This window comes from Dryobates pubescens, chromosome 2, assembly GCF_014839835.1.
Source record: "Dryobates pubescens isolate bDryPub1 chromosome 2, bDryPub1.pri, whole genome shotgun sequence".
Lineage (NCBI taxonomy): Eukaryota > Metazoa > Chordata > Aves > Piciformes > Picidae > Dryobates > Dryobates pubescens.
In genome coordinates, this window is record NC_071613.1 from 39,818,644 (window position 1) to 39,872,109 (window position 53,466).

Genomic DNA, 53,466 nt, shown 5'->3' on the forward strand with positions numbered 1-53,466 from the left:
AATGCCCTCTTTTGTGCTAGGCACCCTATTCCTCAAGCATCTCTTCAAGCTCTCCCCTACAGCAAGTCCTCCCAGGAGGTGGTGGGCCAGAGCCTTGTTCCAGATGAGGGCTTAGCAGGGCTTTAGGCAAAGGTATTTTTACCTCACGCTGTTGAGTCAAAGTGTCATTTGCTATATCCTAGGAACATATTGCCCTTTTCATATCCTCATTGCAATGGTGACTCACAGGATACATCTTTGATACCAATGTATTGAAATTAAACAAAAATAATAAGAAAAAAAAGGCCACAAAACCAAACCAAACCAACCCCACAAACCAACCAACCAAATGACAACACAGAAAAAGGAAGGAAATCGTTTCTTTGACTGCTTTGTGACTATTTGGTAAATTAAAATACAATAAAATGTGCTAGACAATACATCAAGGCAGAACAGCTACTGCTGTTTTCCACTCTGTATCTACAAAGTTCATTGTGACAGTACAGCACATGGTCATACCCTTCACATACCATTATGAGCAGAGAACTCTGCCAGCAACTAAATCCAGCCTCCGCAGACAACAGCCATTGCCAGCACTGCCAAAATAAATATATGTTTACAAGTGACTAGAAGATGGATGGCTGCAGCCAGACCAGCACAGCTCCAAAAGCCTGGCTTCAACAGTCCATCACCTTGAACTCTTTCCTGCATGCCTCAGGCTGGTCCGCCTCATGCTTTGAAGATGCATTTCAAATTGCCCCATGTTACTGCAAGAACACTGCACGCTCCTCAGCTTGCCTGTGGGTCTCACTGCCAACCGGCACACTACCTTGTACAAATTCTTATCAGCAAGCCTTGGAGATCTGAGTCTGATGGCAGCTTCCCAGCCACCTCCTCACCATATTAATGATAGACTAATGGTGTAATTCAGCTAAGGCCTGAACAGTCTTTCCAGTCCCTTGATGTTACAACTAAAAGCACTTCCCCTGCAAGATTATTCTCCCCTTTTACCTCTAGCAAGGATAAAGTGAACCTCAAGTGTACTTGAAGAGCCTCTGTATAACTGCAGCAAACCAGCTGAGAATTTATGGGTCCTAACAAGGAAAGAGAGCGCACCTTGCATTCCTCTGCAGGGCTGGGGTTTATCAATTTATGTATAAAATAAACTGAGTTTGAGAAGCAGAATTCCCCAAGGGTAATTTCAGCAGATTTTATAAAAATATTCTTTTCAGGTAGCTGCAGTTTTATAAGGAGGAAGATAATTACTCCTACAGGAGAAGACAATGAGCACACAAATAATGTCTATTTCAGTTAGGCAGACAGCAACATTTCTCACCCCTTACTCAGAACAGTCCTCTCTGCAAGTAGAAAGATGACGTCTCCTAGGAACAGATTAAATGCTCCATGCCCAAGAAGACAGACATCAAAAAATGTTGAAAAGGCTGTATTTATCTCCTGTACAGTTGTTGGAGCAAGTAGCTCTCTGACTCAAATCCAGAGATAAAAGCATTTCCCCCAGCTGGCCAAGCACACGACCCTCAGTCTTACTGCCCTTCACTTGTGCACACACAGCAACACACCTTCTGCAGTCAGGAATGAAAAGCACAATTGCACACACGGCCTGCAGGACATCTCCATGATGGCACTTGCTGGAAGTAGGATAATCAAACCCTCTGATGAAGGAAAAAATATCCCAGTTACTATCAGGTTGATCTTTGGAGACAAACCTTTTCCTTCTTCACTGTCAAAGAGGGGTCTTTTTCAGCATCTGTGGTATCTACACACCACCAAGCATAGCACGTTAGCTCCTGGCCTCCAGAAACTAAATGCAAGCCTTTGGCCTGCTTTTCCCTCACTCTTCTCTACAGATTATGGTTGTAAAACGTAAATAACTGGTGCCTTTGTGAAATTGTATGTTTTCCTGAACTGCCTGGTCACATTTGCTTAACACTAGCTCACCTCCAAGTATCTTTTAGTACTAAGACCAGAAGCACGAAAGACATTAACCTATGACCACACTGTATCACACTGGCAATAACACACAAACAAATTAAAAGACAGCCATGCAGAGATGCATGAGAGGACCAGTTGTGACAAACAGCCATTTGCCTTCACATCAAAACCACAGCAAAAGTAGCCTCCAGAGTTACTGCAGAGACATCACGACTGTGAAATGGAATCAAGCCATGTCCAAGGGACAGCAACTGTGTCACGATCTCCTGAAAGGAACCAAAAAGCAGGCTTCCTCAGGCAGCACCAAGGCTGGGAGTTGAGGTCTCCCGGTTCACAGGGCTGAAAGCATGATAAGAGGCTTCACAAATCAAAACCAGGCATTTTAATTACTGCATCAAGTAACAGTGCTACTTTTGGCATTCTCACTGTAACCTGCACAGAGCTGTAATGGGAACAGATAACATGTCCTAAGGCGCTAGCCTAAATGTGTTATGGAAGTAGCTGTTGATTCATCTAAAAGCAAAGTATTGTGGGAGTTTCCCTTTTGAAAGCTGAGGCTTTTAGAAAGTACAAAAGGAAGCGTCCCCAAAAAACCCTGTTTTTCAGCCAGTAAATGTTGTGAGGTTTTGGGTTTGTTTTTTAATGCTAATATTTCCACTGCATCACTTATTTCTCAAGCTTAAGATCCAAAGGGGAGATGCAATTCTAAAATTGAAATAAAATGCCCCAAACTCCCCTTGAGAGCTATGACTTAAAACAACTTTTAAATGGCTCAGTCCAGAAGCGGTTTCTTACAAAACAAGGGCAGGAGTCAGCACGTGCTCCCCCTTTCTTCACTCATCTGTGGAAATCAGTTTCAACTTTTGAAGAAAGCACACTCACCCCTCCTTCCTGAGCAACTACCCTTCATCCTTTGCAGTCAGCACAAGCTTCGCTCTCCACTGACCCAGGCAGCACGTGCCATGGCGCAGGTCCTACGCTTTTAGCAGCTGAGGCCGGAGATCAGTGTGCTCAGGCAGACCATGTGCACACCTCCTGGCAGGCAGTTATAGTGCTTCGTTTCAAGGTACTGACTGCTCTGCAGAGACAAAAAAACCGGGGCTCTCCTTCACAAAACATCAAGGTCTGTCTGGATCTTTTCTCCTCACTGTCAAGCTGAGTGCCAGAGACACAGTTTGTGAGTGACCCAAGTAAAAGCCAAAATTTGCCAATGAACTAACTCATAAATACAGACTAAAATTCTTGGAGATGGACCCGGTTGTTAAAAGCCCTCTTCCGTTGCTAAGAAGTTAGTTTTCACAACAGTTCTGCCTTGTGGACAGAAGCCATTATCTGCTGGTTAAACAAAGCAACCAGGAAAGCTGACATGCTGAAACAAAGCACCATGCTACTTGCCCATTGCCATTTGGTCATTTGCTGTGGTGGGTTTGAAGTTCCTCTGTCCCCCCCCGGCCAAGGACCAGGGGAAGCTACTAGCTTCTCCCTCCCTGCCTTCCCCTCACCCCACTGTACAAAAGCAACAAGAGAAAGGAACAGCGAAGTTAGACTTAGCCAAGGCCAGCCAAAAGCACATTACCTCTCCCAAGTGAAGCAAAACCAGCCAGAGATCAGTTGGGAAGAGAAAGAGGGAAGAATTGTTATGGTACAGCTCCTCTTATTCTAGAAACCAGGCCTGCAAAATGTGCAGGCTGCCAGATGTGTGCTGCTCACCTGTCACACTGTCAGCCTACCTTCTCTTCCTTTGGGATAAAATGCACTGGAGATACAGAAAACATATAGTCTTTTATTCTGGAAACTCAATAAAATAATACTTGATTGGCTATCTCTTTTTTAATAATGGTAAAAAAATAATGTTAGCCATTGTGGCTTTTGGTCTCATCATTACATTTGAAAAAAGTCCTCCATACGTCGCTTTCTGGGGGGACTCACTGAACTTGTCTCTCCTCCTGTATCTTGCAAGGCACTGCCAGAGTCAAATTTGCAGCAAGCATCAGCTGCCTCCAGAAGCAAAGCTTCGTCAATGTCATCTCCACTCTCAGAGAAGGCCCTCTGGAAAAGGTCGTAGATGGTCTTCTGCTTTGGATCTGGCTGAGAAATTAGGACAGAATCAGCATACACATTGTCACATAAAAACAAAGTGAGCAGCCATCAGAGGGCACTCATCCTGAGACAGTATCTACATGTATATATATTATATATATATATACACAACCTATACACACATCCCAGAGACATATATATATGCTATGAAGGCTATCATGTCTCCTTGCATGCAGCAGGCTTGAGAACTCTGTAGAGAGTCCAAGTCAAGGTATGGATGCTGAGAAAGAATAGAAGAATCTGATCTGTAGCACCAAAGGCAGGACAGGTGTAAGGTCAGCCAGCCCATCACCTGCCAGTCTAGATGTACAAAAGCCAAAGCCCATTCAGCCTCTCCCATGGACCCTCAATATTCTTTCAGGTCAATTACCTTAGGGCAGTAATTAGTGGACTCAGCTGTTTCAGAGAAATTAGTTTCTGAAAGACCAGCTTCCCCCAGCACTTTCATTTTCTCTTGAATCATTGGCCTAGGAGAGATAAACAGGTATTACTGAAAGGAAGAAAATAGCATGTAAGGACAGTATGTCATTTACTCTGTGTGGATGGAAAGACATCTAACAGGGATATATCAAGATGGCATTTCTACCAAAGCTTGTTAGTTCCTTAACCTGTTTATGGTGATTGTGTGCTGTCTTGGGATATCAGTCAATCCAATTTAAGGTAGTATCAATCCAATTTAAATAAGTAACAAGAAGAAGATTTCAGGATGTTTGAAGAACACATATCCAGTAATGAAACTATTTGACTGAGGCACCACCAATGAAAGCAGAACAAGAAGATGCAGATAAAGGGAGTCCTAACAGCCTGTGTGTTCAGTCTTCCAGGTAAGCAAGAGTAATCTCATTACTCTTACTTAATCATTAACAGACACATCAGCAGGTATCTCCTGATGTATTGCAGGAGAAAGAATCCACCACAAGCCCAAGAAAATGAGAAGTCCCAAACACCGGCAGATTGGACACTGAAAGAAGCAAAGGCTAACAGCACAGTTGATTCCTTTACCCAATAGCCTTGTTGTCTTGTTCTTTTTCTCGCCTTTAAAAAAGGATGATACTGTCTTCCTCTGGAGAGCCACATTTGCTTCCCATTAAGCATTAATGGCTGCACAGACAGCATTTCACAAATAAAAGCAGAATTACTGTCATTAACTTCCCATGAAATGTGGGCGATGCATCAGTTTCCAGATTCCTGCATTGTAAGGTTATAATTATTTGCTATCATGATATTCTGGGAACTGCACAAGTTCACCGAGTTCATTCGTTCCTTCAAACAAGGTAATAAAGATATAATCTTGGACTTTAAATAACCAGCTAGTTGGTAATTTCTTTCCATCATTTGCAGGTCAGTTCCCTTGCAGCACTAAGGATTTTCCAAATGCTCCCCTTCTCCAGGATGTCAGATTCCCCAGCACTGAGGAGCAGTGCCCACTGATAGCTCCCACCTCAACTCTCCAGAGATGGGTCAGTAGCACTTTTCTAATCCGTCTGGAAGGGCTCACTGAAGAGCAAGAGGAAAGCAACAGTGCAGTCCTCCTCCACAGCTCCCTGTCAAAGCCTTCAGCAGACTGCTCCTCAGACCCAACCCACAATAAGCAGCCATCTCCAGTGTCTGTTGACTTTGCTTGAAAGTACTCAGCACTTTATCACAGCACACAAATGTTCTGGGCTGTATCTCAGACAACTCCTTCTCCTTATACAGAGGCTGTGAAGGTTTTAGATGCATCGGCTCTCCCAGAATTTCTCTCAACAGCCATTTCTTTGTCACATAACTACTTCTATTCCTCCTACTCATCCTCCAGAGAGTTCTGTCCACTGTGGCCAGGCCCTGTTACCAGCTCACAGCAGCCCTCATTAGCAGTTCATGCTCCTCAGCTCACAGGCTGCGGAAATCAGCTCCCACATTAAGCACCTTACATTGCATGTGACAGAGTGAAAACAAGTGGCAGGAGAACCAAAGTGTCTTCCAATTCCTACCATAAGTAGTCATCTGCTGTGCCTTTAGCCACCAGGTAGTGAATATTAACAGAGCTGGTCTGTCCAATTCGATGTGCCCGATCTTCTGCTTGGATCAAAATCTTTATGTGAAAACACAACATAGAAAATACAGTGAGAACTACAACACCAGAGAATGGGCAGAGCTTGTTTCTTGTACTTTGCAATAATTTCTCATCTGGATCCTGTTAACATCTGCATCCATAAACACAGACTAAGCCAAGAAGTAATCTGGAGCACTAGGTTCCCAAAAAGCGCTGAACATTTCTCTGGAGTAGAGGTCAGCACTGATGATGCACCCTTTCAGGTCTTGGCTGGGCAAGTGGTTGCAAGCTGTCAAATTATGAACCAGAACATGTTTCCCTTTCCTCCCACCTTCTCCAGGCAACAGGCTATGACCAGCCTCACTGGTTCAAGCCGAAGCTCCTGGGGTGCACAGACAAGAAGCCGTAAGAGAAAGAAACATGCTAGAGAAAGTCCCTTGTCCATTACATCATCTCCTAAGCGCCAACGTTTCTGCTCCCCAGGGAGTATCCAACCTCTGTCCCCTCCAGGATGCATACCCCTGGGTTCCAGAAGAGCTCTGCAAACACCACCAGGTCCGCAGCAGACAATGTCAGGCCCATGTTTGCAGCAGTGAGGGACAGCACCGCCACAGTCTGCTTCTCTGAGTTCTGGAACTTGCGGCACAGGGACTGCCGCTCGGCTGATGTTGTGGACCCATCAATGCGAATGTATTCAACATGCTGTGAAAAGGCAGAAGATGGAGAGCCCTGTGTTCCCTTTCCTTATCCTCCTTTCACATTTTGTGGATTCTGTTCCCCACAACAGAACCAGGAAAATGAAAAGCCAACATTGGTATTTTTAAGACCTTTCCTCACCGTTAAGGCAGAGGCACTGTAGCTCAGCATATGATGCACCTCCCCTCTGTTCACAAGGCATGACTTCTCCATAATTATGTCCCTTGCCCTCCCACCAGTCCTGAGCAACAGGAAGGACAGCCACAAGCTGGTGACTCAAGCGCAGTGGAAAGGCAGCTGGCTTAATACAAAGCTGAATACTGTTGATGCTACAGCTGCTGCAACCCACACAATGTCCCTAAGTCTTCCCTGGTTTGTGATGGAAGGAGATGGGATCCTACTCTGTGGTAGGCTCAGGAAAGGCATGACAAACCTGGGTGATGCAAGGCAGTAACTATTCAGTGTCCAACCTCTTTTCTGTACCAGAAGATGCTACCAAAGAGGCAAAGTCACCACAGCCACTGCGGTTTATAATTTGGAATATTAACTCAAACCATCCTTCACATTGACACAGCATGACTCAGAATGCTTTAGGGGCATCCATGGAAGTCTCATATCAATAATTAGCCAAACACAAGTCAGAGAGATGACTGGCAGGTCAATCAAGTCTCCCTACAGCATCCCAGTTCAAAAATGTAAGAGCACCACACAGATAAATGAAGGCAGCCATAGCTGACCTTGGATTGTGACCTTCTCTATCTGAGAAAAGCCTGGAGCACAAAGCAGAGATGGCCACACAGGGTAACACTCTTCCAGGAATTCACAGGCTCCAGGGCAGATGATGGAGAATAAAGAACATCAAATTCCACAAAAGCCATTCAGCTAGTACAAACTGCATCCTGTGAGGCATTCACCCTGACAGCTCAGCAACCTCAGTGATGGGCACATTCAGAATCACAGCAAGTAGAAACTACCTCTGCCACTAACTTTCATAAGCACTCTAACTAGCCATAACTCTGGGGAGCTCTTAATCAGATTTGAAGCTGGAATACTGACAAAGTTAAGACAATTCAGTGAAGTACTTACCTTGTTATCCAGCACTGCAACTATTGCATCCAGCACAATCTTGTGATGAGCAAACACCAGGAATTTATGATTCCCACTTTCCAGTAACTCCAGGATGTATTCTCTGGACAAAGAAGTTTAAAAAAAACCCACAAAACAACCCACAAGTTTACATAAAATCATGTACTGAGAGCATGCAGGCTTTACTTCTAACAGCTTTTTAAGATACTGCTTATCTATACACAGAAGCTAGGGAATAGGCTAGCATAAAAAAGTTGTAGTAAAATGCAAGTAGCAAGTAAAGTCTCCTATAGATTAAAAAAAAGACAAGGCAGGAAAATCCATTCATTTTAATTCACTACAGCTGTACAGTTGCCTACCTTTATACATGGGTATCACTGAGAATCTATTATATCCTGATTGAAATATGACATCCCAGACCAATCAACTGGAAGCCATTTGCACTTATTAGTTGATCTCATTCACTTTTATGTATTTCTGACTTTTGCACAATCACAGTACACAAAAGATAATCTGTACACAATTAATCTTCCTCTGTTTACTGAAGTTTGGTTTTATTTTAGAAGCATGGATCAGAGTATCCTAATAGTTTTGCTTGAAAGAGTTCCCATTGACAATTTACTACAGTCTCACAATTTAAATACATTAGCTGTTTCCAGGAATTATCCATACACACATAGGCTAATGACCAGTGAAAGGTAACAAGACTCCTTGTAAGCCCAAGTGTTAGTTAAATGAAAATAGCTGGCTTTTGCTAATAGCAGAGCTACAGAACCCATTTCTGTGTAGTAACTTCTATTACAACTAGGCCAACTGGAGCCTGAAAAACACCTATAAGCCTGAAATTTGTAACTAAGTATAGCAACAGCTATCAGAAAGGATGATACAAATGTCATCTTTTTTTTTAGAATAGCAAAGTTGTTGTGAAGATCAGGAATACTAAGTTCTTTGCTAAATACAACACAGCTTAGGTCAGCAGCAACTGTCAGAAACACTAAGAAGGATTTCAGGCACTGTATTAAGATGTATCAGGGCTTTGCAGGCAGCTCCCAGGGTTTGTGACATTCAGATGCCAGCTACCTAACAAAATAATTTCACTGAGAAATCTGGGAGAGAAGAGGGATCGCTGGATATCAGTGCAAACATTCAGTGTGCAAGCAGATGCCAACATGTTTTAGCCTGGAGAAGAGAAGGATCAGGGGTGACCTCATTGCCCTCTACAGCTACCTGAAAGGTGGTTGTAGACAGGAAGGCGGTTGGTCTCTTCTCCCAGGCAACCAGCACCAGAACAAGGGGACACAGTCTCAAGCTGTGCCAGGGGGGGTTTAGACTCGAGGTGAGGAAAAAGTTCTTCACTGAGCGAGTCATTCGTCATTGGAATGGGCTGCCCAGGGAGGTGGTGGAGTCGCCGTCCCTGGAGGTGTTCAAGGGGAGAATGGACGTGGCACTTGGTGCCATGGTCTAGTTGTGGGGTCTGTTGGGACAGGTTGGACTTGATGATCCTTGGGGTCTCTTCCAACCTTGGTTATACTGTGATGTTACAATTACTTTATATCTCATTCCCATATTCCATGTAACAAATGGTTAGTCATTTCAAAGGAGGCAGTGGAAGACACTCATCAAGGCTAAGATATGGGAGGTGTTGATGATCATACCATTAGCTAGATGGTCCTGTACTTTACCAGCATGTAATAAGTAGTATCTTAAATGCTACTAAACTCCAGGGGAAAAAATAAATTAGCTCCTACCAGAGAGTCAACTAAGTGACACTTTATTGTTTAATATTCAGTTCACACTTGTAAGTGAATTAAAAGGAAGAAAGTCTTCTAACTGTTCACTAACTTAAAAGGAAGAAACTCTTCTACAGAAATGAGCACTGGGACTCTGAAGTGCAGTTCTGTGCCAAACAGGCAAGTTCTGTGACAGCAAGGTCTGTGACTGTGAAATCATACAGTGCACATCAGCTGGTCCTTACATGCAGAAAGCTGCAGAACAGCTAACTGCTTCCATGTTACTAGCATAATACTTATTAAAAAGTCATGCTATATGACCTAAAGCAACTCCTTTGCAGTCCCAGCAGAAAGTGTAAGGATGACAGGGCATGGAAAGTCACAGAAGGAAATTTTTCCTGGGGAAGACAGAATAAAAAGCACATTTATGATAGAAAGTTTTTACTACCTAGGTCCCATGTGAGTGCTATAGAAAAGCCAAGAACTTCAGCAGGAGCTATGACATCCTTAAATTACACTACTAATAAAGCTCAGTCCATCTCATAAGTTTTTTGGCTCACAGGGCTTCTGCTGCAATAGGATTGCTGCTTTGCTTTTCTCAAATTCTGTTGATACTTTTAGTTTCATTACTCCCTGCCACCCACCTCCTGCCTAAACTGAAATAGGGCCAGCACCAGGGACTTGATCCAAGTCTCAAACACCACGTAATTTTAGATGGTTCAAACCACAGTTTAGATCCATATCTGGAATGAAATCAGAAGACTTATTCAGCCTAGGCACTATGAGAGAAGAAAACATTTAGTGCATTGTAATTAAAATTTTTTTTTTTTCCTAAGCTGGCTCAAAGCTATGCTTCATGTCCCTGCACTGTTATCTCTAAGGCACTGTTTTCCTTTTCTCAGTGGAAAAAACACAATTTACTAGGCAAGAATGAAGCAATGACATGCAGCTTACACGACTGAGTGGATTTTAGCTTCTGCTGTTTTGCTGTAGAAGACAAGAAGAGCCTCCTTCTCCTGCTGTTTCTGCAAAAAGAAAAGTAAATAAATGTGAGCCTCAGAAGTGCCTTTTCTCCTTCTTGCTTACAGATCTGGGATGTCTGCTGCTGCCAATAAACACTCTACTTGGAAAAAAATCTGCCTAAAAATGCACAGCAGAAGGGGACTGGAGGGGTAAATCTACTCACCACTGGGTATGGTAAATACTCACACACTCCTATTTCTAAAACCTCTCTTCCTAACACCTACTCAAATTCTGCAAGTTGGATGACAAGCAGATGACAAACAGTTTTAGTTGAGAAAGCATTTCCCAACTAAAATGGCAATGAAAAGCTCCAAGCTCTTACAGAACTTACTAGCAACCTAGGAGCCTAGAACCTGCATTTGCCACCCATACAAGAAAAACAAACAAACAAATCTAAAATACACACTTCACATTTTTGTCTTCTGCTATTCTCACAATGCAGCTTCAGCGAGGCTGTGTTTGCAGAGTGAATGGGATCACACAGCAAGACAGAAGAGTAAGTAGAGGCAGGAGATACAGAAGACCCTTAGAAAGGACTTACAAGAGAGGAAAAGAGACAAAATGGTATTTTGCACAAGGGGACAAAGTAGGTCACTTAAGTAAAAAGGAAAAAAAAAGCTAAGCTGGTTTGATTGTATTGTACATTCATTTAAGGCTGTGCCTTCAGCATCCACTCCATCTCCACACAAGGTGTGGCTCTGACCTCCCTTGGAATCCAAAGTACTGTTTTTCCACCGATGTTTTGAAATAAAAGGTACCTGAAATATCAATGCCTCATCATGGAAGTAGTTTTGGACTTACACTTTTATATCCCTGGGCCATCTTCTTTGCTTCAGCTGCCAAGACAGCTTTGGTCTTTGCACTAATGCCTTCAGGAGCCACCACAACCATTTTGCGTTGCTTGGCTGGGAGCTGGGACAGGACATCTGACTTCAGACGTCGGATCATGATGGACTCTTCCAGCAAAATTTTCAGTTCAGTTAAGTTGGATGATCCAGAGTAGTCCCAACCCCATGGCAACTAGGAAAGATCAAAGCAGTTATCAGTGTCAGAAGCAACTGGTCTGCCAGCAGTCCAAGAGCAGAAAAATCTTGCAGGGAAACTGGACAAGGACCTAATGGTCAGTAGAAGGAGATACTTAACAAAAACTGCAGCAAGATACAAATTCACAAACTAATCCACCCAACAGGAAGGTTATTTATAAACTTGCCTTTTTTTCTACCTAAAAGTACTCAGGGACACACAGGGAAGAGAAAGGTATGGATCCCTACCACAGCACAGTGCCTTGTCCTCACACAGTAAGGTGTTTCTGCTCTCCACTTGCAGCTCTGAGCAGGCTGACAGAACTCACTGCAATTCTGTGCACACATATTTTCATCAGATTTAAGCAGAGAGAGACAAAAATCTTCTCTAACAGTATGAGGACAAACATCCCTAACCCAAATGCCTTCACAGAAATGTTATACTCCTGTTATCCACTGTGACCTGTCTTTTGATCTGCTTCCTAACACTGTTTCTGCCATCATGATGTTTGGCTCAGACTCGAGTAAACCACAATTAAATGGTGTCCCAAAATACATTTGTCCAAGCGTTGTTTCTTCAAAGCATCATCGCTTCAAAGCTCCTCTGAACAAACCCCTCATTTACTCCTTGAAGCACTTGCCCCTGAACCCACCCTATCCTCCAAGATCCTATGTAAAGACAACCTATCTCTGTTCAATTAATCTCAGCTCATTACTCCACAGCCTATTGTTTGTTCTCCAGAAAAGAACAAGCTGACAAACAGTGGCATCAAAATTGGTACACTCCCCTAAGAAATAGCTTTGAACAACTTTCTTTTGCACAGGAGACCAATAAGGCTTTTGTGCTGAAGTTAGAGTGAGAACTTTCTGCTGAAGTTTCATAAATAAGTGTATGAAATACAGCTACAGTAATACTGAAAAATAAAGCAGGGCATGTTAGGAGACAGAAAGAGAACAAATCCAACAGCTTATAGGCAATTAAGACATCTCTGATACCTGGAACTGAACATTCCTACTTCAGACTGAGACATAACAGGACAATCTGCAATTCTATTGTCATGTTGCACTGATGTGAACTATTAACTGACTTCAGATTCTAGCACTTATGGTCACCATCAAAGCTTATTTGACTTCATCAAATTTAAGTTAAAACTTTGGCTCTGACAAGAGCTCAGTGCTATACAGCTAGAGGTAATAAGCCCACCTGGATGTAAGCCAAGCCCTTCAAAAGCCAACATGGGTATTACTGCTCTGCATCACTAAAACCAGGAGCACAATGCAGATACATCCCTCAGGTCTGCATAAAGCTGGCCCAAGTCTAGCTGGGTTATTAGCTTTAGGAACACTGCATGAAAGCTGACAGTGCTGTGCCCCAGTCGTTGTCTTTGTGCCCCCTTTCCAGATTCCCTCATGCTTTGTGGGCCCAAAAGAGCAGATGTACAGATCCAGAAAGCACTCACCTGGTGCTGTACTCAGCCTTGTAAGCTCTCTGCTTTACACAGCCCTTGGTGCGCAGGTAGCTAAGTAGCAGGAATCAACACTGGCTAGGCTGCTGAGCAAAACCTGCTACAGGGCCTGAACGCTCTCCTCACAGTCTACCCATGCAACCCATGACTTTCCACTTTCCATTTCCATAATAAACAAGTAATGAATATGCTTTGTGTCCACATAGCACAATTCATTTCAGAGGAGAAACATCATCATCGCTCTGAAAGAACCAGTACAGTATCTACTGTCATATTAAAAAGCACATCCAGGCAGAATCCCTACTACATTTCCTTTGTGGTGACTGCAGCTGGAACAATTTGCAGACAAGGGTACATGCTAATTCTGTGCTGCACCTAGCAAGTGATTAAAAAAAGATGGTTGGTTGTTTTTTTTTTTAATTAAAATACAGTTTGATATATTATATTGTGGAAAGAAGAGAAAGAAAGAAACAAGAGGGACATTCATTTTGCAAAAAATACACATCTGGCTTTGATCCATAACATTCCAGAACAAATGCTTGCAACTGTGATTTTCTTCCCAAAGTGTTACAGCATCTTACATGAGTCAGTAAACTCATTACAGTGCTAGAAAAGCTGCCAAACTCTTACAAATTCAGAGCATGTGCTCAGATAGAAATTATTTAATACTTGCCAACATCAGCCAGTTTGAAAAATGAATTCACAGCATGTATTTTGGGAAACAGACTTGAGGTATTTTGTAAATAAGCAGGTGACATTTCACTTTCAGCATTTTTAGAAGTACAGATGCTGGAGGCTGAAATTACAGAATGATAAACTTTTGTATCATTTCTAGTCACATCTGCAGGTATTTTCAAATTTCTGCTAAAAAAAAATCTATTATCTTCAATTTATATTCAATTTGAAACCAGTCAGGTTCTAGTTTCAAATGTAACAGTTCAGACTTCTTTTTTTAAGTCTTATAATGTAATCAGATTAATTAATAATACCAAAATGTTTTTACATAGCACCTTACATCCTGACTGATCCCCAAAAGCCTTGCAAAACCTCTCTGGTTCTGTGCAATTCTATCTCCAGTCACAATGCTGCCACTTTCAGGACAGAAAGAAGAATCTGTTTAAGGAATGAGAGCAAAAATACCACAGAATTTCTTCACCATCTAAGGTTTGAGCTGCAAAAAGGAACAGGAAGGACATATACAGTCTTGAGGGAACAACTACAATCATCAAAACACACTTTAATTTACTCATTGCTGATCAGGATCTATAGCAAACCAATATCCAGCAGTCTCATTTTTCCCATATCCCTTCATTTCCAGCAGCCCCATTTCTTCCTTCTCTAGACAGCCAAATTCATTCTAGGTTCACGTTATAATTTACTGCCATTAATTGTAGCAAACTGTCCCAGGTGAGCAGTAAGAAGACTAGTAATGTTCAACTATCTAGTAGACACAGGTCAGAGAAGCATAACTGCACTAGAAACCCTGCAGAGTTTTTGAAGGGAAGCTGATATTGATTGTGCTCTCCATGCTGAGTTTCATTGTGGGTTGAAAACTCATTTTACACTGAATATAGTATTACAAACTGGACCTTGTAAAACCATTCTCTTTCATTCCATTCAAGATCATACCTGAGGTCCATATACCTCCTAAGTGAAGCAACAGCTAGTCATGCAGAACTATACACTTTACCCTCAAAGGGTTTATGAAACTTCAAACCTATTTAGACTCACACACTGCAATTCAGCTTTGCTTTTTACTGAAGAGAATCAATGAGATTGAACTGCACCTGGACACTACTCACACAGGAATCTTTCAACAAAGATAATGAAGCTCAGCCGAAGGCATGGCTCTCTCCTATGTAATACCTGCTATGGATGGAGAAAGTTTACCCTCTGCCAGGAAAGCAGTGCTTTGTTCACAGGAATGCTGTCATCTTTCAGAACTCAAGGTCTGTATCTGTGATTCTGAGTGCTAGTGGCCTTATTTTACATCAGTGACAACAGTGTATGAGTACCAAAGCCAAACAACTGCTCATCCAACTTGCACATTTGGACATACATAGAACAGCACTACACTACCTATTTAAGTAGAAGTGGGCATTCAGATCCATGAAAAAAGGGACTTGAGGACTCTCAGAGTGAAGTATGGTCCATCTTGACAGAAGTTTGGCATGTTAGCTACCTCAAGCAGAGATCAGAAAAAGACACAAGAGCACGCTACAAATAACTGTGTTTTTAGGGCACACACTGATGACGTTCAATAAATATTTTGGAGCATCAAAATGGTCATTTGGTGAAAAATATTGCCCAGTCTTACAGAAGATGAGGCACAAAAAGTGATCACTTGAGAGCAAAGCAGAGCATGCAAGTTCATGCACTACATGTCCATGCTCACACTGCCAAGCCACATGCTTGTCTTGGAGGAACTGGAGGGCACGCCTGATTAGAGGGCTCTTGTGCTAAAGCTTATCCCAGGGGAACTTGAATTGCCTTTTTCCTGTCTATGCAACCAGCACAGAAGATCCTAGAGCCTCCTCGTACAACAGGCAGCAGTGAAAGCTATTCTCTTACCATTTTGTGTTCCAGCACACACAGCAGCCCTAGAAATGGCAAATCCAAGTACAGCTGAGTTGCCCATATATTGACAGCAACACCATCATCATGGCTGCAAATGCTGGCTTCCTGCAAAGCCAAGATCTTGCAAGGGTTGCCCCTAATGAATCTGCTGAAACCACTGCTGAGCAGCTGGCAGGGGTAGGAGAAGTTAACTTACTTTCAAGATATGCTAAGGATCAGTCACTAAAATGGACTAGAAACTAGCTTAGGGTTGGGGTTTTTCTATCTCAGTTAGCTCAAACCTGCAGCTAAATAACAGTACTTTCTGAATTGGCATTTAGTCACAAATGCCCAGTAGTTAACTCTGCCCATTTAAAACACTCCCCAGCTATGGCCACTTTATTTTGTTTGGGGTTTTTTTAATAGCTTTTTGCTTCCCTCACTTCTCAGTTTGAGAGGTTTCAAAATGTTAACCTGCAGCAACACTCCCTGAACATCAGACAGAAGGAAGGTAAGAAAAAGCCTCTACATTTTGAAAATACATAAAATAAAATGCAATTTGCAGAGTGACATCTGTCACTTCCTCCACTGAAGTACCTTCTTGGCATCACAGTAGCGCAGCCCAAAAGAGTGGAACTGTGGGAAGAAGGTTGGCTGCACAGCCGCGATCTGCGTGTAGAGCTCCATGGGCCGTGACATGGCAGGGGTTCCCGAGAGCAAGATCACTCTCTTGGCAGCCTGGGAAAGCAGAATAGAGCACTGTTACCATACAGCTTACAAGATAAGCAGTATCTGCTAAGAAGTCATCCCTAGTCCTGAAAGAAAATCCCAGAGCCATTGTCAGAGCACCTTAAATGGAAGTGTACTTCACCCTTCACAGACTTTCAGCCTTCACTGCCTGAAGACACTAAAAGGCAGTGCTGAGAACTTCCAGGAAGCATGACAAAAATATTGCTTCTTATTCATCACCCAGATGCTGTAAGGGAAGGAGATATCAACTTTTGTAACAGTACTTTCTGAATTGGCATTTAGTCACAAGACACATTAGTATCTTATGCCTGGTTCAACATTTCATTTGCCTTCAGATGTTACAGCAAAATGACGCACCCTCTCAGGTACACCTTCACTCTCAAAAAATTCCCTTGTAATAAACCTGACACAGCAAGCCAGAAACAGCTTGGCTTCCTTACAAAAGCAGAAGAGATCCAGAAAACCAGGCCTCCTTTTTTTTTTTTTTCCTTTCTTAATTCTACTAGGAAGGAGAGAAAGATGAAGCTGCTTGAAGCAGGATCAGAACATGAGCTGGATGCTAGAACATGAGCTAATAAACACAAATTTAGTTAGTAAAACTGCTCTGCTCAGTATTGGGAGATACTAAATTAAGGAATTTTATTAGAAATTATTGAAGGCCAAGGAAACAATAGGTCTGTATCTTGGTGCCATGGTTTAGTAGTCATGAGGTCTTGGGTGACAGGTTGGACTTGATGATCTTTGAGGTCTTTTGCAACCTTATTGATTCTATGATTCTAAATCATGCAAAAAAAAAAAATGTTAAACACGTTGTAGGTAAGACAGGAAGGGGATAGGAATTCTGTATCTAAAATAGGTGCTCCCAAAATTGAGGCAAAAACCCCCCCAACACATTCTGTAGACATAAACTCCTCCAAGATGAATTTCTATCCTCATACCTCCAGTATTATATAATTCTATTATTTGACAAGAGCTATGAATTTTTACTGCTGTAAATTCACCTATAGCAGTTAAATTACACATGCCTTGTAATTTCCTGCATGGTTTAATGCAAGCTCATTAAAATAACAAAGAGCTTCTTTGAGTGACATCTGTACCAACAGCTCATTCATATTTAAATTAAAAAGAAAATTAAATCCTTTTATTGTTTCACTGAGACCTATCAGTCACCCAAATCTATGCAGCTGATGCATCCATTCACCAATCAAATCTGCTGGAAAAGGAGCTCACAGATCAGTTACCGGAAATTAATTTCAGGACTTTTTATCAGCTACTTATATATAGGTTGCAATCAAGGTGGGACTTGCCTTCTCCCTCCATCCCTATTAAGTAGATCAGAAGGAAATATCACCACCAGGATCAGACAATTCCCACAAACATTTTAAAAAGCAGGATATTTATTGAACTAAGGAAGAGTAGAAGTCAAACCTTTGGACACGTCAGAAGGTGAGAGTTTGCACAAGACTTTCTGCTACTCAAAAAAAGAGAGGATTCAGAGACCAAAGATAGGAGATCCCATGAGGAAATGAAGCAATAAAGCACAAATTAGGTCAGTTTTCAAAAATAAGGTAACAGTGGAGATCAACTGAGCAGCATCCAGACAACATTTGATGCCTTGCAAATCTTTTGCAGAATAAACTGACACCATCCTGAGAAATCTGCCAGTCCTACATGTGCAAGAAGCCTCCAAATTAAACTTTTTCCTCCTGGACTAACAGAAGGCCACTGCTAGCAAAATAGACAACATGGAAGTCATGCAATTACAGACAGCTCATTTCAAATAACTCTGGATCAAGCTAAAGAGAGAAAAGGTCATTCAAAACAGACCAGGGACATATTAAAGGCAACATAAATCCAAGTGTGTTAAAAGGTTTTAAGACATTCTCAAGGCTCCTCCTCTTTGAAGGGTGTGCCCCAGGAGCTAGATGAGATGAGGTTGGATCACTAATTCCCCAGTAGTCAAATCAATTAGTCAGGCTCCTTCCCCAAACAAGTATCAAAAGAGAGAAATATGAAGTTACAGGTTATTTGAATTCTAAACTTGTCCAGCTGCTGTTTTGCTGTGCACAACTTACTTCTGAACAGATAGGGCATCTAACCACTGAAACCACTGACACACCTTCTACAATTAACCATTTAAAACAAACCAAGAACTAAAACCCAACAATGGCAAGTATGACAACAAAAACATCCCAACAAAACCCCAAAAGCTCTGCAAGTGCTGGTAAGCACTTGAAGAAATCAAGTCAAAAAAACGTGTGGAATATAGGTGGTCTTAACTCATTATCCCAAGGGTCCTTTTCAGTTTTAAAATCAATGACAGAAGGAGCCCAAGAATAAAATACTAAGACAAGAAGTTTCTGAGTGCTGAAGGCTAACTTATATTCTGGATGAAATAAATGGCTTTGATTCACATTTCTTTTTCTAGTGGCAACTCATTTGGAATAGATGCCAATAAAGATTTGCTCCTGCAAAGAAGCCTCTGTTGATTACTGTTTAATTCTTGTTTCCTGCTGAACCTTCTGTGCTGTCAAGAGAGAAAACTTACTCTCTTTCTTCTGAGGTCTATAATATTGGAACAACAATACAGTAAATAAGATTGCAGGGACCAGCAAAGACTTTCTACCAAGGCCACATCTGTAATCAATTGGTACACCATTCCACATAGGAGAACTAACATTAGCTACCCATTAGCATTTAGGCATGAAGCTTAATCTTCCCCAGAAAGCACTCTTCTCTCTCATGTCTCTTTGGGATTATTCTTACAGCTACTTTCTTGCAAGACTGCTTAAGGGAACTCAAGACAGTGATTGACTAGTGGAGCCCTGATCTGTAGCCCTCATTTACTAAGTAACATAAGACAATTGTGGCTTTGTAGTACTACACTCGCACACAATATACCAGCAAGAATTAATCCCACAGCTGTGACAACATTAAAAAAAGTAATTTTTGAAAGTCAAAGAATAATTTACAAAAGGGTAACCCTCAAGAGCACTCACTTGAGAGGTTAAAACCCAGCATCCAAATGATTTGAAGGGAAGAGGGGGAGAGGGGGGAAGGGGGAGGTTTATGCCACAAAGAAATAATTGAACATGCAAAGAGCCTCATTGACATACAATGACTGTCTCTGTGTTAAATGAATCTCACAGCATGAGCTCTGCCATATGCTAACAGACTGATATACTTTTTAAAGTAAGTGTGGCTGGCTCTAGCTGTACAATTTTTTGTGTCCCCAGTTTTAGCTTGCTCTGTCATTTTGAACCGCTTATCGTAAGATTAGCTTAGCCGGTGAAATGACAAATCTGAGAGTTTCAGAATACAATAATCACCTGATAAAACAGAAGATCAGATAAAGGGAAAGAGTTGTAGCTGGTTTTGAGAAGTCTCTTTCTGTGGTTGGGTAAAACAGGGCTTTGCATTTCATAAGATCATAGTATCAGTCAGGGTTGGAAGGGACCACGAGGATCATCTAGTTCCAACCCCACTGCCATGGGCAGGGACATCCCACACTAGATCAGGCTGGCCAGAGCCTCATCCAGCCTGGGCTTAAACACCTCCAGGGATGGCACCCCAGCCACCTCCCTGGACAACCCATTCCAGGGCTTCACCACTCTCATGGGGAAGAACTTCCTCCTCACCTCCAGCCTGAATCTCCCCACCTCCAGCTTCATTCCATTCCCCCTAGTCCTATCACTACCTGAGATCCTGAGAAGTCCCTCCCCAGCCTTCTTGTGGGCCCCCTTCAGATACTAGAAGGCCACAATTAGGTCACCTTGGAGCCCTCTCCTCTCCAGACTGAACAGCCCCAACTCTTTCAGTCTGTCTTCATAGGAGAGGTGCTCCAGCCCTCTGATCGTCCTCGTGGCCCTTCTCTGGACATGCCCCAGCATGTCCATACCCCTCCTGTACTAGGGGCTCCAGAACTGGATGCAGTACTCCTACATTTGTTCCTGTTGGGTTTTTTTAATAACCAGTGTCTCTCCCCATTCTTAAGTGACATCTAGACAGAAAATGTGTGTCAATTTGCGACAGTCAGCTAAAGCAAATTACACTACCTATTTTGAGAAGGAAAGGGAAATTATAAGGTAAGAGCAGATCTGAAGATGTGAGCTTGAGGACTACCAGCTTCTTCAATTTCAAGATGAAGTCACTTCTCTCTGCAGGTGGCAACAAGTAAAAGCTTATTTATTCAATCTATGTGTATTTTTTATGCCTAAAGACAGCAGCTGTTTTATTTCCCAATGGAAAGGGAAATTTCTGTATTCCATCGTCACCTTCTACCTTCAGCATTGGCCTATTTCCATTATTTTTAAGCATCTCTTTATTAAAACAAGCACAAAGAGTATTATGTTCCAGACACACAAGGTATTAGGACTTCCATAATAGCGACAAAGACCTTTAACTCTGCAAACATCAGGATGTGCATCATGTTATTAACCTGAACAGCAGCTCAATAGGAACAATCACATTAGCAATATTACCCAAATGTTTTGGAACAAAGCCCACAGGGAACACCATGGGAATAAGACCATTTTATGCCCCTGGAATCTTTGATTCTGTACTACTTTATTTCTCAGTTTCTAACCCAGTTCTTCACTAAAAACTCACTGTTGTGCTTCCAAAAATTCATCCATGTTCCATTGGGACCTCTGCCAGTTTCCATTGCCTTGCAGTATTCCATGAAATTACAGAAGAACAAAGACCATACAGTACTTTGGCTGGTAGAAGGATGTAGAATCCTTCTCACTCTGGTCCCAAGAGATCCCACCACAGATCACTGAAAAACTTCCATTTTGGTTTTAATTCTTCTCTACACCCCTGGGACTTTGCTGTTTTATGGATATTGATAACATGAATACTCCCTCTCCTATGTCAACGTCTCTGGGCCAATCTAATCTTGAAAGGAAAAAAACAAATGCTTACAAAATGTGTAAGATCATGACACATTCTGCCTCTGAGGGAGGCAGACGCAGGATAGAGGCAAAGGGAAAAAACAGTATTATCAGTACTCCCAGAAGAGCTTAGTTGTAGTCATGAGACTAAAGAAAACAACAAGCTAACAAGTAGGTCGTATTACTGACTGCCACAGCCTTGGATTGGGGCAGGGACAAGCCAAGCCTGACTGGGACTTTTGGATACTCAATCAAAGCCCAACAGTATGAGGCCATTTTCATTTTGATGTGTGTGGAAACAAGACAAAAGGACTACCTTCAACACAAGAACTTCTAGCCCTCTTGAGTACCATGAAAGATGCTAAAGCTAGGGACAGATCTCATGCAGCTGCTGGCACAGACTGGACAGTGTGAAAGCTGGCTGAGCTTGAAAGCAGATTTTTACCACATGCCAAAACACCAAAGGGCTCTTTTCTACTATAGCTTGCAATCCATACGCCTCCATAATTTTGCAGAGATGCACACAGACTGTGTACAAACTCTGCCACCTGGTTTCATGTAGGCAGATGAAGCATTCTCCCCCATGTACAAGTCTGCACACCCACAATTTTGCACTGGGAATGTGAAGGGAGTAAGAAATCTGGGCCTAAACACTTTGCTGCTACTATTTCAGCTCACTCTTACTGTTTGTGTAATTACAAGTTCTCCTCAAAGTTTTGACCAGGAACAGGAAGTTGGGCACAATGTGTCTATACACTTACTCTAAACTAGCAACAACCTGAGGCAAGATGCCAGGTAGTGAGCATGGTCACTGCATATATCCAGCCATCATAAAAATGCACTAAAAAGTCTTTCTGGCCACACTTCCTATTGTCCCAAGCAAAAAATTCCTACATCTCTGTCAGGGTAGTGGCGTCAGGGTAGTGGCTATGTATATCACAAAGATAATGAATAATACACACAGGGCTTGTGTGGGTGTGTTTTAAATGTTAACAAAATGTCTTGAAGTTCCCAACTGACAAACTTAAGCCATGTTTAATCCATGGTTCTGCCTGACAATTCCATACCACACTTGTTCCACAATATATACAAGAGAGCAGGAAAAGATACTAAAACTTAAATGAGGCTTTAAGTACTGTTAACCACAGATTAAATACTTATTATTCAAACAGAATCTGTTCCTGTGACTTTTCTATCAAGATTAAAACAATCCATTAAGTATGGATGAAAGTGACAGAAACATTTCAGGTTTAGAAACTATCAACTTAGATTTTCCCAGTGCCATTATGGACTCAGGTTTTTGTAGTATGAAAAGGATCAGATTTCTGAGGTTTGGTTGTGGTTGGGTTTTTGGGGTTTTCTGGTTCCTTTTTGCTCTTTTCCCCCCACTATTTCCTGTCCCCAAAAGGTAGTTCAAGACTAAGCTTTCATGCTTTAGGATGTTAAGAACCTCCCAGAAAATATAAGTGATTATGTCAATTTCAGAGTTTAAAAAGTAGTACAATGCCAGCAACAGTTAGAAGTGGCAATGCCTAGCAGGCAGGTAAGGCATGAGTTGCTTCCCTTCGCTCCTCTTACAGCACTGGCACGGCTTCCCACTATGACTTTGAGTCTGGGACTGAGGTGCCAGAAGTAGTATGCCTGTCAAGGGCTTGTCAATAAATATACCAGTTTTTGGTCTCTTGTAAGAGCCCCAGTACTGCTCTAATCCTTTTGACATACATAAAGAAGGCAAGAGCAACAATATTATCCTCAGCAGAGTGTCTATCAATGCCTCTTATTGAATAACCTGAAAGTATTAAGTAAAATACTGGAAAAACTTCCAGTTTTACCCCATTTACTACAAATGATAACATGGTACAGTTGTTAAATCCAGTATTCAAGTGACAAAACCCCTTACTCTGGCAGTTCTTTCAAATACAAAAGCATTGCTGTGATGTGCTACACCAGTAGGGAACACAGCATCACTCCTTGGTACTCGAAGACAAAGCTACCAGAGGGACTGCTTTTAGAGCAAAATGCCTGTGTTGGAAAACAAGGAGGGCAGAAGGGTGGCCATTGCAGTAAATACACTTTGGAAGTTACAGTCAGCAAGCAGGAGAATAAAATTTGCATTAATATCTAACAAAATATCTGGCACAAAATATCTCACTGCAGGTGAGATAATGCATTAGAGGAACACAAACCTCTCAATGCTTTCAGAAGACTAAAATTCAGTTTCAGAAGTACTAGTTCTCAATTCTCTAAGGCCAGTGATGTGACAACATGAAACTGTAAATTCTCAGTAAAGCCCATACAGGCAATTAACCTCTGCTTAACAGCTACCATCTTTCATATCTTGTAGCCTACAAGTAATTTTGACAAGCTGATCCTTACAAAGTTACAAATAAGAAAAGGATAAGAATGCTTTGGGTGCATTTTGCAGTGAGCTAAGTGTGTTCTTTCCCATCATTTTCAGACAAACACTCTAATAATTGTACTTCAAACTGCTCATAAAATTGGACCTCCTACTTTGTTTCCAAACATTAAAAACTGAAGTGATTTGAAAGCCAAGAGAAGCCAAGAGGCAGGCCTTTAAAGAGAACAATTAAGTTATTCAAGGGCAACCACCTTCAGCTTGCCATTAAGAATCTTGCATATAAAAGTTGGCTGTTAAAGCCATCACAGATCGCATCTTCTCTTTATACACACTTGCTGGTAATTGCTGAAGAGGAACTGCATTTACCTTGTTCTAATGTACACACTCTGCAGTGTCTAGAAACTGCTCCTAACTTTAATGTGCTAGAGGCTACCAGGGAGAGTTTGATTCTTTGATTCCAGTACAACAGGCAGACATTAAAATTTACATTTCTTCTGTTATTGCATAATTGAACATTGCCTCCCTTCTGCGGGCCACCTGTCTTGCTAACCTCACATTCTGCCATTCCCTGCTAGTTCTGTACATTTAACCAGCAGGAACATTCCCGAACCCCAGCGACACAAACACTTTGGAAGCTTACAGTAATAGAAAATCAAAGCTAAAGGACAGGATCTAGGTAATGCCATTTTGATATACAGCAGCTATTTGTGTGCCAAGCAGTAACTGATAATGACTATTTCTATTAAGCAAGCTACATTAACACTGCTATATTCTTTGTATTCTCTGAGTGCCTACATTAAGTTCTGACATTCTCACTACAAAACTCAGCAGTGTCACAATTGGATCAAGGGAGCTTTGGTATTACCATCTAACATGGGTATGGAAACAAGTAGCTAAGCCAGATACAACTTTTGCTCTTGGATCTACAACGTTACCTGGATTTCCTCTTGCATTCAGCTGCTGGCTCCTAAACCTGGTAAATGGAGCAACTCTGCTTTGGGAGCCTGACCCTAGCTGCTGGCAGTTTGGCACCCAGGATACGCACCTTAAGCAGAGGCATGGCAACTCGGCATCGTGCAGTTTTTATGTTCTTCAGGAAATGAGATTCATCCTGAAACAAAACAAGCATGAAAGTGAAGACAGTTCTGATCCCACAGTCCCAACTGTAGGCTACAGCATAAATTCTTAGCATTCTCAGCTATCTAATATTACAAGCCTGACATCCCAGAGGATAATTCAAGCACTAGGATAGTCACATCAAATTCTGAACAAAAAGACAACATGGAGAGTAGCAGGCAGGCTTCCTACATTCAAACCTGCAGCTGCAAGCAAATGGAACAGAAAGCAAACCTTAAGGCCATGAATCTCAAATGCTGACAAATAAGTGAGCAGAAGGGGCTGGAGAGTGAAGAAGAAAGAGGAGCATTATTTCCATCACCAGTACTCATTTGCCCCTACATGTCCTTTAAATAGAGCAAATACAGAAGGCCTATACAGTGCCAGTTCCCTAAGTAAGAGGTTAATAAAAACTATAGGGGAAAAAAAGAAATCTAATTAGGATCCAACTGTTCTGCTGATAGGGCTCACCAGGTGGATAACAACCTCCTGCTTGAGACATCACCCCCAAACAAGCGTCACCGCTACTGCTGAAGCAAGGCAGAACTTCAACATAAGTAGTAATTGACACCTTCCAAGGATACATTCTCATCTTTCCATGTGTGGATGAGCAAGCAACCATGCATATAAAGACAGTATCAATGCTTAGCCTCTCAGGCACAGCCTTCTTCCCCCTGATTAACAAATAAGCCACATTAGCGTTCCCAGCCATCAAAAGATTGGAAGAAAAGGCAGGGAAGCTCAACGTGCAGTAGGACTACTCTCATCTCTTAAAAAATACAGGGTCCAGATTTGAACATAAAAGCACACAGAAAGACCATTTGCCAGTTCAGGGCTGGTAACAGGTTCCAGGGCCGTAGCCCTAATCAATAGAATTATAGAATTGTTAGGGTTGGAAGGGACCTCAAGGATCATCCAGTTCCAACCCCCCTGCCATGGGCAGGGACACCTCACACTAGATCAGGTTGCCCAGAGCCACATCCAGCCTGGGCTCAAAAACCTCCAGGGATGGGGCCTCCACCACCTCCCTGGGCAACCTGTTCCAAGGTCTCACCACCCTTATGGTGAAGAACTTCTTCCTAACATCCAATCTGAATCCACCCATTTCTTATTTTTTCCCCCTAGTCCTATCACTACCTGACATCCTAAAAAGTCCCTCACCAGCTTTCTTGTAGGCCCCCTTCAGATACTGGAAGGCCACAATTAGGTCTCTTCAGAGCCTTCTCTTCTCCAGACTGAATAGCCCCAACTCCCTCAGTCTGTCCTCATAGAAGAGGTGCTCCAGCACTTTAATCATCCTTGTGGCCCTCCTCTGGACATGCTCCAGCACATCCAGATCCTTTCTGTAATAGAGGCTCCAGAACCAGATGCAGTAGTCCAGGTGCAGTCTCACAAGAGTGGAATAGAGGAGGAGAACCACCTCCCTGGACCTGCTGGCTATGCTTCTCCTGATGCAGCCCAGGATGTGATTGGTTTTCTGGGCTGCAAGTGCACACTGTTGGCTCATGTCGAGCTCCTCATCCACCAGCACCCCCAGGTCCTTTTTTTCAGGGCTGCTCTTGAGCTAGTCACTGCCCAGCCTCTATCAGTGCCTGGGATTGCCCCAACTCAGATGCAGGACCTTGCACTTGGTCTTGTTGAAACTCATGAGGTTGTCACAGGCCCACCACACCAGCCTGTCTTGAAAATGGGAGTTATGTTTCCCCTTTTCCAGTCAGTGGGGACCTCCCCAGACTGCCACGGCTTTTGGAATGTGATGGAGAGCAACCTAGCAAACTCATCCGCCAGTTCCCTCAGCACCCGTGGGTATATCCCATTGAGTCCCATGGACTTGAACACTTTCAGGTTCTTCAGATGGTCATGAACCTGATTTTCACTCACTCCTTCTTCCAGTCCCTGCCCTTACCTTCCATTATCCTGGGAGTGTGGCTGGAGCCCTTGCCAGTGAAGACTGAGGTCATTGAGAAGAAGTCATTGAGAACCTCAGCCTTTTCCATGCCACTTGTCACCAGATCACCTGTTTCCTTTCTAAGGGGGCCCACACCTTCCTTAGTCTTCTTTTTACCATTAATATACCCATAGAAATTTTTACTGTTCCCCTTGATGTCCCTGGCTAGATTTGATTCTAACTGAGCTTTAGCTTTTCTAACCGGGTCTCTTGCTGCTCGGGCAGCTTCCTGATATGTCCCCCATTCCAGCTGTCCTTTCTTCCACTCCTTGTAGAGTTTCTTTTTGTGTGCCAGCATGTCCAGGAGCTCCTTGCTCAAGTCTAAGTCAAGTCAATGCCTAAGTCCCTTCAACTCCAAGCACACAAAAGTAGCAATCTGCATTTCCACCATGACAGAATGTCTTGTCAGAGAGTGGGAAGAGGAGAAAAATAGTTTGGTCTCTAAAGAACTCCATCTATTCCCACATTCCCATCTGATGCTGAGAAACAAAAGTATTATTATGTTGTAATTGTCATGATCTTAGGGACAAGTGCATATGTGCTCTGAACACTAGACTGAGAACATCAAACAGTCTTAGTAAGTTATATATGTACTTTTGGCCTCTCTTGATCCAAGCTGATTATGAAACACTAGACATTTTGAATTTTGAGTAACCAAAGCCCAGGCAAATGCCTTTTACCATGCCTGTGTAAAAGGTTAAAAATGGATTTTGAAGTAATTTATTAAAAAAAAATAAAAATACAAGTCATCAAAGAAGGCTTAATGCAGATTATCAGTGGAACACAAGCAAAGGCAGATTTCTTTGTGCTTTATCCACATACTCGATGTTAGAGGTTATCTGGTTTACTGGATAAACAGTAACATCATCCTGAAGTCCAATGCCTCCTTAAAAATACACAATTTGAAGACTATTGTATTGACACACCACATTAAACACCTTTCTCTCCAGCAGACATGCCAAACCACAATGAAATCAGAGGTACCTTAATCAGTAAAAGAGAAAACACAGCCTCAGGAATGAAAAGGGAATTAAACTCTACTAGGTTTCAGAGAAATGTCCTGCTTCTACTCAAGACGACAGCTGTAACCACAGCCACAACTGCAAGGTAGTTTCAGTCCTAAATAAGGCCCACTTCACACTTCTCTGCTGTAAAACACTAAGGTTACCCCATTTGCAGCATATAAATAATTCTGACATTCTAGTGTACCACTTACAATAATAACTACTTGGAAAGTGTTCTTAAGCTGCTTGTCCATCTTGCTGAGGAGATCAAAGCTGACAATGTTGATCAAGCTTGCTGTTAGGTTGTCCTTGCCAGTCACTATGACATTGGTGCTACCTGGACTCAAGGATGGAAGCCATCTGTGAAATGCCTGGAGGAAGAGGAAAGCAATTAATTGCATTCTGGTGTTTATGTCCTCTGTTGGGATCCCAAAGAACTTCATGAGCATCCTCATGAAATAAAGCAAGAACGAGAAGCCATCCCACCTGCCAATAGAAATCAGCTAGGAGCACAGTAAGACTGACTAACCTTCCTAAAGCAGCAACCCAAGTAACAGGAACATGAAGATCAGAAATTAGGCTAAAAGGCCAAATTTACCTTCTACAGCTAGGAAGGCTCAAACATGCTCTATTCTTGCTTCTTACTGAAAAAGCCCTCTCATGTGTAGTAGAAATGTGCATAACCTCATGACAATGTTACCTGCTATGCTCAGAGCCAGAGAATGCAGTGACTACCACTGACAGGGAAATTTAGCTTTCCTATTCAACAGAAGACTTGAGGTTATGAAACTCCAATTTCTAAGCAGAAAGACCTCTCATTACAGTAATGCTTACTCCATAGTGAGGATGAAGTACAACCCATCCAGATCAACAAAAACCCTTTCAGCATCCCCCTTCTTAAACTATTTAAAAAAAAACAACTTCAAACAAACAAAATGAAAAGATCAAGTTGACAACACACCAGCTGCTCTATGACAGCAGCTGAAATACATGTGGTGATAGTCATTCAAATCAACCTCTTGAAATGCTCCACACACCAGAGCAAGATATCCTCCCCCAAACCCATCTGTTAGCTACTGAGCACCCACCATTTATTTCCCTTGTAATTGTATCCCCAATGACATCAAACTCCCTGCAACATTTGAGTTCTGCTGATGTTGCTCTGCAGAGAACTAACTGGGGCTTTAGCAGTCAGGATCTGATCCCAAGTGCACCCAAGTGGGGATGAGATATAGAATCTCTGCTCCTAGGCACTTCACTTGTGGAAATCCCCCAATTGTCACTCCTGTCCTCTCTTCAGCAACCACATGCAGCAGCCAGGACTTAAATGTGAGAAACTAACAATTAATTATCCTTCACCACTTACAGTAAGTATTACAACCAAAATGGGCGAACACATGATCAAGGTTAGATCCCAACCAAGTCAAAGGCAGCAGCAATGGGAAAGTATGTGAAAACTCCTAGCTGTACTGCCCTCTCCTTTTATGAGGGGCATGTGACTAATTCAGACTGTAAGAGTGGTTCTGTATTTCTCACTTGATGCTGAACTGTGTCTACAAGAAGCGCTTTGAAACGGCTCTGACCGTTAATTAAGTTACAATGCCAAACTCCAAATGCATACAACTGCAGTACTTCTCACCCAAGAGTACTTCACATCTTCCTGCTAGATTCCTATGGCACCTTGAATATGAAGGCACTCACTGGCCTGAGCCCAGAAAGCCAAAATAAAACACTGACAGCTCTAAGACGAAGACAGTATCTGTCAGTTCGGCTCCAGAGACACTATAAAAGCTTCTACCATTACAGTAAAACACATCTGTGCAAGAACGAACTGAGCAGATTACAGGCCATAATAAATTCCACCTTGTATCACTTTCTGAAGCACATTTTTCTTTGACCTGCATCCTTCACATACCCACAAAGCAACAGAGATCTTTCTAAAGCAAATGTCCTAACAAAACATCTCCCACAACAAGCCTCCTGAAGAGTGGGGAGTAAAAGAAGGAAAATGAAATTAAGCACTCAAAGGTAAGAAAAAACTAAACAAGAACAAAACCAAAACCACAAAAAATACCCCCAAAAATCAACCAACAACAACAAAACCACAAACCCCAAAAAACCCTCTTCATATTGTTTAAATCTCTTGAAGCAAGATGTAGGAGTTTAGCTGTAGGTGCCCAGCAATTCAGGAAATCAGGCCCCAAATTGTTCCCAACAGGTATCCCACAGAAGCTGCAGATTCAGATTAGCTGTTGACCCAGAGGTCTACAGGCCTTTAAAATACCAAACACAACGAATCTCACTCTCTTGTTCAGTAAATACCTTTCTAATCATCTAACATTTTATTGCACTATGGGTATGACAAAACACAAGATGCTCTAGCAAACTGGTTACTGCACAAAGTCAGCAAATCTCAATCAATACACTTCTCATCAATGCAATGTTCCAGGGAAAGCTGAACTCCCACCCCTTCCTGTTCAGGTATGAAATTATTGACCTAAAGTCTCTGGCACACCTTTTTTTTCCACAGTGAATATTTCATTAGCCTGTAGCAAACAGCCTCTGTTCAAGCCACAGCAGTGACTCATTTCAAGATACATTTCCCATCCATACCAACTCTCCTGGTGTTCTAAGCAACATCAATAAAGGACTTGGAAGAGTCAGCAGCACACAGTGGATAGGCCAGAAGATGTATATTGACATTTAATGATGACGATTATGGGGCTGCTTGAACAGAGTGGAGAATCCCAGCATCTGGGCTTCTATTCCAGCCAAGAGATTGACAAATATTGCCATGAAGGGCTTGAATACAAAAGATAATTGCTTGAACGCAATTAACTACTGTCTTTGACATAGGTAAGTAAAACACACCCCCTGGAGCCAGTTCACATGCAGGAACAACCTTAACAGAGGGTCAGAGGAGACATTTCTCCCAGGCAACCAGCACCAGAACAAGAGGACACAGTCTCAAGCTGCACCAGGGGAAGTTTAGGCTCGAGGTGAGGAGAAAGTTCTTCACTGAGAGAGTTGTTCCGTCATTGGAATGGGCTGCCCAGGGAGGTGGTGAGGTCACTGTCCCTGGAGGTGTTCAAGAGGGGATTGGACGTGGCACTTGGTGCCATGGTCTAGTCATGAGGTCTGTGGTGACAGGTTGGACTTGATCTTTGAGGTCTCTTCCAACCTTGGTGATACTAACATACTAATCTCCCTGTTTCCAACACATCACCTGGACCACACAAAAGGAAAATTTGTCAATAAAAGAAAACAGGCATACAGCAGGCAGCCAATGCCAAGCAACTTCCCCCCATCAAGTTTCCGAATGAGTACAACGTGTAGTTTCTTCCCCTTAACATACATCCTTTTTACACTGTAACTTGTCCAGAGCGCAACACAGCACAGCCGTCACACGTGCGCTCCAGTGGCAACCTGCACACACTCAAGCTCACGGTACCTCTGCCCACGTGAACCTCACAGAAGAAGGAGTCACCACCAGCAAGGGCCATTCCTTTCGGTAGTAGGCAGCAATGCAGATTGCCTGGATGGTCTTGCCCAAGCCCATGTCATCCGCCAGAAGTAAACGTCCATTTCTTAAAATTGCAAAACTGGGGGAAACAGAGAATGCAAATAAGTAAGAGTGGTTACTGTCTGTTCTGACAGCCAAGATGAGCACAACTCATCACCAAACCGATAACGTGGATCACTTGGAAGTGATCTGGATTCTTCAGTAAACCTTGAACTTCTCCCTTAATCTTAACACAAGTGAGCACTACTCACAAATCTCTCAATGCCTGGAACCTCCTGAACAGAGTGGTTCAGCCCAGTCCCTAGGGACTGATTTCATATGAGGAGTAGTCCCAATATTGTAGATTGTAGACAGGCAGAGGTTGGTCTCTTCTCCCAGGCAACCAGCACCAGAACAAGAGGACACAGTCTCAAGCTGCACCAGGGGAGGTTTAGGCTGGAGGCTAGGAAGAACCTCTACACAGAGAGAGTGATTGCCCATTGGAATGAGCTGCCCGGGGAGGTGGTGGAGTCACCATCATTGGAGGTGTTTAGGAAGAGACTGGCTTGGTGCCACGGTTTAGTTGATTAGGTGGGTTGGATGATAGGTTGGATGCAATGATCTTGAAGGTCTCTTCCAACCTGGTCTATTCTATTCTATTCTATCTTATGATTACTTAAAGCACATTCTTTCCATGATCACATGCTGTCCCAGGCATTCATCTTGGCTGGGCTAAGAAAGTATCACTTAATAACAACGTCACTTTAACACCACTAACTACAGACATCCCTGGATTGTACCATGAGGTCAACAACTAACAACCATGGGGACAGTGCCATTTATAAGTTGATGTATAATTATTAATTTCCAAATCTTTCAGGGCACAGATCCCACTTCCTGGAGCTTTCCCATGTGTAGCTAATATTTTAAAAACAACAACAACAAAAGAGATCTACTTAGGGAGGAAAAGAATATGACCTTACAAAATAAAAATAATCATATGACAATGTGGCACTTACTGAATCACAAGAGGGAGATCAGAGATGTATCATTTGAACAGTTTTATGAGACCAGCAAAATGCTACTTTCCTTCTGACTCATGATGAGGAATTCTAGCTAGAAACAGATGTGTCACTCAAAGAAAAACACCCTCCCACCCCCAAAAGAATGCAGCCTGGGCATCAATATAAAGTACACAATTCCAGTCAAGGACCAGCTCTTAACGGCATGCATAAGGGACATACTTCACACCTTCCCGCTGAAAAGGCATAAGGCTTGACACAATTTTGGAGTCCACAACTGAAAGGTCAGCATCAGGAGTGTCTGTCTGTGACGCAGATCTCTGTATTTGAGCAGCAAAGGTTTGAATTACTGCCTCAGGCAGCGGCTCTACTTCTACTGACACAAGGCTCTGTAACATTTCCACTGCAAAGAACAGAGTAGTTTATTATCAGAAGGGGCAACATACACACAACTTACACTATGGGCATCAAGCCCTAACCCTTGGCCTCATCAACAAGATTATTTCCTGTCGTGAAACAGCTCAAGAAATCACTCCCTCATGCACAGGTGTTGGCCTGGCCTTTTTCCTCAAGTCTATTTCAGAATCATACGATGAACCGCAACCCCTCCCCTCATACTCAGACTCAGTTACAAAAACCTGAATGCCCAGTGCCTTCACTCAGAGATGATTGCTACTAATGCATCACAAGCAGCAAAGCATCAGAGCAACTGTCCTGCTAGACAACCTCATTTCAGTTCCCTCCAGCAGCATCTCTATCCCAACCCCCCAAAAAGATAAAAGTGTTTCTTTTTAATCCAACAGTGAATTTCTATGAAAACAGGTACCAGTTCAAAACATACAGTGAGCTGGGATCAGAAAAACATGCTTAATCACCAAAACCAGAAGATACCACTGTACTATGAACACAAATGCTTGTGCACAGATTCTTATTGCAGAAAGCAGCTTTTTATTCTTATTTTTTAAATTATTTAGTAGCTGGTTTGTTTATGAAGTCAGGAAGATACAGACCAACTCCACCATCACTGGAGGTGTTTAGGAAGAGACTTGATGGGGCGCTTGTTGCCATGGGTTAGTCGATTGGATAGTGTTGAATGGCAGGTTGGACACGATGATCTCAAAGGTCTCTTCCAGTCTGGTTCATTCTATTCTGTTCTATTCTATTCTATATTCTGTTCTAACTCTGTTTGCAAAAGAGCTGAAGTAAGAATTCACTCTACCAGCAGTAAACCCATCTCCAGAATTCAGTGAGGCATTTATATTTCAGTTATCTCCAAGAGGAAAGCAGCAGGATGGACCCCTGCCACATGAAGGGGAAAAGCCATTCCAAGAAATATACATATGAACAGATTTCCATTTGTGGTTGGGTAATGACCAAACTTTTTTCAAACTCTTCAGTTTTAATTTATACTTCTTCAATCACAGGAACTCTCTCCACCCAAAGTACAGCACAAGCTTGCTATTACACTCACAGACCGAGTTATGTGTTAGTATAATTGCTACAATTTGCTCACTGATAATTCTGTTGCTATTGTTCTTTACATGAGCTGGGAGAGTTGATTAAGATATATCTGCCACCGGCATGATTCATCCAAAAGACATCTTTTACTGAAGTGACCTTTATACAAAGATGACTGAGCATCTAGGCAAAGAGATATTAACCTCCACAAACAGTTCCCAGCTAACGGGTATCTCTGCTGGAAATGGCAAGCAGCCTTTTGAAATGCTTTCCATTTTTTCTGTTTTGACGTAGGTAGATGAACAGGCACAAAACAAACGGTCCTCTTCAAAAAGGCACGTGCTAGAAGCCTTAAATGCCCTCATAAATTACACTCTGAAAGAAAATTTATGGAATTCCACCCCCCCCCTTAAATCTACCATACTCTAATACTTCATGTGATGTACACAACTGCCCACCAGCACAGCCGAGAGACTGACATAAATCGTTTCTGTGCAGACTGCCTAGCACTTGCTACAGGGTCAGGCCCTTTGCAACATATGAAATGGCCTTTCAGCAAGTTGTGAAAGACCATCACCAAAATTTGGCCCTGTCAACATCCCAAGCCCATGGTTTCACAATAGTCTCCACCGAGACACGCAAGCTTGTTTTCAAGATCTGGCATTTCCACATGGCCACATGGCTTTCAGCCCTACAACCATTACCAATGTTATTAAGACATGCAACATCAGAGGCACTCCATTAAATGTGCTTTCTGGATTAGGGTATTGAGTCCATCATCAGTAAGTTTGCAGATGACACCAAGCTGGAGGCAGGTGTGGATCTGTTAGAGGGCAGGAGAGATCTGCAGAGGGACCTTGACAGGCTGGACAGATGGGCAGAGTCCAACAGCATGAGATTTAACACATCCAAGTGCCGGGTTCTGCACATTGGCCACAACAACCCCATGCAGTGCTACAGGCTGGGGTCAGAGTGGCTGGAGAGCAGCCAGGCAGAGAGCAACCTAGGGGTGCTGGCTGATAGTAGGCTGAACATGAGCCAGCAGTGTGCCCAGGTGACCAAGAAGGCCAGTGGCATCCCTGCCTGTATCAGGAACAGTGTGGCCAGCAGGAGCAGGGAGGTCATTCTGACCCTGTACTCAGCACTGGTTAGGCCACACCTTGAGTACTGTGTCCAGTTCTGGGCCCCTCAGTTTAGGAAGGATTTTGAGTTCCTGGAACGTGTCCAGAGAAGGGCAAAAAACCTGGGGAGGGGTTTGGAGCACAAGCCCTGTGAGGAGAGGCTGAGGGAGCTGGGATTGCTTAGCCTGGAGAAGAGGAGGCTCAGAGGAGACATTATTGCTGTCTACAACTACCTGAGGGGAAGGGAGCAAGGTGGACTGGCACTGAGGGTAAGAGAGCACAACGCAAGAGAGTCAGTAAGACAGAATTTTTGTAAAGACAGGAAGCTGTGGCAGCCACTGTGCCAACATCTTCAAATTCACCAAGTGGGAACAGAGGAATCCATTCTCCCACAACTCCTTCCTTCAAGTAGCACTGCTGGAAGTTATAAGCAATAAAATAACTTTGTGACAGTAAATACAGTCATGTGCTCTAAGCAATGGCACAGAAACTCAGTGCAGAACCTGACAAAATAGAATCACTCTCCTGTTAAGCCCACAAAGAACGGACATGAAAAGTACATGTATATAAAGTTCAGTCTGGGCAAACAGTGTAAATGTCTGACAAAAGAGGAAGACACCTGCTTCATGGTTCATTAGCAACTTATCTGCCCAGAATGAGAAGGCTTAGCCTGAGAAATGAAAATTGAATTCATTTGCCTCCCAGAAAACAGGAAAACAGAGCTACTCACTTAGTTTGGGATAGTCCTCCAGAAGGAAATTCCACTTTCTGGTGTTCTTATCTGCAACAGTTGAGAAAGAAACTTATGACAGTGTTCATTGGAAGACTGAAATCTGTCTATAAGAATATGGCTATCCAGCCACATCCTCTGCATTTCAGAAGTGCTTTATAAGAATTCTTACTTTGTTCAGTTTTCCTCTATTTGTTTTCATGTTAAGGAAACAGTTTAAAGAAGACTTAAAACTATGAGCACACATACAGAAGTTGTGAAAGCACCAGAGCAAGACAAGGTCAGCTCCCCTAGTGACCCATTATAAGGAACCCACTTGTCCCAGGATTTTGGCAACCACCTTCTCTTCACTGCAAGAACAGTTGAAGAATGTGCATGAAGGTTCCTATTTGTTAACCAACAAGCTCTGACTTCAGTCAGTAACACAACAGCTTTAAGTTGTCCCTCTACACCCTACAGATACGCTCAGGAAGGTACAGAAGAAATTCATCAGTACCCAAAATGTAGCATGAATACCAGGACCTGTCTGTCAGGTTCAATGGGAAGCATCTATCTACAATGTCCATGGAAAGCAGAGTGAATTCAGAGTCAGCTGAAGACACAATGAGCCAGGTGGAATCCTGCCCAAAGAACAAGAGCTCCAGGATTTGTTCCCCATGTGGCAACTGGCCTGCTGTGACAATGCACAGGTCACCTCATCACTCTGTGCCTCATTTTCTCACATTACATGTGAGAAAATGTGATATTCCCCATTGAAATCTTAATGCCAATTTAGGAAGTGCTCTATAGTCCCACTTGCCTCAAAAACATCAGTAGAGCTGCTAGTAAACTCAATCTACTCAGGCAGTTGCAGCCATTATACACCACAATAAAGCAGAAGAAATATGAGAATGCCCAGCTGTATTTGATAAAGACTTATGCGTGTTCTCCATACTGCTGGAAAATTATCAGCACATCCCATCTCAACAGTAAATGTAATCATGCTGAGACCTGAAATATCACCTTGGCTAACAGCCCAGAAGACATGCTCCAGCACAGAATAAAGCACAGAACACAGATACAACGCTGTACCAAACTACAGAAGCTCTCGATACCTTCTCCAAAGCACATCCTCTCATACTTTTTCAGCAGGATGTAGCTTCACAATCTCTCTCCTCTGAAGCATTCACAGCACTCCAAGAGCAGCCCCAACAACCTCATTAGAATAAAGCAGAAACAACCAGAGACTCACCATAATTTCTGGAATTCATCTGTTTGAACATTCCAATCACTTCTGCAGAGTACCCAATATCAACCTCAAACCGCAAGCGAGAGATCAGTACACACTTCCCTTTGACAAGGGCCGAGGGTTTCTTCCAGTCCTTACACATCTTCAAGAGGGAATTCACATCAGCCCTTCTGCCAACACAAAGAGAGGCTGATGCCAAGCCAACTGCATTTTCCCCTTCCAGCGGTGCCAGAATTACTGACGGAAGTCGATTTGCTGCTTCCACTAAGGAGAAAAGCATAAGATACAGAGGAAAGAATTAAAACCAAAGAATATAGCTAATGAAGATGCATGTAATGCTTTGAGAAGAGAAAGGACAAGAGGATGACAAGCAAGCCATGTACCTTGAAGTTTAACAGGAAAGATGATTCCCTTCTTTCACTCCCAGGGACAAATAATAGAGAAACTGATGGCCTGGAGGAGCAGGTTGGTGGGATTTTCCAGAAAAAATATAGCAGGGGCAGAGGGAACATGTCACAATAGGTGAACAAGGGCCTGTCCAGCATTGTCACTGCATTAGGCTCCCTGTCAGCAATCCCAAAATATGGCTCATTAGACAAGGGGAAGCAATCTGCAGAACCCACATTCAGCAGTAAATTGCACCCAGTCATACAGCATTATCATTTCCAAACTCAGAGGGACAGGGGCACAGTGATCAACAGCATGTGCCTGTAGAGATAGGAAGGTGCTTCTGCAAACAGCAAGGGAGAAAGATCTAAAAATTCATGCCTTGTGCCTCACATCAATGTCTGATATGCAATCTAACCTAGGGGGAGTGCTGTATAGTCACAGGACTGTAAGAATGATATCAGGAAAGAATTTAGTCCAAAACTCTAAATCCCCTTTTTTACTATTTAAATCCATTATCCTTAATTCTGCTGTGTCTTACTGTTAAGATTTGTACCTCCCCCGAGCCATCGGTATTACTATCTTACTAATCACTAGCAAGCACCTCTGTCATGATGCCACAGCATGGGGAGAGAAGGGACATAGTATTTTACAGCTGTTAGCCTGAGACCACAGCTATCCACCCTAATAATGTCTGACTTTTCCTTGTGCCCCTCTGCCAATCTACATCCATGTATTTTCTTTATTATTATAGCTGAAGAGTGATGGTTAAGGAACAAGAACCATTTTTTCTTGTATTTATTCATCACCAAAATAGTGATGATCTTCCCCAAGACTCTAACTCATAGGTACAGTAACACTAAGATTCATAAACATCTTCAGAGTCCAATAGACTCAAGAGCAGGGAAACACTAAGCATATTCTGCCTCCATGTAATTGGAGAGAGAGGCAAGCTCCCCTATCCAGTGGCTGTTTAGACTAAATTCAAGGGAATCCAGTCCTTTGAGCATCAAGTTGAACATCATGACCCACTACGATTCTTTTTAAGTAGTCTAATTTACTGTTATGCAAAAAAATTACATACACAACGTAAGGTCGGTAGTTATGACTTGAAAAGGCAAGAAAAGGGAGGGGGAAAAAAAGCAAATAATCAGGCACTTTCTTCCTAACCAGTTAATAAATAAGCCATGTGGTCTGCATCCAACTTTATTTTAAAGTAAGTGACTTCCAGAATAAACCCAAGCATCTGAGGTTTCTATGCCAAAGTTCAAAAGCATCCAGTGAAAGCAATTTATAAAGTAGAAGACTAAAGCAGAACAACCGATTTAGGCACCACCCAAGGGGTTCTTTAGATGCTACTGGTTTAGCCCTGCCCAGTTACATCTCACTTCCACAAATAATACTGAAAGTGGGGGAAAAAAAACCCACAAATACTTTACTATTTTATTTCAATATCTGTTTCTAGGCTTTGCTGGGTGTTGAATTTATAGTACAGGGGAAAAAATGTAATACAGGACAAGATTCCTTGGAACTTCAAAATTAACTGTGTGAAGTTTTAAAGCCATTATTTTACACTTAGAAAACTTCAAACTAAGGCACTTTAAAGTCAGTTCCCGTTTCTCAGGATATTTCTTCCTGTGATACTATTGTCCAGTGTTGATCACATATTGTCTTCACTTGTCAACAGGTATTTTACACAGAGAACTCATGTATTTGATAGTTTTAAGGGGAAAAAAAATATCTGATTTCTAAAAACTGTCCTCTTCATTTGCAAGCTCCTTGGTGCAGAGACTCTGCTCTTCTCTGTACTTGATACACTTCAAGAAAACCAGCAGCATTTAAATTATAGATGTGTGGCAACCCACATGGGAAGCTAAAATACCAGCACTCAACTGTAGGTTTTTCAAAGTGCTCAACACAGGCCTAATTCTGTTCCCACTGAAATCAATAGTGATTTATCACTTGCCTCAACACAACATGCTTTTGAAAAGCTTACCTGAAGCATTTGCTTCTATCATCTCTCAATCTTTCCAGAATAAAATGACAGGGAAAAAAAAAACACAAACAAGATAAAAACCATCCTTCTTATTTCACAAAAAAAAACAAAAAAGGTAGATCCATTTTCAGTCTTTCAGTCTTATTCAAAGCCTTAGAGAATCACTTTTTTCCCCTTCCTGATCAAATTAAAAAAGAGAAGTTGTTCACAAAAGAAAACGCATGATCAGACATAGAAATTAAGCATTAGGCAGTGGAACACACTCTGTTCTCAGTCCAGATTTACGTGAATTACCTGCAGAGCAGATATTTTTCCTATGATCAGGCTTGTTCATTGCTGAAAAAAATCAGCAACAGCAGAAAAAGTTAAACCTGTGCTTAGCATTTAGACCGTGTGAAAGATTATTTATAATTAATTAGTTAAAAAAAGTATGAGCTAGATATAGAAAAGATGGGTATAATGTCTGAGTAGCACTACTTTTCTTACTCCAGTCAATAACAAAGCTCAGTAATAATGATGGAAAGCAGGGGGAGGGGGGTAAAAATTTGGAATCTATTTTATCATTCAGTAATCCATTTACTTACTGAAACAGCTGTAGTCTTCCAGTCCGAAATTCCATTTTTTCAGAGCAGGATCTAAAGCAGGGCAGAATATGAATCATTTGGGGTAGAAACAAGCACTGGCGTGAAACGTTGATACAAGGTAGAAGAAAATGTAATCTACTCATGCAAACTGTTTGATACACATCTGAAAAATAGAATGCCCAAGTTCACAGCTACGTGACACCAAAAAAGCCATAGGGCACATCACTGCTACAAGAAGAGTAATTCAGCAGCCATTCATAGAGCGCAGCAACTCATGGAGGGGAAAGAAAAGAACATAACAAATAAAGGCAGAGAGAAAAGATCAGAAACAAGGTGCAAGACAGAGATTCCACTGCTCTCAGTTCACAGAATCAGCTCATCAACTCCAAATTATAGCTGAAGTGACCCATTTTCCCACACCTGTTTATGAATAACTTCTCTTCCTTCACTCCCGAAAGACGCCAACAGCTGCCATCACTAAACTTTGCAAATCACTGCTCATAAAGCAGGGCTTCTGATTCCTTGGCTAAATCCAAGTTCGCACTCTTTGTGCCCAGAATTTTTCAGCTGTCTTTACTTTTCCAATCCCCCATTAGTATCACATACTCCACCACAGCAATAGCTGCACTTCTAAAAGCAGAGAGCAACAACATTTCCAGTAGATGCTGAAACTTCGATCCAACATAAAACACAGATCTGAGCAAACAATTAATTCTTACCATAGTTTTTGCTTGGTATTGTCTTAAACACAGCTATGAGTTCAGCATTATACCCTATTTCAACCTGGAATCGGTCTTCCCCGTACTTCACACATTTTCCTTTTGTAATGCTATTTGCTTTCTTGCAAGAGGCAGCTTCAATGGTGGAGCCCGAACCAGGAGAGCTGATCAGCTTCTGAATCCTACCAGTGGCCTGAGAGGCACCAGCTCCCCCTTCTCTGTCAGTTGCCCCGCTCGAGTTTATCAGCATTTCCAAACTGCTTGGCGTAGCACTGCTTGGTGGCAAAACACATTTTACAGCAGATTCGTTCTGACTTTGTAAATCTTTACTACCATCAGGGTGCCTGTTATCAATTAATCTAGGATAAGTTGGCTCTGTAGGGTTTTTGAAAGCAGAGTAGCATTTGGGCTGCTGGAATGTTCCAAGATTAATTAAAGCTTGTCTGTGTTCCTGACCACCAGCATCCAAGTGTTTATGGGAATAGCTTAGAGAATTTGAGATGTTTGTAGGGAACTGCTTAATGCCACTTGCTTGTTCCGAGACCTCTGAACAATTCTTTTGCTGCTCTCTATGTGAGCCAGCCATCTGTTGGTTTGCAGTGTAATGACTATAATCCTTCTGAAGACAGCTCTTCTGCTCCACAAGACTGTGTGGATTCTTTTGATGCTGCCTAACGAACCGGACATGATCATTTTCTTCCTTCAAGTTTCTCTGATGGCCTGAACTCTGTTCCTTCACCCCCACCTGCCCACCTCTCTGGGCTGCTACCCTTTCTGCTCTCCTAGCCAAGGCCTTCTGGCGGTTCTCTTCGATTCTTTTCTTTTGTTCCTCTGTAAGGCCCGAAGACATCTTCAGCAATTCAAATCATAAATCTGAATCAAAACTGCATTGGGAATTAATCACAGAGGCCCTTGCTTCTTTGCAGGAATAGAGGCTAATCTACAAAAAAAAACACAAACCAACAAAACAAACAGCAGTTTAAGCTCTGTTCCCTCTTAAAGTCATATTAACAACTCACTATTATTAGTGACTACATATTATGATAACTGATCCTACACAAAAACCTGGTGGTACAGCAAAGCTGTCAGACCGCTACTGAGCCATTATCAGCAAGCATATGCTGATAACTACTGCTGGGGCCTCACAAGCCACTCCCACATAGCTAAAACATACGGAGAAAGGAGAAAACTCCTCTTCTGCTACAGTTCCAAGTACTGTTCTCTGCAAATCCCAGCAGAACTTATGAAATCGCCATCTCACCTTTCCTGATCACCTTCCAGTTCTCGGGCATCTCACGGCATACAGCAGATACGTACTGAACCCCAACAGGCAGCGCCAGCTCCTGCCTGGAGGAAGGTGCACTCGCAGGTCAAGGCCCTTGTGAAAATGGGAGGACCTGACGCCCAGCATATCTCCCAGAAGCTGGCCTCACTTCACCTACTCCCTGCCCCACGCCTCGGGGGCTACCGGCCTCATCCAGCACTCAGACCTAGTTTCCTCACCACCCTGTAAGAAATGAGGCTCGTCTTTCGTCCTGCTCCTCTCTCATGCACCAGGCTCCTCAAATCCACTGAGGTCCTGGCCCCTACCTTGCAGGCTGTAGCTTCCCCACCGTCCTCCAGGGCCACCCGCCGCCCACAAAGGCCCACCACCACGCCGCATTGGGCCCCAGGGCCTACGCCGCAAGCCGCGGTCCCTCCCCACCTCCCGGAGGCTTCACTACAGTCCTCCCGGAGCTCAGCCGCAGCCCAGCCACCTCTTTCCCCCCTCCAGGCCCGCACACGCACCGGCTGGCGGAAACCAGGAACGCCGCCACTGGGTGCGGAGCCGCGCAGACTACAAATCCCAGCAGGCCGCGCCGCGCAGTCCGGCGGCGCCAAGCGGTGCCGGGAATAGCGGCACGCTGTCACTCGGCACGCTGGGAAATGTAGTCTGCACCTTACGGTGCCATCTTAGGGGTGCTCAGAGCTGCGCGACCTCGCCATAGGAATCGTGGGGCTGAAGGCTGTCCTCGCATCCCCCTCGCCGCAGTTCGCCTAAGGCGCACCGTGCTGCCGGCAGCGGGCGTGCCCCAGAGAGCACCCAGTGCTGCTCGGCTGAGACAGGGCTCCTGATCAAGTTCATCTGATTAAAGATCTCCCTGCTCTGCTGCGGGGGAGCTCACTAGATTACCTTTAAAGGCCCCTTCCCTTTTTATTCCTTTATTGTACTTTTTATTCCTTATTCCTGAGATAAGGCATGAGAAGGGATGAAAACGCTGTTGTCAGCAGTGAAGAAGGAATTCACCCGAGTGTGTTAAGAGCAGTGGCTGGCAGTGGTGTGAGACTGTTACCTTCGAAAAGTGGTGGAGGTGAAGGGATGTCCCTGATGAATGGAAGATGGTAAATATTTGAGCTCTTTACAAGAAGGGCACGAAAGAGGATGCAGGAAACTGCAGGCCCAACAATTTTAGCCCAGACCCTGAGAAAATACTAGAACGAGTCTTCCCAGAAACCCTCACAAACCAAATTAAGCAGGTGACTGGGAAAAGCCAGCATGGGTTTACCAAAGGCAAATTATCCCAGACTAACCTGATTACCTTCTACAACAAAAATAACTTTTTTTCTCTCTATGTGGGGAGAGCAGTAGATACTTACCTGCACTCCAGCAAAGCTGTTTTCCACCACCTCTTCCTATCCAGATACAGACTGGAGTGGTAGTCCATGAGTTAAGTAGGAAATTGTTTCACAATTCACATGCAGAAGGCAATGATCAATGGATTTTATTCAGGCTGGCAGCCTGTAACAGTTGGAGTCACTCAGGAATTGATACTGGGCCTCACACTGTTCAACAAGTTACGCTGGAATAGGTTTAATCTTAATATAAGAAAGAGATCTTTCACATTGAGAATGATCAATCACTGAACAATCTCTCCAGGGACATGGTGGGGTTTCCATTTCTGGATATGGTGCTGGATAATCTCATGTAGGCTCCCTTTCCTACAAAATATTGTACCAGGTGATCTTTTGAGGTCCCTTCCAACCTGGGCTGTTCTATGATTCTGTAAAACACTTTAATAATAAAGTAGTTACTCGTATTTCCATCAAAGTTCTGAATAGAAGTGTCTCCCAAGGTTTTAATTATAAATGGGGCTTGATTATAGAAATCAAGCTACCCTTCCTGGAGAGTTGTGATCCCATGTGCATGACCAGAGTGGTATCTGGGCACAAAGCAGGGAAAAGGTCATGAGGAGCACCACAACTTCCTCTCATCTCTGACTTTCCACTACTCTGTCCAGGGGCAAGTCTGGAGCCACCATTGCTCTTCCAGGTGTCATTTTCTTGCAACTGACAGCCCCTTTGGCTGTTAGCCAGTTAGCTATTTCACAGTTTATTTCTTATTCTCTCTGCTGGTTAATTAGCAAAGGTTATCCTTAAATTGCTTCCTGATTAAGCAGCAGTGACTGCCATTAGTCAGGAGCTTGTCAGCCCTAGAAAACAGCAAGGCAAGCAGCAAGAACAAGGTGCGACTCGCACAACCCTGGGAGCACTGCTACTCACCTGGGAACTGCACACACACATATGTGAGCACACCACCTCCATACAGGCTCTCACAAACATGCCATTTTTAAAGAAACCCACAGGACTGAGTTGAGATCCAGGTTCAGGATTTTGTCCCAGCTTGCCTTAAGAAGAAGAGTAAAGGTTGAACTGTTTTTACAGATTCCAGGTCCCCTCATTGCAGAGGAGGTTTGCTAGGAGAACATGCTCAGCTCTATTGTCTCCATTCAGATCTTGTGCTATTGCCCTTTCTTTCCCTGCAAGCCAGCAAACTCTTGCTGGCTACACAGCAGGGAGAGAAAGAACAGATGAGAGACCCTTTTTCCCTTGTTCTTGTCACACTTTGAACTGCCCAAAGCTAAGTCAGATCCCAGTGTCACATATGGGAGAGACAGAACATGCAGAGTATAACCCTGCAATTGTTTCCAGCCACCTTCTCCCCAGCAGCAGCTATCCAGTTCCAGGTTCCTGGTGATGGCTCCTTATGCTTTGAGAGATAAGGGGGAGAAACACAACCTGGGAAGAGTGGAGAAAAGCCCATATTGGAGAGAGTCCCCAGCTCATGAAAATGATGATTGCAGAGCATTGTTTGCAGAAAGCTTTTGGGTTGCACGGTCAGGCAGACACACAGACAGACGTTGAAGCATTTGCTCCATATGGCACAACTTCAGCAAGGCACAAGGAACAGCCCAGCCATGCAGAGAACAGACCTACAAAATGAGAGGCCGTTTGTGAGCAGTTTGCTGGTAGCACTCCAGGTGTCCTTTCAGTCAGAACATGCTTCCAGCAGTGACTTGGACACTCACGCTCTGCATACTGGGTCAGGGAGCAGAGATGCAGTATGAAAACCTGGGAGGACTGGAAGGGTTAGCACACCCCAGCTCTGATGCAGAGGAAATGGTTTACCCATTTCCATGTAAGGAAATGGAGTTCTCTGTGCTGTTCTTACTTTACAATCTTCCCATCACTTGGATCATGCTATAAACATCCCCTCATGGGCTGAGCTGGCTAGTCCTGACTGCTGGTTCCCAAATGAGGACTGAACTGTCTGTGTTGTATGAGCAGCAGCTAACATCTGAAATATGAGTGACCCAAGACCCCAGAGCTATTTTGGAATTTTGTGGATTGTCCTCTGAGCTTGTCAAGTGACTTTTAAGAGGTCATACTGCTGTCATATTAGGTGTATTCATCCCACCTTGCCAACACACCTTTAGTGTTTCTCCACATGGACAAAGATGGCCACCTTTTTCCTGAGTGCATGTCCAGCCTGAACTCTCTGCTAGGGCTAAACTGCATGCAGAGCTGCTCTGTGTAGCAAAGCCATCCAGCAGACAACTGAAAATCAGCCCAGGCTAACAGCCCTCAGGTGCCCCTGCTTGTTAGAGGGTTTTGATAGCCAGCACTGAGTTCAGAGACACCGTTATGAGTACCCAAATATGTCAATCTTTGACCAGCTGTGGAAAACTTGTAGTTTGGCCTTCTAAAATCATTTCATCCCATGCTCATCACCTCATCAGTTCCTTTCCAGATAAAACCAGTCAAGAGGCTGGATTGAGGACATGCAGGTTAACTCTTCAGAAAAGGGCTCAGGGCAGAAGAGTGAAAAAAGGCTTCTGGACTGGCAGAATTTCTTTTGGTTGCAGAAACCCTTACTTGTGGGCTAGGGTCTGATCTGTGGTCTGCTAGGGTCGAAGTGAATAATTTTTACAGCACCTGTCCTCTGTAAGCTGCAGGGTTGTGCTTCCTTTGCTGCAGTTTAGGGTCCTCAGTGAAGTCTGAAATTCCTAAGTGGAAGCCAAAGCCCTGAGGGCCAGGGGCTGCTTGGGTTTAGGGGAATGCTGACCCTGCATCTCTCCTCATACCAGTTCTCCCTGGATTTCTTTTCTTAGACAGCTGTAAATTCTCTCTACTTTCCCTCTAACAAGGCATGTCTAGGACCATGGCCATCTCGTCTCATTTGATAGCCCAGCTACTACCACAAATTGACTCTGAATCAACCTGACCCTTTCCTCAAGCTTCTTTGTAGTACCAAATAAAAAAATAGGAATTTGCTGAATCCAGCTGCCCTTGAAACTGATGAAAGAGGACCTGCAGAGGCTTTTTTGTGAGCTTTTCTAGTTTGAGAAGATTGCTCTCCTCCTCTGACTGCCAGCTCAGTGAAGACCACTTCTTTCTCTCTGCTCATTGGCTCCCTGGTTCAAGGAAAATCAGTCACCCTGCACTCTTGAAGCAGCCTCTTTTATCTACACAGCTTGTCCTTTCCTGGCACACTGAAGTCTTCCTGCTCTTGTTTATAGTACAACCCCTCCAACATATTGCAGGGTCTCTTTTATGCCTTCTGTCCTTCTTGGCTGGATTTCTCTCCACAGCTTCAGTCCAGAGCACAGCACATGGCCTCCACTTTGCTGCCAGGCTGCTGCTGCAGTCACAGGGCTGCTGCAAAGCTGATCTGACTCTTGATCTTTTAGGGTGGGGGGAACAGTCCAGCAGCTCACGTGTGAGGGTACAGTCGTTGGCACCCAGAACAAAGATTCAAAAGTGAAGAAAGCCCCACACATCCTACACTGAGATGCAAACAGTGTTTCCAAAACTTCCTATTTGACAACATTTACCACAACTGTGGTCCAGCTGGGATGAGGGCACTGGCAATGTGGACTGTCCAGTGTCTTATAATATGCTTCCAGTCAGGGCAGAACACATCACTCTGCTCTACACAGCTGGATTTTTTGTCCAGATGCTGAACAGAACTTTATCTTGGTGAAACATAGTTGAACTGGCAGAAGGGCAAAAGTTAGGAGAGAATTTAACTGCATTCCTTAGACAACCAGGTTAAACTAACCAAAGTGCCTGTGTGCTGCTTAGTTGCTAGCTGGGGTTAAACCATGACACATTCTCAGTTCTATTCTGGAACTTAAATTACAGGCTTGGTTCTCAAGCTCAGAACAAGCAGCTAATCCTATGGGTTTGGTATTGATGCAAAGCCAACTTTTGAGATCCTGTTTGCTTAAGCTGCCCACAGTTCTCTGCCCTATGTCTTCCAGCTGCATAACAGGCCCTGAGATACAGAGAAATACTTTAAGCATCAGAGATTACTGATGTTAAGTAATTAACCACCAACATAATGGTCCTTGCACATGAGCAGCATCTCTCCTCGAAGGATCTGAAAGCATACTCCAGACCAAGAGGATTGGTGGAGCAGCTATGGACTCCTGTGGAATGCAAATTGTGATGCCAAGGGGGTGTCTGAGAGACAGACCCAGAGCTGTGGCATGTCCAAGACCTTCCTAAGAGCCTTGAGCTTACAGTGAGTTCTGATACAACTGATTACCATGCTTAGATAAGAGTGGTGTAAGACCACTGCTTTAATTAGGAATGTAGTCTCAACTTGGGACTCTCTTCTGCCACAGTCTTTACTTAACCAATGATGAGGAAAGTTGCTCTCATTCTTAGAAACCTCGGTGACTGCAGCACATGGAAAGTGATGCAGAATCTGGCCTTGGCAAACAGCACGCTTAAGCATGTGCTTAACTTGAAGTGTGTGCTTAAGCTTGTTAAGCCTCCTCCTTCAGCAGTGATGATTTTCCTTTATGTTGGGAGTTTCCTCTGCTACAGAAGCAGGGAGTACCAAGACGATTTGTTTATTTTGTACAGCAGCCTGATCTAGAAAACACTTGCTGTCAGCTGCAGTATTTTGCTACCAGCTTGTCTCAGTGACTTCTACTGGGCTCCTTGGGATAGCAGTTATTCCACAACAGGGAGTGTGCTCTTGAAGTGTCAGGACAGTGAGCTTGCAAGGCACTGCTGCAGTCTGCCTGAGCAGTGCTATATGTCTCTCAGAAATAACAAAGGTCAGAAGCAGTGGGAACAGAGGTGCCTTTGTTTAGGGCAGGGATGTCCCCATTTTGATCACAGTAAAAGTTATGATAGCCAGATCCTAAGAAATAGCTACAAAGGTTCCGTGTAAAAGAATGTGTCTGCAGAAGACAGATGCTCGTCAAGTTAAATAAGGAATTTAATTAGCCTGCATTTTATCTTGTTTTCAGCAATATGATGATAAATCGCATCTTAATAAAATAACATTAGGGAGCCGCGTAATTCCAGCGCTTCAGGAAATGAGAAGCAGTATAAGTTATAGGCCTCTTCCCACCAAAGAAGTCATTGTCATTCAGAAATCTGACATGACGCTAAGATGGATAATGTTTTAGCAAAACGGTCCTGTGGCATTTAGCAAGATTTACAGGCAATTTCGGCTTTGAAAGGTTTAATATGGGGGGTGGGGGAGGAGAGGGGAAGGAAGGAGGAGAGGGGAGGAGAGGGGAAGCAACCCCATGCAGTGCCACAGACTGGGGTCAGAGTAGCTGGAGAGCGGCCAGGCAGAGAAGGACCTGGGGGTACTGGTTGATAGTAGACTAAACATAAGCCAGCAGTGTGCCCCGATGGCCAAGAAGGCCAGTGGCATCCTGGCCTGTATCAGGAACAGTGTGGCCAGCAGGAGCATTCTGCCCCTGTACTCATTACTGGTTAGGCCACACCTTGAGTACTGTGTCCAGTTCTGGGCCCCTCAGTTTAGGAAGGATGTTGACTTGCTGGAACATGTCCAGAGAAGGGCAACAAAGTTGGTGAGGGGTTTGGAACACAAGCCCTATGAAGAGAGGCTGAAGGAGCTGGGGTTGATTAGCCTGGAGAGGAGGAGGCTCAGGGGAGACATTATTGCCCTCTGCAACTAACAAAAGGGAGGTTGTAGACAGGCAGGGGCTGGTCTCTTCTCCCAGGCAACAAGCACCAGAACAAAAGGACACAGTCTCAAACTGCACTAGGGGAGGTTCAGACTGGATGTTAGGAAGAAATTCTTCACAGAGAGAGTGATTGCCTGTTGAAATGTGCTGCCCAGGGAGGTGGTGGAGTCACCATCACTGGAGGTGTTCAGGAGGAGACTTGATAGCGTGCTTGGTTGCATGGTTTAGGTGGTGGTGGATGATGATGGGTTGGACACGATGATCTTGAAGGTCTCTTCCAACCTGGTCTATTCTATTCTATTCTATTCTATTCTATTCTATTCTATTCTATTCTATTCTATTCTATTCTAAGTGGCATGCAGAGCTCAGTGGACTGGTAGTGTAATTAATAGTTTTTTTATTCCTATGGTGAAGACAGGTATGCAGGGTTCTTTACAGGTAAAGAAAAAGAATTGTCCTCTCCCCAGCTGAGCATAGACATTACACATTGTACCACAAACAGTGGATTTAGTGTTCATCATGCAGCCAAGTATGTTCAGATTTGATTACGAAGTCGCAGTTGATCTGAGAAATTATATTTGTGTAACATCATGAAGATAGGTCATGCCTCACCCTGAGAGAGGTTCATGAAGGATCCACAGAAAGTTTGCTCATGTCATGGTTTGAGGGCTGCAAAGGCTCCAGAAACTAGCATAATTTGGAATGTTTCTGTCCAGTAAAAAGATCTACAAAACACAAGAATCAGAGCAATAAAAGATTATGAGATTTCACAGAATCACTGAATACATCCACTTGGAAGAGACCTCAAAGATCATCCAGTCCAACCCTCAACCCACCACTGAAGAGCCAACACTAAACCATGTCCCTAAGTGCCAGGTCCACACAGCACTTGAACACCTCCAGGGATTTAGCATACAAGAATAAAGAAACTACTCATCCCAATCAGCATGGTTATCCACTGAATCCTTTCTTCTGTCTGTTCCAGGGAGCAGATCGATTGATGTTTTAGGTCATAGATCATGGAATTATCACACAGCTGTCCACTATAAAAAGCACAGTTTCATCTGGGGTGATACCTCGAGGCAATATATTTCATTTGCTGATCATATATTGTAGCAACAGTTATTATTGGTGCTCTGTTTGACATTTTCTGGATTTGTGATTTAATGTATTAATCTGAGGTTGTGCTTCTATTGCTGAGGACAGAAACGCTTCAGAAGTCTTTGATGAATTGAGAGTCTTCTGTCAGTAACTTCTTGGCCTGCCTTTAGTTTAGGTTGATGAGGGCTAAAGGCTGTTGCTCTTTGACAGCTGTTCACTGGTGTATATGAAATGAGGTTATGGTTCTTGATCCAGGTCCTATAAAACAGATGTCTATGCTACAAAACTGTCCTTTGCTATTTGGACCCTCACTAATACCATCTAGAGCAGTGGTGATGCTCATTGCTATGAGATAACCTTGGATCAAAAGACAGTGCAGAAGTGCGGGTTGGGAGTGGGTCTCCTCTTTTAACAGGCAACAATTCCTTCTAAAATTACCTTTCAGGAGACAGGTTTAAAACTCTATGTGGAAGAGTGAGGTTTCCCCATTCCTTCTGTTGGTGGAAAAAACCCTGAAATGTATTGACCTGGAAAATACAAGCTCAGAACCAGCTGCTGGCTTTTCAGGAAGTCCCTTGTTTCTTTCTCTGTTGTCCACCTGGATTCACTGTAAACCAATGAAACCAAACATCACCTCTAAGATCAGGTAAAATGAACACCATTTCCTTACAATTTTTCCAGGATGAGTGGTGCTGCCCCATGCTTCAAGAATACTGTATGCTGGACGTGAAGGGCTCAGGTCTGTAAGAGGTGGTGGGGATGACTTTTCTCGTTTGCAGAGCTGTTTGCAGAATTGTACCCTGAGCCCTTCTGGAGTGAATTGTGAAGCAATGTACAAATTGGATCAAGATGCTGACTGTGACTGCATCATGGCAAACTATCATGCTGACAGAATTTGAGGCTAAAAGCAGTGACATTCATGTCCAGTGATGTCTAATACATCATATGTTTGTAAAGTGACAACTGAGTCCTGAGGGCAAAGACTAACCCCTGTGTGCCCTGCAAATATTTTCCAGTCCACAGACAAGCTAAAAGACCAGGTCTCAAAAATCATTTGATGCAGTGCCTGAACTTGATCTCCTAACAGCAGAACAGGTAGGTCTCTGAATTTGCACATGCTGTCAAGTTTTATTCATGGTCATGACAACTTGCAGTATTAATGTTCCCTGTGGATGCAACCATTTATTTATTTATTTATTTATTTAAATAGATTTCCCAGGATTTCATTAATTACTTAATTGGTGCACAGCAATATATGAAACAAAATGTATTCGTACAGGGCAGTCATACTTCAGACAGACACCAAACCATTTGCAAGCAGAATTAAATGGGAGAAAGTTTCAACCGTCCCTGCTTCATGCCCAGTTTCAGCAAAAGAGCTGATATATGGCCAGGTGCTGATCCCACTACCTGGGATTTGTCCAGGTTGAGTATTTATTAGTCTCTATTCAAGGAAAGAGAGAGAGAGCATGGCTTGTATGAAACAGATTAAAGCAGTGACAACTCCTAAGCAAAGCTGAACATAAGCCTGCAGTGTGCCCAGGCAGCCAAGAGGGCCAATGGCATCCTGGCCTGCATCAAGAACAGTGTGGCCAGCAGGAGCAGGGAGGTCATTCTGCCCCTGTACACTGCACAGGTTAGGCCGCACCTCGAGTCCTATGTCCAGTTCTGGGCCCCTCAGTTTAGGAAGGATGTTGACTTGCTGGAGCGTGTCCAGAGAAGGGCAACGAAGTTGGTGAGGGGTTTGGAACACAAGCCCTATGAGGAAAGACTGAGGGAGCTGGGATTGCTTAGCCTGGAGAAGAGGAGACTCAGGGGTGACCTTATCACTCCCTACAACTACCTGAAGGGAGGTTGTAGACAGGCAGATGTTGGTCTCTTCTCCCAGGCAGCCAGTACCAGAACAAGAGGACACAGTCTCAGGCTGCACCAGGGGAGGTTTAGGTTGGATGTTAGGAAGAGGTTCTACACAGAGAGAGTGATTGCCCATTGGAATGGGCTGCCTAGGGAGGTGGTGGAGTCGCCGTCATTGGAGGTGTTCAGGAGGAGACTTGATGGGGTGCTTGGTGCCATGGGTTAGTTGTTTAGGTGGGTTGGATTGGTCGATGGGTTGGACGCAATGATCTTGAAGGTCTTTTCCAACCTGGTTTATTCTATTCTATTCTAGTCTAGTCTAGTCTAGTCTATTCTATGTGATAATATCACTTCTACGAAAGAAGAAATGCCTTTTGAATACGTGCTGTTTTGCAAATACTTGGTGGGTCATGAGGTCTTGAGGCTTAGTTTTTAGAAGAGAAAACAGGATTGCTGGAAAAATTAAGTACTTTAGATGGAGATTATCTAAATGATTTAGTAGGTGAGAGACTTAGCAGCCACTGGACCTTGTTTTGCCTGGTTGATGTATCTTGGGTCAGAGTAGATACAAACTAAATTTAAAATCAGGGTCTTGACCTGGGCCTAGTGAGCAAAGAACTTCACTGTGTGCTGTAAATTAACCTTGGCTTGCACATTCACCAGGAAGGGCATGGTTATATCTGGAAGAATAAACTCCTATCTCTCCTCTCAGTGTGGTTGCTGGATGTCAGCACCATGAAATATTAAGAGTGTGTGTGTATCTGTGTGTGTGTGTGTGTGTGCACGTTGGAGGCAATGTGGGATGACCAGAGGAGGGACAGATAGCTGAGTAGTAGGAAGGAAAGGGAAGAGCTGCGCTTGCAAGCAAAGAGATCTTCAGTGGCTCTACCAGCATTCCATCACCTTTCCCCATACTTCCTTCACACACACAAAGGCAGTTGACCATTAAGATCACACAACCAACAGACTTAGCACTGACCTGGAAAATTTATACCACTGAACATAAATATGAATCGAAAAGGAAAATGTAGAAAGAGGGTGGTCAGGAAAGAGAATGAAAGAAGATTAATTATTTTCCTGTGTACATCAGGATTTAGATGGGACAGCACTTTTCTGGAAGCACGTAGTGACAGTGCCGCCACAAGAGCAGCTCTGCCTCACAGGGAAGAGACTGGGTGTGCAGGTTCCTGTGCTGAGATCTCTCATGTTTTGCCCACTCTGCCTTTTGCCTGGATGATCAGTACTCCAGCCATAGGCTTTATTCAAGATATGTCAGCAGTAGGTCCTCATTGTCATAATGTACATAAGCACAGTCATTCCTGCAGCCCTGCCAGCTTGTGATCTTCCTCTGGGTCTCATCAGATGACCCAGGCCTGTTGCCAGAGTTACCATGGGTACCACAACAACATGCCCTGCAGGTGGCAATAGCTGGTACTGCACTGGTCTAAGCCAGCCTCACCCCATGCACCTTCTGTGCAGAGGCAGAAACCTGCAACGTGGCCACTCTGCTGGGGTAGAGTGGTGGTTGAGACCAGGGGAAACAAAAGCCACCAACTCCTCAAGCGAGGCCATGGCAAATTTGAATGCCCATCCCTGCTCCTCCAGGGGTAGATGGAGAGGAGCTGCAGGACCATGCTGCCAGCTCTTCTGGCCTCCATGCTTGGCATGAAACCCTTATGTAGGATGACAGGCAGATTCAAGTGTTAGGTGAGGTTCAAACTTTGCTTCTGTCTTATGTATAGAAACCTTTGGTTTTTAGAATGTTTGGAACCT

General features: G+C 43.4%; 1 protein-coding gene across 1 annotated transcript; it reads right to left on the reverse strand.

Moving 5' to 3' along the window:
- Positions 1-3,795: 3,795 nt before the first annotated feature.
- Positions 3,796-41,398, reverse strand: SMARCAL1 (SWI/SNF related, matrix associated, actin dependent regulator of chromatin, subfamily a like 1). Its single transcript, XM_009911181.2, has 16 exons — positions 40,463-41,398; positions 39,744-39,794; positions 36,780-37,040; positions 35,549-35,599; positions 32,462-32,642; positions 31,167-31,317; positions 27,928-28,086; positions 24,693-24,758; positions 16,244-16,384; positions 11,404-11,622; positions 10,534-10,604; positions 7,850-7,952; positions 6,587-6,769; positions 6,006-6,106; positions 4,403-4,499; positions 3,796-4,020 (listed from the first exon to the last, which is right to left on the reverse strand). Exons 1-16 carry the CDS (start codon positions 41,310-41,312, stop codon positions 3,814-3,816), a joined length of 2,892 nt encoding a protein of 963 aa, XP_009909483.2. The 5' UTR covers positions 41,313-41,398; the 3' UTR covers positions 3,796-3,813.
- Between the last annotated feature and the right edge of the window lie 12,068 nt (positions 41,399-53,466).

Excerpts from the sequence above, each read along its gene's own strand:
- SMARCAL1 (XM_009911181.2), bottom strand. The coding sequence starts at position 41,312 with ATGTCTTCGGGCCTTACAGAGGAACAAAAGAAAAGAATCGAAGAGAAC. Across the intron at positions 37,041-39,743 it reads GGAAGACTACAGCTGTTTCA|TGGAAGCAGCAAATCGACTT; the intron begins GTAAGTAAATGG and ends TTTTCTCCTTAG. Across the intron at positions 28,087-31,166 it reads TGAGGTTCACGTGGGCAGAG|GCATTTCACAGATGGCTTCC; the intron begins GTACCGTGAGCT and ends CTCTTCCTCCAG.